General features: G+C 40.3%; 1 protein-coding gene across 1 annotated transcript; it reads left to right on the top strand.

Annotated features, from left to right (window-relative positions):
- The first annotated feature begins 16,192 nt into the window (after positions 1–16,192).
- Positions 16,193–19,182, top strand: LOC109220312 (wall-associated receptor kinase 2-like). The gene is made up of 3 exons (XM_019384775.1): positions 16,193–17,029; positions 18,197–18,355; positions 18,936–19,182. Exons 1-3 carry the CDS (start codon positions 16,840–16,842, stop codon positions 19,118–19,120), a joined length of 534 nt encoding a protein of 177 aa, XP_019240320.1. The 5' UTR covers positions 16,193–16,839; the 3' UTR covers positions 19,121–19,182.
- Positions 19,183–62,469: the final 43,287 nt, after the last annotated feature.

The following is a 62,469-nucleotide window of genomic DNA, read 5'->3' as shown; positions in this document are numbered from 1 at the left end:
AGGGCGTGGAAGGAAACAAAGGCATTGAAGGGTTGAATTAAGAGGATCTTTGCATCCAGCCGGACGTTGAACATCCCGAGGGGTACAAACCTCCTAAGTTCGAAATGTTTGATGGCTCGGGGGATCCTAGAGTCCATCTGAGGACATATTGTGATAAACTGGTCGGTGTAGGAAGAGACGAGAAGATTCGCATGAAACTCTTCATGAGAAGTTTGAAAGGCGATGCGCTATCTTGGTACATTAGCCAAGATCCCAAGAAATGGACGAGCTGGGTAGGAATGGTGTCCGATTTCATGGACAGGTTCAGGTTCAACACAGAAAATGCACCAGATATCTTCTACATCCAGAATCTGAAAAAGAAACCCACTGAGACATTCTGCGAGTATGCTACTCGATGGAGATCCGAGGCTGCTAAGGTCAGGCCGGCCTTAGAGGAAGAACAGATGAACCGATTTTTCATCCGAGCGCAAGATCCGCAGTATTATGAGAGGTTAATGTTGATAGAGGGCCAGAAATTCTCCGATATCATCAAGCTAGGAGAAAGGATTGAAGAGGGCACTAAGAACGGAATGGTCACTAATTTTGAAGCACTACAGGCTACAAACAAAGCCCTACAATCTAGTGGCGCGTCCAAGAAAAAGGACGTGAGTGCCGTGATGGTTGCACAGAGAACCAAGTCCCCAGTAAAATACCAAGCCTACCCGGTACCCCCTCTCACATACCACCTATCCCCAACTACCAAGCACCTCCGCCTTCTTACCAAATTCCATCACCTGCTTACCAATCATCTCCCTTTCCCACATATCAATCCACCTCACCAAGATATTCCTAACCTGCACCCGTCTACCAAGCCTATAATGCCCACTACCAATCACCCCCCGCCCGCCAAAACTTCCCCAGGCCACGCCCTAACTTTGACCGCAAACCTCCCAAGCAATACACCGCCATCGCCGAGCCAATCGACCAACTATATGAAAGACTCAAAGCAGACGGTTACGTCACCCCAATCCCCGCCATAACTCCAGATAATCCTTCCCAGTAGGTCAATCCAAATAAAACCTGTGCATACCATTCCGGCATGAAAGGACATACCATCGATGAGTGCCCATCTCTGAAAGATAAAATCCAAGCTCTAATTGACAACAAAATCATAGTGGCCAAGGAACCTGCTCCCAACGTTCGCGACAATCCCTTGCCTGATCATAAGGGTGGTGGTGTGCATATGATCGAAGTAGAAGATGATTGGGACCCCAAGGGGTCAATTAGATTAATTGCCGAGGGTGACGAGCCTAAGAAACCAGCCATCACACTGAATCCAATTGTAGTTCAGATTCAGCCCTCTGGGAATGATGAAGTAAACATGTTTGTGCCTCTCGAGTTTGAAACACCGTCATCCGAAAGGACCGCGAGCCGATTGGGGTGGAGTTTGGGTCTCTGAAAGTACCATTCGAAGTTGCTATATTGCCACCTAAAACGAGAGTGACCATTCCTGTAGCATGTCAGCTGTAACACCATTCAATACACAGTCCATACCTTGGGATTACACCATCGAGACAAGAAGGAAGGGAAAGACTAGATCCGGAGAAGCAATTGCAGCACAGGGTATGACCAGGACCGGCAGGGTTTATACTCCGGAATATTTAGTTGAATCAAGTAAGCAGGCCTCTGGACGGCCAATTGAAAGTGGGCCCGATGATCTCTGGCGGAAGATACAGGAAAAGGAATACTCAGTTGTCGACCAATTGAACAAAACACCGGCGCAGATCTCCATTCTAGCTCTACTGCAAAGCTCCGAGACATACAAGAACGCCCTGATGAAGATACTAAGCAAGGCATATGTACCCAGCAATATAATTGGAGGAGGAATGGCAAACATGGTCGGGCAGGTATTGGAGAGTCATAAGATCACTTTCCACGAGGATGTGTTGCCCCCTGAAGGTTTAGGACACAACAAAGCGTTGCACGTCACTGTGCAATGTGAAGACTATTTCATCACCAGAACTTTCATTGACGGAGGATCCGGCCTCAACATTTGTCCATAGGTGACCCTCAGAACATTGGGGAAGAGTCTGCATGAAATCAAGGATGGGGCTATAAACGTCGAAGCTTTTGATGGTTCCCAAAGGTCCACTATTGGAGAAATCAGTTTATGTTTGCAAATGGGGCCAACTTGGTTCGATGTTGATTTTCAAGTAATAGACATCCCAGCATACAACTTACTACTAGGACGACCTTGGATCCACACCGCTGGAGCTGTAGCATCAACCCTGTACCAGGCAGTGAAGTTCGAGTGGAATCACCAAGCCTATCAAACTGAAGAAGCATGGCACCACTTTTGGGTTAGGGTACGGTTATACTTGGGAAGAATTCCAGAACTGGTCGCCACCCTATCAAACTGAAGAAGCATGGCCCTTACTATCCGCTGGAGCACCCTATACCCCGCCTGGAACAGACTTTCCAGCCGGCCGACATCATATATGGGTCTGAGGAAGATGAAGCATTAGCAGCGATGAAGAACCTGTTCTTGGAAGATGACAATATGGACTGTCACGTCATTCTCGAGGAGGAAGGGGAGGAAGCCCTTCCATACAGGCGGTGAGCCGAGGAGAGCGCCTCAACAATTGGTCCATCAGAACCACCAAGGCCCGGAGAGCTTCGGGGTAGCAAGGCTGAACAAAGCATTATGCATTATCTTTTACTTTTTCGCTAGTTGATTTCCCTTCAGCATTATCTTTAAATTTTGAAAAGAGCTCCGATGTTCAAAACAATTTTGAGATTTAAGCATTTCAGTTTCTTATATAAGTCTCGCTCTTATTATTTTTCTCTGTCATTTATTTTGCTTTTACACAGCATTACTATTACTTATCTTGATGAACCGACGAATGTGACATGCGACGAGGTAACGCAACAAATGGACATAGACTCAGAAGAAGATGAAATACCAGAAGAGGTCATTAGAGAGGTCGAGGACATTGAGAACAGACCTAAGTCTAACTTGGACGAAACTGAGGTTATCAACTTGGGGAATACAGAGAATGTCAAGGAAACGCAAATCAGTGTTCACTTGTCACCGTCAGAAAAGGAAGAGTACACGGAGTTCTTAAAAGAATATGAGGACATATTTGCCTGGTCATATGATGATATGGCCGGTATCAGTACATCCATTATAGCTCACAAATTGCCAACAGATTCGACATGTCCGCCGGTAAAACAGAAACTCAGAAAGTTCAAGCCAGACATGAGTTTGAAAATTAAAGTAGAAGTTACCAAACAAGTCAAAGCCAAGGTCCTCAGGGTAGTGGAGTATCCGACATGGTTAGCCAACATTGTGCCAGTGCCGAAAAAGGACGGGAAGGTCAGAATCTGTGTCGACTACTGGGACCTCAACCGGGCCAGTCCAAAAGACGATTTCCCATTGCCGAACATACACATCCTGATCGACAACTGCGCCAAGCATGAGCTGCAGTCATTTGTCGATTGTTTTGCTGGATATCATCAGATATGAATGGACGGAGAAGTTTGGCCAAAGCCGATCAATTCAGATGCAGTGAAACGATACTATGTGTAACCATTATGATTCCTTTATGATGTAATTTGAACTACGTCTGAGCTGATTCCCGTTTAAGAGGGGATACGTAGGCAGCCTTATGGGTTCGGTCACAATTCAATAAAATTTTCATTCCCCCCCCCCCCCCCGACATTAGAAACTGGGGCAGAATTTTGAGGAGGACCCTCAAAATTCTGAAGTTGATCTCCACCAATCATGACGCGCAGCCGTCAGAAGCACCAGCCCAGTAAACTGGGGCAGAATTTTGAGGAGGACCCTCAAAATTCCGGAGCAAAAGAGGTTGCAATATCTTGAACCGTGTCGCAGTCATCGGTTCATCTAAAACCATTTTACCTTTATGTACTTACATCATGTCTTATTATTTTACTAAATCATGCATGGCTACTGTCAAAATACCTTTGTTTAGCAACGCTACCCCAAATGAAAGCAAGAGCCGAGTAGGACAAGCGAAGTCCACGGGAAGACGAACTAACCTTCCCCCTGACAAAACTCACAATCTTTCTTTGAATGCAGGCACCCCAAAAACATAGAATCATCGGATACGATTACAAACTCACACTTTTCAGGTTTACAATTCTCAAGATCATCGCCCATTTACAAGTGCTATCCGCGCACGACATTCCCAGCAGCCCCAATGACAATCAACTATCAGCTATCATCTATCAGCTAAGAGATTTCGTTACTCTGCATTTTTCTCTGCATTGCATAAGGCTACCTTTCTGCCTTCCGAGACTAAGCTCTGTCTCCATCTGTATTTTTCTCTGCATTGCATAAGGTTACCTTTCTGCCTTTCGAGACTAAGCTCTGTCTCCATCTGCATTTTTCTCTGCATTGCATAAGGCTACCTTTCTGCCTTCCGAGACTAAGCTCTGTCTCCATCTGCATTTTTCTCTGCATTGCATAAGGCTACCTTTCTGCCTTCCGAGACTAAGCTCTGTCTCCATCTGCATTTGTGCATTGCATAAGGCTACTTTTCTGCCTTCCGAGACTAAGCACTGTCTCCATCTGCATTTTTCTCTGCATTGCATAAGGCTACCATTCTGCCTTCCGAGGTTAAGCTCTACATTTTTCTACATCGGCTGAAACACCGCCAACTTTATTTAAATTCCTGTCGGCTAAAATATCGCCATTTACATTTTTCTACATCGGCTGAAACATCGCCAACTTTATTTAATTCCTATCGGCTGAAATATCGCCATTTACATTTTTCTACATCGGCTGAAACATCGCCAACTTTATTTAAATTCCTGTCAGCTGAAATATCGCCATTTACATTCTCTACATCGGCTGAAACATCGCTTTATTTAAATTTCTGTCGGTTGAAATATCGCCATTTACATTTCTCCTTCACATCGGCTGAAATACCGCCAAATCTTGCATTTCATGGGCTGAAATACCGCCAAATCTTGCATTTCATGGGCTGAAATACCGCCAAATCTTGCATCTCATGGGTTGAAATACCGCCAAACTTTCCAAGGGCGTCATTGTTCGGAGGCACCATCTTCATAGCCCGAGAACCCCATGACATAGCCCGAGGACCCCGCTTTATATTCTGCACATCATTATTCAAAGGCATCATGGTTCGGAGGCACCATTATCATAGCCCGAGAATATCATTTCATAGCCTGCGAATCCTTTATTATGCGCTTCATGGCCCAGGACATCATGGTCTGAGGACGTCATCTTACCCGTCCAAAGACAACATTCATGGTCCAATGGAAACTTGCATCACGTTTAAATTCCGCACGATATGCTTGTATTACTCAATTGCAGGTACGTCAGCTGGCCACGGCCATTACAGCAGGAGCGAACTCGCCCCGGTTTCTCGCAACCCATCAGTCCCTGACCACCCTTCCCAACCTAAATATTGCGCCCGTCTCTTCGAAAACCTCCATCGGCATACTCCGTCAATGTATCCTGAACTACATATGACCTGATTTCTGTAAAACCAGGGATATCTAGGCAGCTCAGAAACCAGAGCGCGGTCAAAATCTTTGCAAGTCGTTTCTCGCGGTCAAAATTGGTCATCATATCTTTACCCGACAATTCTTTCATCCTTCCCGGAGAGGGGCAGCTGTTGATACCCAATTTTCCCTATATTTTTATATATGACAAATACTTTCAAAATAGCATGTACAGGCATATATAAGCATGCCCCAAAGTTTTGGTATTTTTCCTTTATTTTTTAAGATTTTAAAACCAATTTATTGTCTATTTTAATACTACAAAATTCAATAATTATTCCCAAACTAGCATTTTTTTAATGAATAATTTATTTCATTCTCATATTTACCCTAAGATATAATTGGGTAATTTTTATATATTGTTATACATTTATTTGGTATTTTTTAAGCTAATTGCATATAATTGTAATTATAGCCTATTTTACGATTAACAACATTCTATAATTATAAAATCACTTTTAGTATTTTTACATTAATATTTATATGTTATTAATTGGTCCAGTACCTTTATTTTATTTTCAAGTCATTTTTTACTATTTTTATAAATTAAAAGGGGAAATCTGGCTATTTAAATGACAACCCTTTTGTATTTTAATTTTAGCCCAAATTGGACCCCCAATCACACCCTAATCAAACGACCCAATTTTATTATAACCCGACCCATACACTTTCTTATCATGACAAATCTCTAGTGGATATTGATATGGTAATCGGTGAATTCATCAGTTATTCAGTCTTAGTTAAGACTAGTTGATGAAACTACTAATTCGGAAGTTGGTCATGTGCCTTTCTCGAAAGATTATTTTCTTTCTTGAAAATTTATATTGCTTAGTTCTTTTATGAAATGATGTCACTTCGAAGGTTGTGACTTTTCATAGAAAGATACGTCTGTACGTTTTTGTATGGACATGACCGTTCATGAACGAATGTATTAATACGTTGGTCCATAATGAGGTGAACCAACCGATGAACATGACTAAAATGCAATGCAAGTTGGATTTGTTTCATGAATGAAAGTGGTATAGTTTGCATATCATATAGACGTATGAATAAATAACATACAAATAAATGAAAATGGCTGAATGATTGCGAAATGTGTTATATATTAAAAGGTTGTGGCCACAACTGATGCCAATCATTCTTGTTGTTGTTAAAATATATTATTACTACATTAAGTGTAGTCAATAATCTGATATGCAATAGAATGTCGAGACGTATTAGTCTACGACATAAGTAAGTTCGCATTGAACTGTCAGGACAATAAAATGAGTTTTGGAATATTTAAAATAGATCTATGCATTGCACTATAATAACTATCCTTCTGGTATTGAAGGGTATAGTGATGCAAATTGAATCACCGAATAAACCTAATCAAAATTCACAAGAGGATATATTTTTACAATCAGTGGAGGAGCAGTGTCTTAGAAATCGTCCAAACAAACGTGCATTGCCGCTCTACAATGAAGGCTGAGTTTATAGCCTTAGACAAGGCCGGTGAAGAAGCTAGATGGCTCTAGAATTTCTTGAGGAAACTCTATCTTAGCCCAAAATATTGGCACCTATATGCATACACTGCAATGGTCAAGCGGCAATAGGAAGGGCTGGGAGCATTATGTATAACGGAAAATCTTGTCATATACGAAGAAGACATAAAACCGTTAGGAAACTACTCTCTAGGGGAATTATCATAATTGACTATGTAAAGTCAAGTGATAATGTGTCGGATCCACTTATAAAAGGCCTAACTAGAGAGGTAGTTGAAAGATCATCGAGGGGAATGTGACTATGGCCGAGGACAAGTCATTATGGCGGTAACTCTACCTAGAAGACTGGAGATCCCAAGATCTAGGTTCAAGGAGCTCAAACAAAGTCACTAATAACGGTTCAACATTGTCAAATAAAATTTCTTTTTGGTCCATTCTCGTGATAAGACAATGTTCAGTAACAAGGATAAAGCATTAAGGCTTTTTAATGGTTTCTAAGTTTGATACAGGGTATATCAAATAGTGTATCTACGGGATAACACGTTTAGGAATCACCTATGTAACTGTGAAGTGTAAGCCGCTTCAAGGAGAATTCTGTAAGGCCAGTTCTCTACTCACTTATGAACCAGGTGGTGTTCATGGCTGAAACGAACACAACAATGAGAACCAAAGACAGTTAAGGGTTAATTGTGTGACTTATGATTGTCTAGGTATACACCAAAGCTCGACGGTTCAAAGATATCAATTCTATCGATTGACCGAGTATACCCGACATAAGTTCACTATCGAAAGTTCAAAGGGAAACCTACTTATCCAGATGCGATTAATCCTTACTTGTGAATCACATAGTATTTTCATGCATGTTTTTCACATATGTCCATTCCCCGTTCATGCGGGGGATTGTTGCATTTTTCTTTAAAGGGTGTGAATGGGAAATGGAAGAGGCACCTTTTGGATTGCAACTCTTCACCTCAGCTTTCCTTTGTCTATAAATTTAGAGGCTTGGCCTTATTTTCCAGACATGGAAAAATCTGAAAATTCCTCCCCTCTTTGCTATATATTGTTGCATTATTTTCAAATAAACATAAGTGTCAAGTGTGATTTGCTCCGTCTGTTGAGTTCGCTGAAATTCTGTAATTTCGATTGCCAGTATTACAAAATAGTTTATTCCGTTCTATCCTGGGAGGAATTAATCCAAAACCTTGGGCAGCAGTGAGGGGATTAAATTCCTTAAAGACACACAAGCAACTTGTGGGCTCGGAATTATTTTTTCCTGTTTTGTTTATTGAACTAATGTTTCTTTGCTTCTCTGATTTTTTGATTTTGAAAACATATTACCAACAATAAGTGTATACGGTAGAAATCGGGGCTACCAGATTTCATGAGCTCGAGGGTCACTTCAAGAGCGAGCCTGATGTATGCGGTCAAAATCATATGCCTCCAATTTTGAAGGCTGGAGAAGTCGCATCGAGGACAAAAGTTCGATATAGACCAACCTCAGGCTCGAAGATAGAGTAAGAGGCTCAGAGACCTCAGTGCTCGAGGAGCATCGGAACCAAGTATGCTCGATCCCGAAATAGTACCGTTATGGATTTGTAACAGAATGAGCTAGATTCCTGCCACGTCCCCAAGATCATGGCGCAAATCACAGAATGGGATTGTACGATTCCGTACTAGGCGGTTAGACAGCTGTATCAAGAATATTCCTTATTGTAAATAGAAATATACCTTATTTAGGGTTCCCCTATTATATAAAGGGGACCCCAAATATTCATTGAGAAAAGAATACACTCTCTACTTTTTGCCTGCTGTTCATCAGATTCTTCCTTTTGCTCCATTGCTCTTACTTTACTTTTCTTGCTTGGTTGTTCTTACTGTTCAAAGCCCACCTCAAGGTCACTAAGCTCGAGGTCACTGCTGCTGAGTTATATTGGTTTGATTTACTTATTTCTTCCACTTCTACTTCATATTTTCTTGATTATTAATTGGTATTGAATCTAGTCACGTATATTTAAAATCACAAATCAAATTTAATTGTTACTCGTATTTTCGAGGTAAACAATATCCCACTCATACCTTATTGTCATTCGCAATATCAGAGAAAAAGAAAATAAAATTCTATGAAACTAGAGATTTTGTACTATCTAACTAGCTAAGGTCACTTTGTACTTATAGTTCAATATATGAGTATCTTTTACTCATTTCGTTCTTTTTGTATTGGTAAAAAATAGACTTCACACGTGTAATATTTTTGATGACAAGGCGATCCATGTGGAGCAATAGAAACATGATAGCTGATCACAAATTTACAAAGAGGTACGAAACAAAGAGGAATGGAACAGCATATCCACGAGACAATTAGATGCGAGAACCTCAGTCTAATTGAGGAGTTGAAGAGACACGGTCAGAATGAACCAAGGCATAATAAAGGGTAGATTCAAAGATCTTCAATCAATGAGCCAAACATTACATAATCTTCATGCAACAGTTACGATTACCTATTGTAACGTTATATTAATGATATTATTAGTCATTAATGCTCCATCATTAATGAGAGTAGGCATTATATTAAGAAATTCCCTATAAAAGGAAAGAAAATATCACTTGTAGGGAGACGTTCGAATTACTACTGAAATTCATTTACTTTTACGTATTCTTATTGCTTTCTTATTGCAAGTCTAATTATTTCAATTTAATTTTCTTGATTATCAGTAACCCGAGTTCTTCTAAAATATTAGCTTTGACCGAAATTCCTATTTTCTGGTTAAACAAATTAGTTCTGTTATTGGGAATCTGATAATCTATTATTTTCTAAATAGACTTTTTCATCAAATCAATCATGTCGAATGTCAATGACAACAATCAATGAGACCATCAACACTAGGTGAATCAGCAAGGTGATGGAACTCCGGTCCCTTCCCCACGAAATTCTCCTCGAAAATCTCGAGAAGGAACTCCTGATGGATCTCAGTCAAATATGAATGATCAGTTCGAAAATGATGAGGCTATTAATGAAGCTTTGAAAAAGTTAGTCACTCAACAGGTCAGCAATGCTCTTGAGGCCTTCGCTAACCAGCTGCCAGTTGTGCCGCCAACATCGACTCCAAACAACAACACCTTAGAAAATATTCGCTCGGGGCTCGTTAACTCGGGCAGTGGAGGAACACCTAGCGAATCTCGTGATGGAGGGTCAGGTAACCCAGTTGATTCAGATTTACAAAATTTAGTACTAACTTTATAGAAACAGCTCAAGGAGCAGAGCGACCGCATAGAGCAAATACCTGGAGTGCCACCTGTAATCAAGGAATAGATATGGACAAATACTCATAACAACCTTGGAAGCCAAGTACTGCTCCTCTACCAATTCCGAAGAAATTCAAGATGCCCGATATTCCGAAATATGATGGAACAACTGATCCACGGGATCACTTAACTGTATTCACAACCGGTGTAAAAGGCAACGACTTGACCAAGTAAGAAATTGAATCAGTACTGGTCAAAAAATTTGGAGAAACACTCACTAAGGGAGCATTAACATGGTATTCTCTTTTATCCGAAAATTCTATAGATTCTTTTGCTAAACTTGCAGATTCATTCATCAAGGACACTCGGGAGCTCAAAAAGTTGAGAAAAGAATGGAGGACATTTTCAAAATAAAGCAAGGAGATACGGAGCTGCTCAGGGAATTCGTAGACAGATTCCAGCGTGAGACGATGATGTTGCCACGTGTACCAGATAACTGGGCAGCTATGGCATTTGCCAGCAATCTAAATGAAAAAAGTTCAGAAGCCACGAGGAGAGTCAAGGAAAGTCTACGAGAATTTCCAGCAACTACTTGGAATGATGTTTATAACAGATACAACACGAAGCTACGGATAGAAGAAGATAGCATCATTCAATCTCGAAGGGATGAAAGGGTAAGTTCAAGGCGAGCTGAAATTGAAAAAAGGTCCGTAAAAAATAGGTACGAGCCTTATATGGGACCAGCAGGAAGAGACTCACGTTCAAGACAGGAAAACCCAAGGTACGATCATAGATCAAGAGATAGAGAGTCAGGTTCATCATCAAGGTTCGAAAAAGAACGAAACACACGAGAGACGAGAGATGATGACAAAAACTCGAATGCAAAGATCGGCGGTTACAGTTTTAATGTTAGCACATCTGAGTTAGTGGCCGTTTTAAGGAGCATGGGAGACAAGGTACGCTGGCCAAAAGAAATAAGATCAAACCCGAACAGGAGAAATCCTGATTTTTGGTGCGAGTTTCACAACGATCACGGTCACAAAACGGCGAATTGTAGATTGCTGCAAGGTGAAGTAGAACATTTATTGAAACAAGGATATTTGACTGAATTATTTAGTGAAAACGGAAAGCAGGCATATATGAAAAATAGGAAGGAGCCCCCAAAACCCCCTTCACCAAAAAGGACGATTAGTTTCATAAGTGGAGGAAAAGAGATCAATGGCGTAACATATATAACAACGAGGAAGGTGTGAAAAATAACAGTTACACACGGGAAGCGAGTTCGACAGGTTTTGGAAGAAGATAGTATCACATTTGATGATGCAGATGCAGATGGCGTGCAAATCCCACATAATGATGCACTGGTAATATCTTTACTTGTACATGACACTAATGTGAAACGAGTTTTGATTGATCCAGGTAGTTCCGTGAATATCATTATGTTAAGAGTGGTAAATGAGATGCAAGATGATGATAAGTTGATACCCAAGGCTCATACCTTGTCCGGTTTTGACAACTCGAGCATCGTGACAAAAGGCGAGATAATACTCACCACATTCGCAGAAGGAGTAGTCAAAGACACCAAATTTCAAGTAGTAGAAATGGATATGGCTTACAATATGATTCTCGGTAGACCATGGATTCATGAGATGGATGTTGTTCCATCCACTTTTCACAATGGGGAATACGGCAAATACGTGGTGACCAACAAGCATCTCAAAGCATTAATTCCGTAGCAGATGCAAGCTTAAGAAGCAAAGACAAATATCAATCACGGAACCAAGTTGAGGATGCTGCAACACAATCCTCAACTAAGCATGAGCGAACGGATGTAGACTCGAGGCCTGACACCATCCAAGAACCAGAAGAAAATGAAAACATCAAAACAACTATCGAGGAATTAGAAGCTGTAGTACTATTTGCACATTTGCCTGACAGAAAAGTCGACATCGGGACCAACCTCAGCCAAGAAATGAAATGTAAGTTGACTGAATTTTTAAAAGCTAACATAGACTGTTTTTCTTGGTCCCATTCAGATATGACAGGCATACCCCCGGAGGTAATGACTCACAAATTAAATGAAGATCTATCGTACCCATCTGTCAAACAAAAGAAAAGGAAGCAAGGCTCCTTCAAGAATTAGGTGATTCAAGATGAGGTGCAGAAACTTTTAAAAATTGGGTCTATCCGCGAGGTAACGTATCCATATTGGTTGGCTAATACTCTAGTGGTACCAAAAAAGAATGGTAAGTGGTGGTTTGCGTAGATTATACTGACCTAAATAAAGCTTGCCCTAAAGATTCTTTTCCATTACCGCATATAGATCAACTATTTGATGCTACTGCAGACGATGAATTATTGAGCTTTTTAGATGCCTATTCGGGGTATAATCAAATAAAAATGGACCCTATAGATGAAGAAAAGACTTCATTTATAACAGACAGGGGGACTTACTGTTACAAAGTGATTCCTTTCGGTCTCAAGAATGCTGGGGCCACATATCAAAGGCTGCTGACCAAAATGTTTCAGGAATATCTAGGGAAAACCATGGAGGTTTATATAGATGATATGCTGGTCAAGTCACAACAAGCAGGGGATCATATTCAACACTTGTCTGATACATTTCAGATTCTTCATAAATTTAATATGAAATTAAACCCTGAGAAATGCACGTTTGGTGTTTCATCAAGTAAGTTCTTGGGATTTCTTGTTTCTAACCGTGGCATTGAAGTAAATCCCGCGCAGATTAAAGCTATTGAAGAAATTCCGGATATACTGACGAATAAAAAAGAAATACAAAGACTGACAGGAAGAATAGTTGCTTTGGGAAGACTTATTTCCAAATCATCAGAAAAATGTTTCAGGTTCTTTTCAGCCCTAAAAAGGCAAGATCAATTTGAATGGACTGAAGAATGTCGACAGGCGCTCAAAAATTTGAAAGTATACTTGTCAAATACACCATTGCTCGCAAAGCCAAAAAATGGAGAAAAATTACTCATCTACCTTGCTATTTCAGAAGTAGCGGTAAGTGCAGTGTTAGTTCGAGAGGACCAAGGTAAACGATCTCCGATTTATTATGTCAGTAAGTCATTATTAGATGCTGAGAATAGGGCTGCTTATCGGGCGGAATGGGCAGTTATTTACTCTTAACGGTTTGGCTTATCGGTTATCGGCTTTTAAATGTATTAATCCGCTAGCCACCCGATAAGATATCGGGCGGATTGGTATCGATTTAGCTCTTATCGGGCAGTTTATCGGCCTAATTCAATCTTTATTTTAAATAGAATAGAAATTTTGAAACTGAAACTTTTATACATGTATTTAAGAAGCAGAATATTTCACACTTCTATTTTAGGATTGGAAAAGGCTCACTACGAACTTGGGGACTAATTTGGCACTCAATGAATATGGTGATTGAAGGGTTCATGTCATGTTTTCAGATGCAAAATTCCCTCTAATTTTGGGAATGACCACAGGAAGCACCTAACAGAGTTGATACAAATAAAGATTAATTGAACTGCGCTTGAAGATACAAACTGAATAGCTTAAAGTTATACAGTGTCTTTAGGTTCTCTTTTGCAGATATTATCCAAAAAAGAAAATTATCATAATATTCTATTATTCACTTGATGTAAATGTTATTTGGGTATGGTCATCTGTTTTCATTTTTATATGGAGCAGTCTATTGATACGTGAAACTCAAAAGGAAGCTGAACACTTCATATGTTAACCCGATACCAATAAGCCATTAAGCTTCTGTTTCGGTTCGATTTTCGGTTTCGGTTCGATTTTGAACACCCCTAGCTAAGACTCGATATCCTCATCTAGAAAAACTTGCACTTGCGTTAAATATGGCATCTAGGAAGTTAATGCCTTATTTTCAATGCCATCCTATCTCTGTAGTAACTGCCTACCCCTTACGCAACATACTGCATAAACAAGAGTTATCAGGTAGACTAGCCAAATGGGCTATAGAGCTAAGTGAATATGACATAGCATATCAACCAAGAACTGCAATAAAGTCAAAAGTTTTAGTAGATTTTGTGGCAGATTTTAGTCAGGGAATGCAACTGGAGGCAGAAAAAGAACTACAGGTATTTAACGGGTCTAATCCAGTTACTTGGACCTTATTGTCTGATGGTTCAACAAATATAAAAGGAGCAGGTCTAGACATTATTTTGGTACCACCTACGGGAGAAACTATACGACAAGCCATAAAATATCATCCTATTACAAATAATGAGGCAGAATACGAAGTTGTGATTGCAGGTTTGGAAATGGCACGAGAGCTCGGAATAGAGCAAGTCGTAATCAAAAGCGACTCACAACTCATGGTTAACCATATGCAGGGGTATTTATACTCAGAGGCGACCGTCAAAAAAGAAAAAAATGGAAAAAGTAGTGATGTGAAAGTCATAATTGAAACTGTCACTTCGTGACTGATGCAATCGCAAAAAGCCTAAAAGGCGCTGAATAATTGCAGAACCAATCTGAGAATGCCACGTGGCGCGAGCATTAAATGGAAGTGACAAGCAACGTATGCATTCAAAGACGGATGCGATGGTACGAGTAAAGTGGCGGCAAAAAATTCCCGCCATAAATGAGTATCCACTTACCAATATTTAATCGATAAATAAATGGTAAGTGGGGGGACTATATGTATTGGTAAAAAATAGACTTCACACGTGTAATATTTCTGATGACAAGGCGATCCATGTGGAGCAATAGAAACATGACAGCTGGTCACAAATTTACAAAGAGGTACGAAACAAAGAGGAACGGAACAGCATATCCACGAGACAATTAGATGCGGGAACCTCAGTCTAATTGAGGAGTTGAAGAGACATGGTCAGAATGAACCAAGGCAGAATAAAGGGCAGATTCAAAGATCTTCAATCAATGAGCCAAACGTTACATAATCTTCACGCAACAATTACGATTACCTATTGTAACATTACATTAGTGATATTATTAGTCATTAATGCTCAATTATTAATGAGAGTAGGCGTTATATTAAGAAATTCCCTATAAAAGGGAAGAAAATATCACTTGCAGGGAGACATTCGAATTACTACTGAAATTCATTTACTTTTACGCATTCTTATTGCTTTCTAATTGCAAGTCTAATTATTTCCATTTAATTTTCTTGATTATGAGTAACCAAAGTTATTCTAAAATATTAGCTTTGAACGAAATTCCTATTTTCTGCTTAAAAACTTTTTACATTAGTATCTCCAAAAACCATGCAGCAGCATAAGCTAGTTTCTCTGTTTTCTTTTCAGCTCTCCTGTTTCTTTTCCTTTGTGTTAATAATCTTAACATTAACCACTGCCCAAATTATCACCATTTCTATTCCTCCCACCTCCACTCCACCACCCACCAACACCACCCCAGCACCCACTAACACCACCACTCCCACCAACACAATCACCAAAGCTGCTAATATCACGAAACCAGGATGTCCGAAACAGTGTGGAAATCTTACAGTTCCATACCCATTTGGGATTGGCTTACGATCTGGTTGTGCCATTGATCCAAATTTTGAAATCAATTGTGTCACTAATGCAACTGGTTCTCAAACACCCTTCATACGGAATATACAAGTTTACGATATTTCTGATGCTGAAATGCGCATATCTAGTACGTTAAATCGAAGGTGTTACTCATCTACAGGAGTATTGCTCCGAGATGATCCTGCTTGGATGAATTTAGGAAGCTCAAATCCTTACAGTTTCTCTTCCCTCAACAGCTACCTCAATTTCTGCTTGAATCATAAAAACATTTTTAACAATGTTTATATTTGAGTAATAAATTATAGTGGCAAATGGACTAGTTAGGTAAAATCGAAACGAATTAGAATATGCCCAATCAATAAACATCTCATGATCCAGCTCACGCAAAGTTTGCTTGAGTGAAGCTGCGTCAAATAACGGTTGATAATCAATCCTCCAAACATGACCAAACCTCTCCTTTTCTGTTTTGCTTTTTGAAAAAAACAAAATAGAAGTGAAAACAAATGTATTTTTCTTAAATTATAGCTTATGTATGTTTGGGTTTGTATTACACTTGACACACTGGGTTACACTATTTTTGAATCGCTTTGACCCAATATTTTGATGGGTCATTTTTTGTTTAATCCGTTGGATCAAATCAACAAACTGATGATAACTCATAACTCAACCCGTTTAAAACTTAGACAGATTGGGGGATTATTAAAAAGTAAGTTGATTTCGCCATCTCTTTACACCTATATAAAGTTATGAATTCACCTCTACAGATTCACTGTCGTTGGTTGTGATGAAGCTGCTATAATAGCTGGACGTGACTTCGTTAATGGCTGTCCCACTGTCTGTACTACCTCCGGTGGTGTAATTGAGGGAAGATGTATGGGTGCTGGTTGCTGCCAAATAACAATAACAAAAGGCTTGAAATATTTCAACACATCAATACAAAGCTCGAAATTAAATCACACTGCTGTTTGGTCGTTTAATAAATGTGGCTATGCATTCCTTGGTGAGGCAAGTAGATTCGAATTTAAGGGTTTGCAGGATCTCGGTGATCTTAATTATGTAACAAGATTATGGATAATGTTCCAATTGTGGTAGATTGGGCCATCGGAAATCTTAGTTGTGTTGAAGCACAGAAACGCAACGATTATGCTTGCCTGGAAAATAGTCAGTGCGTTGATTCTGATACTGGCCTTGGTGGTTATAGGAACAACTGTAAGTCGGGATACGAAGGCAATCCATACATTGGCCCAGGCTGCCAAGGTAACCTTATTTCTACTATCACTATTTCATTGCTACCTGCTAACTTTCACTCATTATTTGAACTTCTTTTTGTTTATGGGCAATTTGTCTTTCTTTTTTAACTACCACTACCCCTAGAAAATCAATACTCCCTTCGGACTTTTTTGTAGTCCATAATATTTGATTTTTTCAAATATCAAGAAGAAATTAATATTAATATAGTCATTTTTATTGTTAATTAATACTAAAAGATGAATTCTTTAATATATGTGAATAGAGCCAAAAATTCAATTAAAGTGGACCGGAGGGAGTAGTAGTTCTCCATTTGTTCTTTCGAGGCAATTCTTATCGATGATATTATCTAACTATTTCTGCTTTCACATTTTTTTCTATGATGATATTACCTAGCTATTTCATCGATACCTGCTAACTTTCACACACTATTTGAACTTCTTTTTTTTTTTATGGGCAATTTGTCTTTTTTTATTATTATTTATTTATACCACTATCCATAGAAAATCAATAGTAGTTCCCTATTTGTTCTTTCGAGGCAATTTTCAAACATTGACCTAACGTTGGAGATAGGGTGGAGTAGTTTGATCACTACTGGTATTACTTTTTTATCTCACTTGGTACTTTAAAAAGATAGATTCCTAATTTTCTGACTTAGATAATCACAAAATCAAAATAATTTTTAGGACAATACTATTACTTTACTCCAAGAAAAATTTTAGTTGACTTTTGAGTTGAACCAGTCAAGCATTAGTGTTTAAAGATTCAAAGCCATATAAATATTGTTTAGCTTTTAAAGTATTTAAGCTATATGATTTTATACTTTTTAGAGCTATATGATAAAAGAATATGGTGTAACATCAATTCGTCTGTCATCTTACAATAGGGTATAATCACAACGTCAAGTAAATACGCCAAAAAGAAGGATTAAAAACAAACAGGCATCAAGAATTAATTTCTCTTGGTCCACAAGACACGTAATGGATAACTGTGTTCACCGAAATTTTGGCATATGGAAAGATATTTCCTACCAGTTTTTGCCTCTTTAGGAATTGAATATGGTCTTCTGTGATTCTCATCACTTCATTGACTACTAATTAGACTCCATCTTTTGGTGCTTAAGCATCACAAATTAATACTTTTTTTTTTGTGCGCCTGATATTGATGAATGTGCAGATCCAAATGCCAATTCATGTGAACAAATTTGCATAAACACGCCGGGAAGTTACAATTGTTCTTGTCCAGAAGGTTACACCGGTGATGGCAGAAAGAATGGTCGTGGTTGTAATGCACCGAGCTCGAACTCTGAGTTCCAATGGATCAAGGTTTCTGTAGGTAATATTATACTTGTGTCTACTCGCATAGTAGTATATAATATGTAGTTTGAATAGTGATAGTATGTTAGTTGCCAATTTTGTAGAAATCAAGTGATCTTATTGTATAACTATTTTTTACATTATTAAGGCATACAACTTAATCAAACAAAAATATGAGTAACGTAGTTCTGACCTAATCCCTCTATGTCCAAGAATGTTGAGTAGAATCAACAAGGATTGCATAATTTCTTTTACAAGAAAACTTGAATGGTAATTAAACTATTCTCAAAAGGTCAAATGCTTATCTTGTGAATTCACTAGACATTTGCATTAGACTTTCAAGTGAGCTCATATATATATATATATATATATGAGCCATGGAACAGTATAGTGCTCTTTCGATTATTACATTAATTACAGGCCCAGATAACTCTCCTTTGAAAAAGTCACTGCTTACTTAAACATATAATTACTAGTTTCTTATCAAGTAAAAAGAAAAACTAGTTTCTTGAAGTGAAAATAATTCATATCTATAGCTAATATCATGCTCTCTCTAATTCAAATAAAAAGGGGTTTAAATTTTGTTGTTATGAACACAGGTATGGGAGTTGGTTTCATGTCCTTAGTGGTTGGGACAACTTGGCTCTATTTCAGCATCAAGAAAAGAAAACTCATTAAACTTCGAGAAAAATTCTTTCAACAAAATGGCGGTTTACTCTTGAAACGAGGAATATCTTCTGACGAGGGTGGTGTGGTATTGGCCCAAGTAAATGTGAAGTTTTGAAGACTGACAAAAGAACTCAGACATGGACAAGGTCCATCTTGTGAAGCACAGCTTTGATCAACCCAAACATGTGAGATGCACGTGAAGGAGATAAACCTAATTTATCAGAAGTGATATCTCCTGATCATGATCGAAGAGATTGCATATCGGATAAGGAGAAAGACTCCTTACACAAAGAGAATACGGTTTAGGAAAAGGATAAGAGTTAGAGTATGAGATCAACTAGAACTCTCTTCCACCATGGAAGAGTAGCATCTGTATCCTAGTCAATCTCTAATTTCTAACTCCTTAAATATTAGTGTTGTTCTCTTTTACAGTAATGCACATAAGTAGAAGTTAGACGTGAATTGAGAGCAAAATAACAAGGCAATTTTGTAAGCAATTTATTTGTGATTCAAGCGTGCAATCCTGAAGCTAATTGAACCAGATAGAAGAACCAGTTCCAAGTGTCTATCTTTTAGTCTAGTTCAATTGTAGTAGGTGATTTTACATTGTACCTTTCAGCTTTTATAGAAGCAATTGTATTAGGTACTTAGAGTTTTCAAGTTAGAATGAATTTGAAGTTGTCGCAACAGTTGAGGTTGTGTGTCACAACGGGATTAGAGTTAATCCTAGGTTTACAAAAGAGTTTTTGTAAATCCAGTTTTTGGCTCAGTGATTTTAGTGGAGAGTGTGGGAAAATCCTACTGAAAGTAGGTCGTAGTTTTTTTCACCTTTTGAGCTAGGTATTTTCCACGTAAAATCTTTGTGTTCTTTATTTTCTTTACTTATTATTCCGCAACAGTAGTAGTTGGAACACATAGAAGAACCAGGTCCTTCTATAATCAAGTTAAGCGAAAATTGGGTACCACACAAATACCCCCTCCCCTCTTGTGTGGTATTGAAGTATAAAACATCATTTGGTATTAGAGCATGTTATCCTTGAAGAGGCTAACACCTTAGGAATAGATCAAGATGAGTGCACCACCTGGAAATGGGAAGGGCAATCCACTGCTAGGCCTCCACTCTTTAATGGCCAGTGCTATTCCTGGTGGAAGAACAGGATGAGAGACCACATCATAGGAGAAGACTATGAACTTTGGGACATAGTTACTGATGGTCTCCTGGCTACCACAAAGAAGAAGGCTGAAGGAGTGGACGTGCCAAAGACAAGAGCTGACTGTACTGCTGAAGATTTTAAGAAATGGGAAAAGAATGTCAAGGCCAAGAAATGGATTGTGTGTGGACTAGGTCCAGACGAGTATAGCAGGATGCAAAGCTGTACCACTGCTAAGGAGATCTGTGACACTCTACAAGTTGCCCATGAAGGAACTCCTCAACTAAAGAGATCAAGTGGAACATTGTTATATTCTCAATATGAGAATTTCACCATGAAGGAAGGAAAAAACCATCCAAGCGATGTGCACAAGGTTCACAACACTAACAAATGAACTTAAGTCTCTTGGTAGAATTATCCTTGAAGAAGACAAGGTTGAGAAAATCTTGACAAGGGTCTTGCCAGTAACTTGGGAAAGCAAAATCATGGCTATTCAGGAATCAAAGAACATTGCTACTCTCAAGTTGGATGAGCTGATTGGAAATCTCGCTGCCTACGAACTAAGAAGGCAAACCATGAAGATGGATCCACCCAAGAAGGAAAGGAGCCTAGCTCTCAGAATAGCTAAAGGTGCAGACCTAGAAGATGACGAAATGGCTATGATCACAAGGGATTTCAAGAAGTACCTAATGAGAGGTAAATGTTCTTCAAGAGGTGCAACCTTCAATAAACCAAGGGCACCTGAGAAACAGACCAATGATGGTTGCTACAAATGTGGTAAAACAGACCACATGATCAAGAATTATCCTCAGTGGGAAATCGAATGGAAGAAGGAAAGAGCTGAACGAAGGAACAGGAAGAAAGAACAGGTTCAACCCAAAAGGAACAAAGGATCAACAAAGGCTATGGTTGTTGCTTGGGGAGAAACCTCAGATGAGGATTCAGAAGATGAAACTGGAGATGAATAAGCACTTATGGCTTTTGGAGAATCAGACGATGAACAAGAGGTAAGTGTGATTCATCTCAAAGACAAGATTAAATTTTTGTCTAAAGAAAGGTTATCTGAATTATTGCTAGACTTCATTGATGAGCCTGTGGTCACAAACAATGAGAAGGAACAATTGTCTAGGGAGTGTGTGATCCTAAAAGCCAAGTGCAAAAATTTGGAATTTAGGGCTAGTAAAAGTGATTGTAAAAATACTGAGTTGAAGAACCAGGTTCTTGAACTTGACACATGTGTCTTAGAACTTAGGTAAGAAAATTTAAGGCAGAATAGCCTAAATGGCACTTATACTTGTGCCACATTGTCATCTCGGTCCCCAAACTTAATGAAGTTTCATATAGACACCTCTACTCGTTCAAAAGTAATATTTTAAACCCTTCTAGACACCTCTACTCGTTCAAAAGTAATATTTTAAACTTAAAAACGATTGAGGAACACACACGGTCAGAAGGGTTTAAAATATTACTTTTTAACGAGTAGAGGTATCTAGATGAAACTTCATTAAGTTTGGGGACTGGCGAAGTGGCACAAGTATAAGTGCCATTTAGGCTATTCTGCCGAAAATTTAAAACTCAAATTAGGAACAGGTAAGAAGAAGGATGATCACACACATATCACCTTAGAAGAAAATCTAGGAAAAATGAAGGATGAGTTGTACAAGAAAGATGAGCAGATAAGAGGACTAAAAGAAGACCTAGGCAAGGTGAAGCATGAACTAGATAGAACTTGCAAATGGAATAAGTCCTCTGATGCACTATCCTGGCTACAAGAGCATCACAGTAGCAACAAGAGAGGACTTGGCTATGGGAGCCCAACACCTAAGTGGGATCCCAAAAGCAAGTACATCACACTTCCTGAAAACAAAATCTGCTCACAATGTGGCAAGACTGGTCATTACAAAAGTGGGAAAAGGCCAGTCAAAAGAACAAAACCTTTGTTCAAGAGAAAAATAGGTTGCCTGGATGGGCCAAAAGGAATTTAATTCACCCCTTTGCCTATAGAAAGGAACCCAAACTAGTTTGGGTTCCTAAGATAGTTTGGGTTCCTAAGACTAACCCCTAATTTCGTTTTGCAGGTCCAAGTGAAGGGAAGCAGCCAAATATGGTACGTGGATAGTGGCTGCTCAAAGAATATGACTGGAAGTAAGAACCAGTTCCTTTCACTTGATGACCTAAAAGGAGGTAATGTCTCCTTCGGAAATAGAAAGAAAGGTGAGATTATTGGGGTTGGAAAGGTAGGTAGACAGACTCACATTCCATTGAGAATGTCTATTTGATAGATGGCTTGAAATATTGCCTAATCAGTGTATCACAACTGTGTGACAGAGGAAACTTGGTAGCATTCACCTCTACTAAATGTTTTGTGATTAATCTTGCCACTGACAAGATTGTTTTGCAGGGAAAAAGAGTTAACAATATTTACATTGTAGATTTGTCCACTCTTTCAGAAAATGAACTCACTTGCTTGAGTGTGTTGGACAATGATCCCAACCTGTGTCACGAAAGACATGATAGGATTACCTAACATCAAGTTCACGGAAGACAAAGTTTGTGAGGCTTGTGCAATGGGTAAGCAGGTAAAATCCTCTTTTAATAGCAAGAAAATGGTAAACACGACCAGGACGATGGAACTGGTTCATATAGATATCTATGGTCCAATGATAACATTGAGCAGAGGTGGTAAGAGATATGTGATGGTACTTGTTGATGATTACTCTAGGTTTACTTGGGTATTGTTCTTAACATCTAAGGATGAAACATTTGACATGTTTACTGCCTTTGTTAGAAAAACTCGGAAACAACTAGGTAATCAACTTGCATCAATTAGGTCTGATCATGGAACTGAATTTGAAAATGCTAAGTTTGCCGAATTTTGTGATGAGCATGGTATAGATCATAATTTCTCTGCACCTAGGACCCCTCAACAAAATGGAGTAGTTGAAATAAAGAGTAGGACTCTTGAAGATATGGCTAGGACTACGCTTCTTTTTAGTAAACTGCCCCATAGCTTCTGGCAGAGGCTGTAAAAACTGTATGTTACTTCATTAATAGGTGCATGACTAGACCTCTTGTAGAGAAGACTCCCTATGAGTTACTTAAAGGGAGAAAACCAAATATATCCCATCTTAGGGCATTTGGATGCAAGTGCTTTGTGCACAATAATGGAAAGGACTCCCTAGGTAAGTTTGATACCATAAGTGATGAGGGAGTATTCTTGGGATATTCTTCACATAGCAAATCTTATAAAGTGTACAACAAAAGAATTTTGTGTGTAGAAGAAAGTGTACATGTAGTTTTTGATGAAACTAACATTCTTTCTGAGAGACAGGAACATAAAGATGAAGCTATTGGGGTGGTAAAAGGGTTAAATGAAGTCACAGCCCAAGCTGAAGCCGCACCAGAAGAAGGAACATGTGATGGAACAGGTTCTTCCATCCGGGGCAACCTGACAAGGGGAACTGAACAAAGAAGAAATGAATCTAACTCCCAAATGGAACCTGTCCATTAGCCTATTTCTCAGCAACAAAACATGGGAGAAACTTCAAACAGAAATCAGTTGGTTGTGAAACCTTACAAGTATCAAAGTTCTCATCCCATTGAGAACATCCTTACTGATCCAACTTCTGGAGTTAAAACCAGATCTCAATTAAAGAATCTGTGTGCTTTTGATGCATTATTATCTCTTATTGAACCTAAAAATGTTGCTGAAGCTTTGCAGGATGCAGATTGGGTGAATGCAATGCAAGATGAACTCAATCAGTTTGAAAGAAGCCAAGTGTGGAATCTGGTCACAAGACCCAAGGACACATCAGTGATTGGCACTAAATGGGTCTTCAGAAACAAACTTGATGAAGATGCAACAGTTACAAGGAACAAGGCAAGGCTGGTGGTCCAAGGCTATAGCCAAGAGGAGGGCATAGATTATGATGAGATCTTTGCTCCAGTAGCAAGACTAGAGGCAATAAGACTCCTCATAGCCTTTGCAGTACACATGGAATTTACCCTTCACCAAATGGATGTGAAGAGTGCCTTCCTCAATGGCTACTTAAAGGAAGAAGTCTTTGTCAAACAACCTCCAGGGTTTGAAAGTAAGGAGTGTCCAGATCATGTATACAAATTGGACAAGGCCCTATATGGACTCAAGCAGGCTCCTAGAGCATGGTATGAACGTTTATCCAAATTCCTGCTTGAACATGGATACAAAAGAGGTAAGATTGACAGTACTTTATTGTTGAGGGAAAAAGGTAAGGATCTACTAGTAGTACAAATATATGTTGATGACATAATTTTTGAGGCAACCACTGAAAAATTGAGTAAGGAATTTGCAAAAATTAATGGGGAATGAATTTGAAATGAGTTTGATGGGTGAGCTTAACTTTTTTTTAGGCTTACAGATCAAATAAAACCCAAATGAAACCATGATCCATCAGCAGAAATATGAAAAAGAGTTGATTAAGAAGTTTAAAATGGATGAATCAAAAGAAATAGACACACCCATTACAACAGCTACTAAATTAGACATAGATGAACCTGGTTCATCTGTTGATCAAAAGTTGTACAGGGGAATGATTGGCTCACTTTTGTATCATACTGCTAGCAGACCTGACATAGTTTTCAGTGTAGGGCTTTGTGCTCGTTTTCAGGCCAATCCTAAGGAATCCCACTTGACTGCTGTCAAGTGGATACTGAGATATTAGAAAGGCACTACTGATCTTTGTCTTTGGTGCCCTAAAGGTAGTAACTTTAATCTAGTAGGATATGCTGATGCTGACTGTGCAGGTTTCCTTGTGGATAGGAAAAGCACCTCAGGTATGGCTCATTTTCTTGGCTAATGTCTGGTATCATGGGCCACTAAAAAGCAGAATTCAGTGGCCTTATCCACTGCTGAGGCTGAGTATGTTGCAGCTGCCTCTTGTTGTGCCCAACTGCTATGGATCAAGCAGCAGCTGATGTATTTTGGCATTGAAATTGGTTGCATCCCTATCTTTTGTGATAACACTAGTGCTATAAGTATGACAAAGAACCCAGTTCATCATAAGAGGACTAAGCACATAGATGTTAGATATCATTTTTAAGGGACAACTATAAGAAAGGATTGATCACTATAGAATTTTGTGCTACTGATAAACAAATTGCTGACATCCTTACTAAAGCATTAAGTAGAGAAAGCTTTGAAAGGAATATGTTAGAATTAGGGATGATTAAGATCACCTAATGAGACCATTTCAGAATGCACAACGAAAAAAAATGAATTTTTTTTGGCTAAGGAATCTGGAACTTGTGTAAATCTCTAGATTAATTTTTACTCAGTTTCATACTGTAAATAGTATACTCCTGTGACATGTGTTGATATGACTCACTGATCTCTAACAAATTTTTTCTATTTTGGTAAATTGAGGCATGATCAAAAGAATTTTAAATGAAGAACCTGGTTCATCAGTATTGGTTCATCTGAATAACAAGGTATGTTTTCTATACTCTGTACAATTAGAAATATTAATATTTAAATCATGAGCAGAGTTCTGGCAATGTTCAACACATCAGAAAATCCTATCCGTTTGTTTTCTGAACCAGTTCCGTCTTTATTAAAATTCTCACCACAAAAAATACCTAAAATCTAGGGAAGCCTAACCGTTCATTCAACCTGCAGTTTTAGGTTGATTAGACCTCTAATTGACTGCTAAAGCTACCGTTATCCATTAAATGAGTCTTTCCCTTTAAATACCCATTATTACCTTCTGCCACCCTCATTATTCCAAACCATCAAAAATCCTCCTTCACTCTAAATTATTTTCTTCTCCAAAAGTCTAATTCACAAAGTCTCTCAAGCCATCAGCTACAATGTCGAACCCTCAAGATAACCCAGGGTCTCCCCGCCACCATCGCCTTCTGGTTCCTCCACGCCTTCTCCACCCAATACAAACCCCCAGCCTAAGAAAAGATGTGTCAAAATGCTAGCCAGAAAAACTGTAGCTTCAAGTGCATTGTAAAGAGGTTAAACGCACAATTGAAGGCTGCCCAAGCCCAAGATTCTGAGAACTCAGATGATTCATTCAAATTTGCGAGTGAGGGGGAAGGACCTGGGTCTTCTGACTCTGAGAAGGCTCAAAACTCCCCTTCTAAGGTAAGTTCTGCTTTGGCTAAAAATTTAGAAAATAGGTTTGTTTTGGTTGGGCCTATCAGGGATGTGGAAATGTCTGAGTTGGGAAGGAGCGGTGGTAAAAAGAAAATTAAAAAAGAAAAAGAGATAGAGGGTATATGTGGTGATGTGAGGGGAAAAGGGAAAGGAGTGGCTGGTTCCTCACCCACTTCTGAATTGCCGGTACCAGCTATCTATGGGGTTGCACAGGCAACTGTGGAAGAAAGTGGCAAGAAGTCAGGGGGAAGTGGTTCGGGAGAGGCTGCTGAAGGGTTAGTTAATCTAAGTTCACAGGCGGATGAACCTGGTTCATCAATTGAGGAGACCCTAACAGACCTTCTAAAAAAGGTAGGTGCCAATTATGATCCAAAGAAAAGGAGAACTCCAACACCAAAAGCCCCCAGTACTGCAAAACCTCCCAAGAAACGAAAGGCTTCCTCCCCAATAACTACTGAAATTCCCTTGGCAAAGGGAAGAGCCACAAGAAGTGGAGTGAAACAGGTTGAGAGTGAATTTCAAAAGGCTTTGGCTGAAAGCAAGAAAAAGAGGATGTATAAAGGAAAAGGTAAGGTTGCAGAGTCCTCTGAAGCTATTGATGTTGAGGAGATGGAACAGGTCCATCAAGAGGAACATACAACAATGGAGGTTCAGACCCCCAAACCCAAAAAGACCAAGACTTCTTCCAAGAAGTCTTCATCTGTGTCTCAGGCTGCTGAACCTTCATTGGCCAAGAGGACAAGGTCTGTAGTGAAAACCAAACAAGTTAGAGTTTCTGAAGATGAGGAATGGAGTGGTGAGAGTGAATCTGATGGTGAACAATAAAAGCTAGCCAAGTTTGGTAAAAGAAAAATTTTGAAGGGAAGATTACTGAAAGACTTAGTGGAACCAGAAAATAGTTCGTTTGGTTGATACCCTAGCTGCTCAGGGCTGAAAGGACATGGTCCTTCAGATGGATGGAAGACTAGCTAGGAATTAAATCATTGAATTCATGGCAAATGCAGAGGTTAAAGATGGCAGAGTTACCAGCCAAGTAAAAGGAGTTCAAGTGACCTTTGATGCAGAGGAGCTGGGAGAGATTCTTGACATTCCTGTTGAGGGATATGATGACTACACTAGACAAAGATGGCCAATTCTGGATTCCCTTCCTCCTGCCCTTCAAATGACTAGGCAATTTTGTAATGTTGAAGAAGTGATGAGGCCAAGTTTGTGCACAAGAGTGAAATGAAGCCATAGCACAAAGTCATCTTTGAGTTTGTAAACAAGTGCCTATTGCCCAGACAGGAAACAAGGCATATTGCAAACTATGTGGACTTAGTTCTGATGGAGTTCCTTGAAAGTGGAAGGCAAATCAACTGCCTGCATTCATCATCAAGCTACTGGACAGGGTCATCAATGCTCCAAGGCCTATGCCACCCCCTATGGATTTATTCTGACTACTGTTCTGGATCGGTGCAAGGTGCCTTTAAAGAAGTGGGAAATGGCCACAAGCAAGGACTATTTTGGCATTAATACTCTGCTTTCTGTGACTATCTAGTCAATGCCATTCCAAATGAAAGTGGTTTATCCAAGAAGACACCTATCAACAGTAAGTCAGGGCTCTTGTTCAGGAAAGTGAGGCCAAGGATGCTGAGATAGCTAGGCTGAAGGCTCGTTTAGCAGAGGTTGAATCTGAGAGGGATGCTCTCAGAACTGAGCTTACCAAGGAAAAGGAGAAAAATGATGGGTTTCTTCACAATATGCTAAATCTTCTCCAAGCCCAAAACGAACCCTCTAGCTCCCCCAAGCCTTAGGAATTCTAGCCTTTATCTCCTGAACCTGTCTAGTACCTCCAGTGAGCCAGATTAGGGATTTCTTTTTCTTTTTGCTCATGTTTTGAATATTTTTGCTTTCTGGTTGTGGATTGTGGTAGAAACATATCTTCTATCAATGATATCTACTGTTTTTGCTCTTGTTGACTGTTAATATTTCCTTGATAGTTTGAATATGTTTGCTTGATTACTGATGATTAATTCATGATTGCACTTGCAGTGCCCCAGTGGCCATGAGTATTTATTAAATTCTGGGACTCACATTTGTTAATGCAACTTTTCGATGATGCCAAAAGGGGGAAGAGATATTGTGCTTTACATATTCTGAATATGTGATGTTTATAACCTAATTAACCTGGTCCTTGATGATAATTGAATTTTTCTAACCTCTGTATTGATGAATAAGTTGAGTTCTTATGGGGCCTAAGTGAGTGAAAAGCACAGAGTTTTTCATCATCAAAAAGGGGGAATTTGTTGGCCCAAGTAAGTGTGAAGTTTTGAAGATTTACAAAAGAACTCAGACATGGACTAGGTCCATCTTGTGAAGCACAGTTGTGATCAACCCAAACATGTGAGATGCATGTGAAGGAGATAAACCTAACTTATCAGAAGTGATATCTCCTGATCATGATCAAAAAGATTTCATATCGGATTAGGAGAAAGACTCCTTACACAAAGAGAACACAGATTAGGAAAAGGATTAGAGTTAGAGTATGAGAGCAACTAGAACTCTCTTCCACCATGGAAGAGTAGCATCTGTATCCTAGTCAATCTCTAATTGCTAACTCCTTAAATATTAGTGTTGTTCTCTTTCACAGGTAATGCACATAAGCAGAAGTTAAACGTGAATTTGAGAGTAAAATAGCAAGGCAATTTTGCAAGCAATTTATGTGTGATTCAAGCGTGCAATCCTGAAGCTACTTGAACCAGATATAAGAACCAGTTCCAAGTGTCGATTTTCTAGTCTAGTTCAATTGTAGTAGGTGATTTTACATTGTACCTTTCAGCTTTTATAGAAGCAATTGTATTAGGTACTTAGAGTTTTCAAGTTAGAGTTAACTTGAAGTTGTCGCAATAGTTGCGACTGTGTGCCACAACGGGATTAGAGTTAATCCTAGGTTTACAAAAGAGTTTTTGTAAATGCAATTTTTGGCTCAGTGATTTTAGTGGAGAGTTTAGGAAAATCCTACTGAAAGTAGGTCGTGGTTTTTTCACCTTTTGAGCCAGGTGTTTTCCATGTAAAATCTCTGTGTTCTTTATTTTCTTTACTTATTATTCCGCAACAGTAGTTGCTAGAGCTGTTACACTTTGGGGACTCAACACAGGGGTTGGGTCCGCCTAGGACAGGTGTACCCGAAAATATAAGACCAACCTGATGCATTTTTACGTGCTACCTGTGCATTCATTTATTTCGGCTTGCATGTTGACCGGCTTCTGGATTAGGTAGGAAAATCAAAGAAAAACCAAGTGTGAGGTAAGAGAGAGGATTTCACCCGTTTCCAAAAACATGGTGTTCAAAATATCCTGAAACTCTACCGAATTTTTTTAAAAAAAAAAAAAAAAAAAGAAAAAAGAAAAGAAGATTTCTTGAAAAAAGGGAAAAGAGATTTTTTGAGAAAGAAAAGGGTTAGTCCAAAAATGGTTTATGTGTTTCCTCGTCAAAACTGGCCGAACTACGTGGGTTTGATTCTCAGCGGATGTGGGATACGTAGGCAACCCTCATCGGGTCCANCTGTCTAGTACCTCCAGTGTAGCCTAGATTTAGGGATTTTCTTTTTTCTTTTTGCTCTATGTTTTGAATATTTTTGCTTTCTGGTTGTGGATTGTGGTAGAAACATATCTTCTATCAATGATATCTACTGTTTTTGCTCTTGTTGACTGTTAATATTTCCTTGATAGTTTGAATATGTTTGCTTGATTACTGATGATTAATTCATGATTGCACTTGCAGTGCCCCAGTGGCCATGAGTATTTATTAAATTCTGGGACTCACATTTGTTAATGCAACTTTTCGATGATGCCAAAAGGGGGAAGAGATATTGTGCTTTACATATTCTGAATATGTGATGTTTATAACCTAATTAACCTGGTCCTTGATGATAATTGAATTTTTCTAACCTCTGTATTGATGAATAAGTTGAGTTCTTATGGGGCCTAAGTGAGTGAAAAGCACAGAGTTTTTCATCATCAAAAAGGGGGAATTTGTTGGCCCAAGTAAGTGTGAAGTTTTGAAGATTTACAAAAGAACTCAGACATGGACTAGGTCCATCTTGTGAAGCACAGTTGTGATCAACCCAAACATGTGAGATGCATGTGAAGGAGATAAACCTAACTTATCAGAAGTGATATCTCCTGATCATGATCAAAAAGATTTCATATCGGATTAGGAGAAAGACTCCTTACACAAAGAGAACACAGATTAGGAAAAGGATTAGAGTTAGAGTATGAGAGCAACTAGAACTCTCTTCCACCATGGAAGAGTAGCATCTGTATCCTAGTCAATCTCTAATTGCTAACTCCTTAAATATTAGTGTTGTTCTCTTTCACAGGTAATGCACATAAGCAGAAGTTAAACGTGAATTTGAGAGTAAAATAGCAAGGCAATTTTGCAAGCAATTTATGTGTGATTCAAGCGTGCAATCCTGAAGCTACTTGAACCAGATATAAGAACCAGTTCCAAGTGTCGATTTTCTAGTCTAGTTCAATTGTAGTAGGTGATTTTACATTGTACCTTTCAGCTTTTATAGAAGCAATTGTATTAGGTACTTAGAGTTTTCAAGTTAGAGTTAACTTGAAGTTGTCGCAATAGTTGCGACNCTTTATTTTCGTTTACTATTATTCCGCAACAGTAGTTGCTAGAGCTGGTTACACTTTGGGGACTCAACACACGGGGTTGGGTCCGCCTAGGACAGGTGTACCCGAAAATATAAGACCAACCTGATGCATTTTTACGTGCTACCTGTGCATTCATTTATTTCGGCTTGCATGTTGAACCGGCTTCTGGATTAGGTAGGAAAATCAAAGAAAAACCAAGTGTGAGGTAAGAGAGAGGATTTCAACCCGTTTCCAAAAACATGGTGTTCAAAATATCCTGAAACTCTACCGAATTTTTTTAAAAAAAAAAAAAGAAAAAAAAAGAAAAAAGAAAAGAAGATTTCTTGAAAAAAAGGGAAAAGAGATTTTTTGAGAAAGAAAAGGGTTAGTCCAAAAATGGTTTATGTGTTTCCTCGTCAAAACTGGCCGAACTACGTGGGTTTGATTCTCAGCGGATGTGGGATACGTAGGCAACCCTCATCGGGTCCAGCCCCGTTTTTGAAAACTTTGAAAAAAATGAATGAATTGTTGTCATCTTGTCGTATATAAAATGGGTGATGCCATTTTTGTCTAAATAGCCAAGTGTCCCAACGGGATGCTGGAAGGCCGTTTTTGCATGAACAGCCACTGATGGTTTCTTTGCCAATTTTGGCCACCTAGCAAGCACATCCCTAAAATATTCCCTTTTGAAGTGTTGAAGGGCCGTATTTGCAAAAGTGGTCGTTGTCTATTTGAGTTTTGTAAAATTACCCTTTTTATCAGCTTAATGAAATTCTCTATGTTTTCAATCAATCACCTTAATCTAAATGTGCAGAATGAGCATGAGTCAAAATTTACCAATGAAGGTCATGTCTAAGATTCCGTTGGAACTACACATGTGGTGGGAAGATTTGGGTAAGCAAGGACGAGACACGGTCAACCTTTACTTGGGGAGAGGGGGGGGGGGGGGGGGCTCACCGGATTACTAAAGATCAGGCCTAGGGGAGACATAATAAAGGCACTGGTGACATTTTGGGACCCAGCTCACAACGTTTTGCATTTCTCGGACTTCGAACTCACACCCACTTTGGAGGAGATAGCCGGTTATGTTGGGAGTACCGAGGGTCTAAGACATAAATACCTGGTCGCTCCAAGCACCGTCACACCTCACAAGTTTCTGGATTTGTTAAAAATAAGTAGGGGGTCCAGTATGCAGATTTGGCAGCTGGGTTTTCCACTCTACGCTTCATATACCAGCGGTACGGGCATGAAAAAGGACTTGACAACTCGGAAAGTGGAATCTGTAGCAAAGGGAACCGATCAAAATGGGAAGAGTATAGGTGTTTCGCTTTCATGGTGGCGTTCTTAGGTCTTTTAGTGTTTCCCCGGAAGGATGGGAATATTGATCTGCGGGTAGATGGAGTCGTCAATGTTTTGATTACCAATGCTAAGAGCACCTTCGCCCCTATGATAGTATCTGAGATATACCGAGCTCTCGCGGCCTGCAAACCCGGAGCGGATTTTTTCGAAAGGTGCAATTTGCTACTACAAATGTGGATGATTGAGCATCTGTGTCACCGCCCTCGATATATGAATTACGGATCTACAGGGAAAAGCTGTATTGAAGAGTTCGACACGAGGGTCTCAGGGTTCAAACTGCCAGAAGGGTTTGGAAATTGGCTATCCCGCCTCCGTTCTATAACGGCAGGGCAGATAGAGTGGACACTGGGTTGGCTTCCTGTTGAAGAAATTCTGATGTGCCTGCCACCAGTCCTTACTTCCTCCTAATGGGCCTTCGAGGCATCCAGCCTTATGCCCCATACCGGGTGTTGAGATAGTTGGGAAGATGCCAGGTAGTGCCCCTGGATGAAGATCTTAGTGTTCATGCAGTCGAAATCTGCTTGGATGGCCATTTTCATGAAGAAGTAGTTCGTTATATTTGGAACGAGTGCCAGTATTTGACAGCAAACACCCGAGTGCGTGACTTGTCCAAAGGCGAGGTCTCACCCGGTTATCTTGCTTGGTATAAAAAGAAGGACACTGCAAGGGTCGAACCTGAAAGGCCAACCAAAAGGCCTCACATCCAAGAATTTGTTGAAGCGTCGCAGGAGCAATGGGCCTGGTTGACCAAAGAAAATGGGCAATGGGCCAACCAAAAGGCCTCACATCCAAGAAGTCAGAGATCTTTAATTTGAGAGTGGTTTACAAGCCGCTACGGATGAGGGCGAAAAGAAAAGGTTAGACAAAGAAAATGATGCCCTCCGAGCCCAAATCCAGGAGATGAAAATAGCAGCTGAGAACCCTGCCAGAAGTGAAAAGGATGAGAAACTTATAGATAACCTTAGGCGGAAAGTAGGTGACTATGGATTTGATTTGAAAAAGACCGAGGGCGAACTAGCAAAGGTCCGAGCAAAGTTGGCCAGGAATGCGGAAGAACGGGCACGTTTCGTTCAACAGTTGAAGGAAAAATACGACAAATAAATCATGGGGTTGGAGAAAAAGATCAATGTCCTTGAGAGCGAAACGACCAAGCAAACACAGAACTTCAAAGCAGAAAGAGAACACTGTTATGCCTTGTTCACAACTAGAAGAGGACCTACAACAATTGCAAGAGCAAAATCAAACAGCCACACAAGTTTTGGAGGCCAAATCTCAACAGATTAGACGTCTGCTACAGGAGAAGGGTGTTGTCAGGGAGAGGATTAGAAGGATTGCTGACTATATTGTGATGAAGTGCAATGAATGCGAGGACATGACCAGGTCCATGTTCTTCGCTGCAGTTATGATTTTTATCCGTCAGATAATGGATGACCTATATCGCCTCCAAGAAGATATGGCACATAGGTCTGCGGCAGGACCGACTGATGTCCCGCGGGCCCCTGGAGTAGTAGTCGAGGCACTTATGTATTTCTAATTTTATTTTTCGAGTCTGTATTTTCAGTTTCTTTTGGAGTCTGTTGGTCCACTTTTGAGTCTGTATTTTCAGTTTCTTTTGGCGTCTGCTAGTCCATTTTCGAGTCTGTATTGCAGTTTCTTTTAGAGTTTGTTAGTTTTTATGTTTAAGTCTGTAGGACGGAGTCGTTGTAATAGGGGGAAATCAGAATGTTTTTATTTTATGAAAATTTGAAAACCCAAAAATATTTCTTTCTTTTATTTCACCTTTATCCTCTGAACTACATAATGATCTGATTCATGCGGCGTCATGATACGTAGGCAATCCCCATAGGATTCAATCATAACCATAAAATGAAGAAAATCAAAAGAGAAAAGGCATTGAGTGAAAAGAAAGAGTGGCAAAACAAGAAACAAGAGAGAAATGCAAAATAAGTGGGGTGCAATTAGAACCAAATAGAGCACTGATAGTGACTAAAAAGGCAGGAATGAAAAGAAAAAAGGCTCAAATGTGAAAGTTCCTTAAAACAGGGATGAAGCATGCAACCACTCAAATACACAATAGAAACATTTCCCTGTTTAGGTGCATTGTATTCCCAATGTGCGGTTGCCTATCTGTTAAGTTCTTAATCTCTAACAAGTTTGCTTGTTGTCATCAAGTAACAGGAAGGTGGTTAGTTTGTTCGGTATTCTGGCAAGTCACCCGTATAATACCAGATCTAAGCACAAGGCGAACATTGCTGGCAAAGAATTGGACTCGAGTGTTATTGACCCGCCAAGGGAGGTAGAGGAGTCTGAGCCTGGTTTGAAAGAAGAGTTACATAAGCTGAAACACCAAATGGCTGAGATGTACCAGGCATGGATGAAAGGGCATCCTCCACCATCATACCCCGCCAACCCTGCTTTCGTCCCACCACTAGCTCAATCTCAAGAACCCCTCGTCATTGATCTATTCCCACAACATGCCCCAAGCTTCAACCCTTATCACCACTATCCGGGCTCCTCTTCCCAAACCGTCCAAGCTCTATTAGCCAAATCAACCGCATACCCTCCCCCACCGGCTACCCTTGTCTTCGTAGCACCTCCACCAGCTACCCTCCATCGATCTTCCAGTGAGCCGGCCCTCCAAGCCCAAGATGACCAGTACTACGCCCCAGAGCCCACCATCGAAGTCCCGGATCACTACTCCTACACCCCTCGTTTCGACCTTTCTGTCGAGACTGAGAAACCACATAAAAACCTGAAACAGGAGGAGATGTTTAGGAAGGTGAGGAGCCTGGAACAGTCGCTCTGAAATATGCAAGCCTGCTCTGATCACCTTTTGAACCAGAGAATCGGTGCCAGAATGATTTTCACAAGTGCCCTCGTGGATTTCTCGAAGTACATAATCGGTGTCCCTCGGTCCCAAGCATACTGCTAAAGGTCCATCGAAGGTCCTATATAGTGTTCCATGCTCGTCGAGTGAAAATCGAGCTGCTTTGCCTCGAAGGGCCCTCGATTCTTTTGGGTCTGTGGGCAGCTTCCCGTTTCTCAAATAGTCAATGTATTTATTCCTCCAATCCCATGTTAGACCTGTTGAGTTGATCTCGGCGTTGCCTTCTTCAATCACCGACTTGGATAACTGTACAACGGCCCCCGGGAGTATGTCATCTTCTTCGACGGACGACCCCAGATTCCCGAGTGTATCGGCCTCGCTGTTCTAATCTCGAGGAATGTGGACCAGAGTCCATTCTTTGAAGCGATGCAATGTGAGTTGTAGTTTGTCTAAATATCTTTGCATCCTGTCTTCTCGAACCTCGAAGCTCCCATTTACTTGGTTGACTACCAGAAGGGAGTCACATTTCGCTTCGACGACTTCTGCTCCTAGGCTCTTGGCCAGCTCGAGACCTGCAATCATAGCCTCATACTCGGCCTCGTTGTTAGTTAATTTCGAAGTTTTTATAGATTGCCTAATTATGCCGCCCGTAGGCGGTTTCAGAACGATGTCGAGCCCGGACCTTTTCACGTTCGAGGCACCATCAGTGAATAGAGTCCATACCCCTGATGACGTGCCCGTTTTTAGCAAGAGTTCTTTCTCTACCTCGGGCACGAGGGCATGCATAAAGTCGGCCACGAAGTTCGCCAAAATTTGGGACTTGATAGCTGTCCGGGGTTGGTACTCGATATCATGCCCTTCGAGCTTGATGGCCCATTTGGCCAATCTTCCCGATAATTCAGGGTTGTGCAAGATGTTTCGAAGAGGGTATGTTGTTGAAACACATACACAATGGCATTGAAAATAAGGTTTTAATTGTCGATATGCACTTATTAATATAAGAGCTAATTTTTCTAAGTGTGGATACTTAGTTTCATCATCTCCAAGAGTCTGACTCACGTAATAAACAGGGAATTGCGTACCTTCTTCTTCCCAAACCAACACACCACTTACCGCTTCCTCGGATACGACCATATACAAGTACAACGTTTCGTCTTCCTTCGGGGTGTGGAGAAAAGGTGGGCTCAAGAGATACCGCTTTAATTCCTCTAAGGCATGTTGGCATTCCGGAGTACACTCAAACCCGTTTTTCTTCATGAGCAAGGAGAAGAAATGATGACTCCGATCTGATGATCTCGAGATGAATCGGCCGAAGGCCGCTATCCTCCCGATCAGCCACTGTACGGCCTTCACATTGTTCACCACTGTGATTTCTTCAATGGCCTTGATTTTGTCGGGGTTGATCTCAATCCCCCTATTTGACACCATGAAGCCTAAAAATATGCCCGATCCTACTCCGAAGGCACATTTCTCGGGGTTGAGCTTCATTTTGTAGCTTCTAAGGATATCGAATGTTTCCTGCAAATGAGTCAAATGGTCCTCTGCGCGCAGGGATTTAACTAGCATGTCATCAATGTAAATTTCCCTAGATTGGCCTATTTGATGTTCGAACATCTTATTAACTAGGCGTTGGTACGTAGCTCATGCGTTTTTTAGCCCGAAGGGCATTACATTATAACAGTATGTACCATACTTTGTGATGAACGAAGTCTTTTCCCTGTCCTCTGGGTTCATTTGAATTTGATTATACCCGGAGTAGGCATCGAGAAAAGTGAGGATCTCGTTGCCGGCCGTGGCATCGATCAAGCGATCGATGTTGGGAAATGGGAATGAGTCTTTGGGGCATGCTTTATTCAAGTCTTTATAATCTACGCACATTCTTAATTTATTTCCTTTTTTGGGAACCACTACCACATTATCCAACCATTCGGGGTATTTTACCTCCCTAATTGATCCTATTTTGAGGAATTTTGTTACCTCTTCTTTGATGAACGCATATTTTACCTCGGTTTGAGGCCTCCTCTTTTACTTTACTGGTTTGAACCTGGGATCGATACTTAGTCGGTGGGTGGTTATTTCCGGCGGGATCCCTGTCATGTCTAAATGGGACCAAGCGAAGCAATCAATGTTGTTAATAAGAAATTGGGTGAGTTTTTTCCTGAGTTCGGGGGTTACTCCTGTTCCCAAGTATACCTTTCGATCTGGAAGATGCTCGATCAGGACGGCCTGTTCGAGTTCTTCGACCGTTGATTTTATTGCATCCGACTCCTCGGGGGCAACGAAGGTCCGAGGGGTGAGGAAGTCTTTTTCGTCATCTTCGTTCGAATGCTCACATTCCACCTGTTCCTCGGGAGTCAACCTATTCCCTGACTCATCCTGAACGGGGAGAGCCGATGTTGGTGCTATGTCGTTTACCGCAAACATCTCCTTAGCTGCATGTTGTTCTCCATGCACTGTTTTTATACCATCTTTTGTAGGGAACTTCATCATCTGATGAAGAGTTGATGGTACCGCCCTCATGTTGTGAATCCACGGTCTTCCGACTAGGGCATTGTACCTCATGTCACCTTCGATGACATGAAACTTGGTGTCTTGCATTTTACCGGACACGTTGACTGGGAGGATGATTTCTCCTTTCGTTGTCTCACTTGCCATGTTGAATCCATTGAGGACTCGAGAGGTGGGTATGATCTGATCGAGCAGTTCGAGCTTCTCCACCACCTTCGACCTAATTATGTTGGCAGAGATACCTGGATCCACGAGCACATGTTTAACTTGAACGTTATTAAAAAGAAAATTACCAGTGCATCATTATGTGGTAGGGATAAGGCCTCGATGACTTCTTCTCTAAATGTAAGGGCGTCCTCGAGTATGTAATTCCGAGTTTGCCTTTCCGTTGCGATGGTCACTTTGGCCCGTTTGAACATAGGTCCCTGTGAGATGTTGGTTCCTACAACGATCATGTGAATGATGTGCTGAGGTTCTTCTGGTCCATTCTTTTCATTCGCCTCTCTTTCTCGAAATCGGTCCTTGGCTCGATTGTTGAGGAATTCTCGAAGGTGCCCTTCGTTAATCAGCCGGGCCACCTCCTTTCGGAGCTGTCTACAATCCTCGGTCCTATGACCATGAATGTTATGGTATTCGCACATCAAGTTGGGGTTCCTTCGGGAAGGATCTGACTGCGTGGGCTTTGGCCATCTGGTATCCCTGATTCTACCCATGGCCAATACGATGTCCGAGACATCGATGTTGAAGTTGTATTCCGATAATCGGGGTGCCTCCATTGGCCTCGTATGCCTGTCTAACCCGGTCTTGCTCATAAGTCCTCGGGAAGTTTGGCCTCAATCTACTCTTCAATCATTTCGAGGTATATTCCGCCTCGATGTGTCTCTTCTATCTTTGGAGTATGGCTGATACCTTTCATTGACCGATCTCGACTCCCTTTCGGTGGACTTTGGTTCCTTTGCTAGGAGCCTGCCTGGATATACTGAGCCAGAGGGGGCTCCCAATTGGTCATCCTCGACCCTGATCTTTGATTGATATCTGTAATGTGCATCCGCCCAAGTTACAGGGGGATACTCAACCAAGTTCAGCTTTAGCTGCTTCGAAGCTATCGAGCTTCGCTCGTTCAAGCCCTGAGTGAAGGTCTGCAGTGCCCAGTCATCGGAGACAGGTGGCAATTCCATTCGCTCTATCTGAAAGCGAGATACAAATTCCCTTACCATCTCGTTTTCTCTTTGTTTGATCTTGAAGAAATCGGACTTCCTCGTGGAGACCTTGATGGCACCAGCGTGTGCCCTCACAAAAGAGACTGCCATCATGGCAAATGAATCTATCGAGTTCGGGGATAGGTTGTGGTACCACATCATGGCCCCCTTTGACAGCGTTTCTCCAATTTCTTCAACAAGACGGACTCATTTTCGTCATCCTTTAAGTCATTCCCTTTTACAGCACAAGTATAAGCATTAATGTGCTCATTGGGGTCCGTGGTCCCGTTATACTTCGGGACATCGGGCATTCTGAATTTCTTCGGGATGGGCTTCGAAGCCGCACTTGATGGAAATGGTTTCTGCACAGATTTCTTTGAATCTACACCCTTCAGAATTGGGAGTGCGCCCGGGATCTGATCGACCCTCGAGTTATAAGTCTCCACCTTTTTATTGTTAGCCTCTATCTTCTTCTCTCCTGATTCAATCCTTCCGGTGAGGTCCTCGAGCATCTTCATAATAGCGGGGTCTGTTGCTGACCCATTCTCCGGTGCTTGCTTGATTCGAGGAGGCGTTTCCGGTGCTACTGTTCTTGGAGTTTTTTGGTTACTTTGTAGCTGAGCAATAGCTACTTGTTGTGCTTGCAACGTTTCAAAAATGACTTGAAGACTAACGTCTCTTCCCTCACCGCGCACACTTCCATTGGTAGGAGAGATTACATCGACATGCACAGCGTTTCATGAGCTCACGTCGATGGGGATTCGTGCTGGTGCCTCCCCTGGGTTTTATAATGTACACCGGCATCTGCTGGTGCAAACCCTGGGTTTTGCGGTGGTACACCGGCGTCTGCACCGTTTTCTCCCTGAAGCCCAATACCGTTGTTTTCGCGCGCATTTGCTGAGTTAGACATTTTGACCTGAAATCGGAGATTCTTGGACAAGAAAAAGTATGAAGAATAACTTGTGTTTTCAGAATACTAGCACCAAAACAATCACTATTATTTTTAGCCCCACGGTGGGCGCCAAACTGTTTACCTTGAAAATGGTAATGACAATTATATTTGATTTTGTGGTTCTAAAACTACGTGATTTATTTTAATACTAGTTGTTAGGCAATATATGCTAAGTGTAAATAAAGAGAACAAGGAAAGCAAACCAAAGTTGTCACAAAACTGAGCCTCGAGCTGGCCGGAGCAGGGGCTTCAAGGCTTGCTTAGGGCAGTTGGTAGTGAGCTTATTGATTAAGAAAAAATGATAATGAAGCCTCAAATATGGCCTTTTGTGGTAAATAATGAGCAATAAATGAAGAACAACGAATGAACAATAAATGAACAATGAAATAGTAAGCAATAAATGTGTTGAACAATTGTTTAAGCAAGAGCAGAGAATGTTGTATTGTAAATCAATGTATCGTCCTCATACAAAATAACAAGAGTCTCCTTTATGTAGGAGGGGTGAATCCCAACACAGTACATGTCTAATATTTGACGAAGAAATGCTAGTAGTACAACTGTACAACGGCTCAGTACGGATTTGTCCTATTCTTGCAGACTGTCAGTCCTTATCGCGTGCCCTCGGGGGTTTTCCGCCTTTCCACGACGATCACCGATTGGAGCTGCTCCGAGATTGACCTTCGATATGCCCCCTCGAGGGAAGCACCTCGGGGTCTGCCTTCAAATCCCACTTCGAGATCCTCGAAGTCGGCGTGGAGTGCCACAGTAGCCCTAAAGTCGAACCCTCCGATTTTGGGTGTGTACACTTTTATAGACTGAAATCCTTGCTTCACAAAGTCCCGATACCATCATGAGTGTACCATCATTATTGACGAGTTTCCAGACGATAAAGAAACTTAACATTAAGGAGAAGAGGGAAGAAACCTTTATCTAAAAAGGATAACCGGGATCATGCCATTGGAAATCCTTTTCTAAGGAGCACGAAAATGATAAGCAAGAGGTCTCCCTCTCATAACCCACTGTTTTAGAGATAATGCCTAAAAAGCTGAATTTTTTGTAGTAGATTGTGTTCTTTGGCACAAGACGAAAAGAAATCAAAACACGCTCGTGAGTGAGTATGTTGCCATTATCCAGTCGGAGCACATTTTCCTTGTTCTAAAGGATTGCCACTAGGTGACAATGTCAACATTCACTTTGCTCAGGAAGATGAGCGAATTACCACCCACTGAGTTGGTTCTTCTTTTGTATATAAATACCCGTTTTCTCTCAGATTTCAACTAGCTATTGACCCTATCATCAAAGAAATGTGCCGAATATTTAACATCTGCGTGGCTCAAGTGGGTTCGAGTATTTGGAGACTCATAGTCGGCCTCCGTTTTTTGTCAGCATTAACTAGAGAAAATTTCACTCTCAAATATCTAACGTACCTTTATTCTCCGAAATTATCACGATCCAAAACTCAACCAATCGTGATGGCACCTATTATATTACTAGCCAAGCCAACTACTCAGACATACAAACACTTTCAGATGTAAAATCTACTAAAACAAGTTTTAAGTAAGTAAAAATCTCATAAAACTGATAAAAACCGTCACAATTCACTCGATATAGAAGTTTCCCGAAATCAGGGTGTTACTGAGTACACGAGCATCTATACAAATATAAAGTCTGATACTCTGTCTAAGAAAACAAAAAATGAATAAATAAAACTAAAGGATAGGGGAGGAGAGACAAGGTCTGCAAACGCTAGGACAGCTACCTCGAAAATCTCCGAATGACTAAAAACTCTAATAATCGGCAACCACCGTGCCTGGAAACACCTCCAACAAACAACTCTCAGATCTTGGTAAATGTCTTTTGCTCTGCCTTGCTCCTTTTCAATGTATCTTGACCTTTACCACTTAAGATAACAAATAAGTTGATTTAAACCATATTCTTTATCATATAGCTTGAGTATTATAAAAGGTACTACTAAATATTTATGTAACTTTGAATCTTTAAACATTACTGATGTTTTATTCTTCATACCACACAAGAGGGGGTGATTTGTGTGGTGACCAATTTTTCGCTTAAACTAATTATGGAAGGACCTGGTTCTTCTAAATGTTCCATAACCTACTATTGCAGAAATAGTAAATGCGAAAAGTAAACAACACAAGTATTTTACGTGGAAAACACCTGGCTCAAAAGGTGAAAAAACCACGACCTACTTTCCAGTAGGATTTTCCAAAGCTCTCCACTAAAATCACTGAGCCAAAAACTGCATTTACAAAAACTCTTTTATAAACCTAGGACTAACTCTAATCCCTTTGTAGCACACAGCCTCTGACTGTTGCGACAACTTCAAGTTAACTCTAACTTGAATACTCTGAGTACCTATTACAATTGCCTCTAGATAAAGTTGAAAGGTACAATATGACACCACCTACTACAATTGAACTAGAATAAAAGATAGACACTTGGAACTGGTGCTTCTATCTAGTTCATGTAGCTTCAGGTTTGCACACTTGAATCATACACGAACTACTTGCAAAATTGCCTTGCTATTTTGCTCTCAATTCACGTTTAACTTCTGCTTATGTGTGTTTTCTGTAAAAGAGAACAACACTGATATTTATAGAGTTAGTAAATAGAGATTGACTAGAATTCTGATGTTACTCTTCCTTGGTGGAAGAGTTCTAGTTCATCTCAACCTCTAACTCCTTCCATTTCTTAACTCGTGTTCTCTTTGAGTAAGGAGTCCTTCCCCTTATTAATTATGCAACCTTTCCGATCAGGATTAGGAGATATCAAATATGTCAAGTTAGGTTTATCTCCTTCACGTGCATCCCACAATCTCAAGTTGTCACGCCCCGAACCTAGGGGTGAGACCGGCACCCAGTGCCTCACCTATCCTTGCGTACCAACTTGCAACTAAGGGACTCTGAACATATGATGTCACACTTTGTCCATGGGCCACATTGCAAGACAACTGCGAATGCTGACAAAATATCAATATAAAACTGGACCGACAAGGCAATCATAATTATTAGAGCTGACAAACCAACCAAATAATACATACAAGGCCTGCAAGCCCAACATACTGCATTAACTGACAGGATATGTCTACAAGCCGTTACTGATGGATATACTTCGATCGGAACAGCTCCCCGACCTACTCATAACATATATACATATATATACAAGGTGTACATAAGGTTCTAGACCCGGCAACTCTGAAAGGCATGGAGCTTAGCGATCAAGCTGAACTCGGGCAACACTTAATGAGGAGGCCTACTCGTCTGTCTGTCTGAACCTGCACGCATGAAATGCATCACTCCCAAAAAAGGGACGTCAGTACGAAATAATGTACCGAGTATATAAGGCAATATACTGAAAGCTGAAACAGNGTATATATATATATATATATATATATATATATATATATATAAAACTGCTCTGCCGTAATAGGCTCGCTCATAGGGGCTCGGTCATAATAGGCTCTGTATCTCGACCAACTAGGCTCGCTCATAGGCGCTCGGCCACAGTAGGCTCGGTATATAACTTACCACCCCTATGAGCGAGCCTACTACGGCGGAGCAGTTATATATATATACCTAGCCTTATAGTGCCGGGTAGCTATTTTACTTACTATATTGAGAGAGTTGAGTCAGTATCAGCAGGTAAGCATATTTTCAGATTGTCAATGACTTCCAGCTACTTGCAGTTGTTATATTCTCTGTACAGTTTCAGCTTTCAGTATATTGTCTTACATACTTAGTATATTATTTCGTACTGACGTCCCTTTACTGGGAGCGCTGCATTTCATGCGTGCAGGTTCAGACAGATACACGGGTAGGCCTCCTCATTAAGTGTTGCATGTGTTTAGCTTGATCGGTAAGCTCCATGCCTTTCGGAGTTGCCGGGTCTATAACCTTATGTACACTTTGTATATATATGTATATATTTTATGAGTAGGTCAGGGAGCTGTTCCAATCACAGTATATCTATCAGTAGAGGATTGTAGACATATCCTGACAGTTAGTGCAGTATGTTGGGCTTGTAGGCCTTGTATGTATATTTGGTTGGTTTGTCAGCTGTAATAATTATGATTGCCTTGTCGGTCCAGTTTTATATTGACATTTTGTCAGCATTCGCAGTTGTCTTGCAATGTGGCCCATGGCCAAAGTGTGACATCATATGTTCAGAGTCCCTTAGTTGTAAGTTGGTACGCAAGGATAGGTGAGGCACTGGGTGCCGGTCTCGCCCCCCATGTTCGGGGCGTGACACAAGTCTATCCACATCGGTATTCCATTGAGATGGACCTGGTTCCTATCTGAGTTCCTTTGTCAATCTTCAAATCTAACCTTTACTTGGGCCAACAAATTCCCCCTTTTTGATGATGACAAACTCTGTGCTTTTCATACACTTAGGCCTTGCTATAACTCAGCTCAACATAAATGTTAAAAACATTTTTCACTTATCATCAAGGACCACGTTCATTAGGTTGTAAACATCACTGTTCAGAATATAAAGCACAATTTCTTTTACCCCTTTTAGCATCATGGTAAAGTTGCATGAAAAAAGTGTGATTCCTAGATTTTAAAAATTACTCATGTCCACTGGGGCAACTACAAATGCATTCACGGATTAATCATCAGTAATCAACTACACATTCAAACTATCAAGGAAATATAAACAGTCAATAAGAGCAAAAGGAGCAAACTTCATTGATAGAGAATATGATTTTGCCACAATCCACAAAAAGAAACAAAAACAGTTAAAACATGAGCAACAAAAAAGAAATATTCCTAATTTGGGTCACTGAAAGGTCTAGGAATGGCTTAGGAAATTAAGGCTTGGAAGAACTGGGTGTTTGGGTTTTGGCTTGAAGAAGTTTCAGCATGTCTTGAGCAATTCCATCATTCTTCTCCTTTTCCTTTATAAGCTCAATTCTGATAGCATCTCTCTCAGATTCTACCTCTGCCAAACGAGTCTTCAGCCTTGCTATCTCATCATCCTTTGCCCTACTCTCTTATAATAGAGCTCTGACCTTGCTATTTACAGGTGTCTTTTTGGATGAACCGGGTTCATTGGGAGTGGCAGTGATCTCATAATCACAAGCGAGCAGAGTATTGATTCCAAAATGGTCTTAGCTTGTGGCCATCTTCCACTTCTTCAAAGGCACCTTACAATGAGCAAGAACAGTAGTGAGAATGAAACCATAAGGAGTAGCATGAGCCTTGGAGCCATTGATAACCCGATCTAGAAGCTTGATTAGAAACCCAGGCCAGTTGATCTGCCGCCCACTATCCAGACATTCCATCAAAACCAAATCCATGTAGTTGGCAATGCGCCTTCTTTCCTGCCTAGGAAACACACACTTGATGACGAATTCAAACAATACCTTGTGGGGAGGCTTCATTACACTCTTATAAACAACCTTTGGAGCACTGACTTCCATACTATCACAGAATTTCCTAGTAATGGCTAGGGCAGTAGGAAAGGAGTCCAAACTTGGCCATTTTTTCCTTGTAATCATCATAACCTTCAGAAGGTATACCAAGGATTCCACCCAACTCTTTTGCATCAAAAGAAAATCGAACCCCTTTCACCAGGCTGGTGACTCTTCCATCCTTTACCTCGGCATTTTCCATCAATTCAATAATCTCGTTTCTCGCCAGTTTGCCATTTAACTGAAGGACCATGCCCTTCCACCCCTGTACTTCTAGCCTTTCAAGCAGTAGAACCATCCCTTCTTCCTCCAAGTCCTTCAAGAGTCTTCCCTTCAAGATAGTTCGTTTGCCAAACTTGGCTAGCTTGTCCTGTTTATTATCAGATTCATCCTCCTCTTCACCACTCCAGTCTTCTTCTTCAGTAATTTTAACTTGTTTGGATTTCACAGCAGACCTTGTCTGTTTAGCCAAAGTAGAGGGTTCAACAGACTTAGATACAGAGGAAGACTTCTTTGAGGAAGTCTTGGCTTTCTTGGGCTTAGGGGTCTGAACCTCCACCTTAACAGTCACATGTTCACCTTGATGGACTGGGTCTATCTCATGCATATCAACAGCTGTGAGCACGTGATTTTTGCCTCGCATGAATTACTCCTACAGAATCCCCAAAATTAGGATTTTTCTTTTTTTTTATTAGGTTTTTAGGAATTAATTGCATAATTTTCGTGTTTGTTTGCATTTTTGTGTGCATTTTTAATTAATTTAATTCATAAAAATACAAAAATACATTGCATTTGCATTTAGGATCCAATTTTATATTTTTAGGTTAATTATTTAATTAATGTTACAAAAATGAAAGAAAATACCAAAAAAAAAAAGTTCTGTTTGCATTTTAACTTCTTAATTTTCGAATTTGTTATAGTTTTCTTTTATTTTAGGATTTAATTAATTTTTAAAGTGACATTAGTTTCTTAAGCTAATTTTAGAATTAAATCAGATTTTTATTTTTTTATTTTTTTATTTTTAGTTAATAAAATTTGAAAATGAAAAAAAAAGAGAGAAAAGAAGCAAAAGGTTTTCAAGAATTGGAGAAATCTGATTTTGGGCCAAATCTAATTAAAACCCCAAGCCCAATCATTTATTCTCCTAATACCCGTCCAAATAGCCCCAAAATCCGGCCCAGTTCTGCCTTACCCGACCCAATCCCCTCACTTAACCAAAACGACCTCGTTTACATTATGATTCATCTGAGCCGTCAAGGTTGGCTTGATCCAACGGTGGAGAAGTGGGGATCAAATGATATATAACTGTCCTAATCCCCCTACCCTCCCTCCCAGTCGTCTCTCATCACCTCAGAGCCTCAGACCAAGCTCCGCCCTAAACCACCGCCTGCCGCCTACTGAAAGTCGCCTACAGCGGCGGCCGGCCACCAATCGGCCCCAAAATTACACCATGAACTCCTTTCCCCTTCCCCATCCCAAATCTCCAAACAATCCCTCTCAAAACTCCCTGGAACTTCTCGAATTTCAGTTCAAAGGAGAAAACCCCTATCGCCGCCCTTGTTTTCTACGGTGGCGGCGCCACCACCAATCGACCCCAAACTAGCACCAATGGACCACCAGGCCTCCCTCATCCCAAATCCATCATCCTCTTCCCTCAAATATGCCCCTAGTTCGTCGAATATTAATTGGAAGATAAGACCTAAAACTATCAAACCCTAATCGGGAGATTCGTTGATGATTGAGGCCACAATGGACATCGAACATGTGTTTTCATTTGAAAACACATGGTTGAGATCCCTTTTGGTCAAAATTGTGAGGTTGAAGAAGAATTTCATAACTTGGGCGGCTATTTAGGTGTTTCTGTTTCATTTTCGGTCATTTTTTTGTTTTCTCTTTTCTTGCATTGTTTCTGGTCGTCTTTCTTCATCTCATTTTCTATGTCTGTGTCGTCTTGGCATCNTGCTTCTCATGGAGTGCCAAGCAAGGAAAAAATCCCTCATCGTTGCTTCATTTTATCTTTCGACCCGTAAAACCCTTCGTGTCTCCGAGCAAAGGAGGGGCAGCTGTGAGCACGTGATTTTTGTCTCGCATGAATTACTCCTACAGAATCCCCAAAATTAGGATTTTTCTTCTTTTTTATTTGGTTTTTAGGAATTAATTGCATAATTTTCGTGTTTGTTTGCATTTTTTTGTGCATTTTTAATTTATTTAATTCGTAAGAATACAAAAATACATTGCATTTGCATTTAGGATCCTAATTTTATTATTTTTAGGTTAATTATTTAATCAATGTTACCAAAAATGAAAGAAAATAACCAAAAAAAAGTTCAGTTTGCATTTTAACTTCTTAATTTTCGAATTTGTTATAGTTTTCTTTTATTTTAGGACTTAATTAATTTATAATAGCAATTAGTTTCTTAAGCTAATTTTAGAATTAAATCAGATTTTTATTTTTTATTTTTTATTTTTAGTTAATAAAATTTTGAAATGAAAAAAAAAAGAGAAAATAAGCAAAAGGTTTTCAAGAATTGGAGAAATCATATTTTGGGTCAAATCCAATTAAAACCCCAAGCCCAATCATTTATTCTCCTAATACCCGTCCAAATAGACCCAAAATCCGGTCCAATTCTGCCTTACCCGACCCAATCCCCTCACTTAACCAAAACGACCTCGTTTAGATTATGATTCATCTGAGCCGTCGAGGTTGGCTTGATCCAACGGTGGAGAAGTGGTGATCAAATGATATATGTCCCTAAGCCCCCTAACCCCCCCCCCCCCCCTCAATCGTCTCTCATCAACTCAGAGCCTTAGACCAAGCTCCACCCTAAACCACCGCCTGCCGAAAATCGCCTACGGCGGCGGACGGCCACCAATCGGCCCCAAAATTACACCATGAACTCCTTTCCCCTTCCCCATCCCAAATCTACAAACAATCCCTATCAAAACTCCCTGGAACTTCTCGAATTTCAGTTCAAAGGAGAAACCCTAGCGCCGCCCTTGTTTTCTCCGGTGGCGGCGCCACCACCTATCGACCCCAAACTAACACCTATGGACCACCAGGCCTCCCTCATCCCAAATCAATCATCCTCTTCCCTCAAATATGTGCCTAGTAAGTCGAATCTTAATTGGAAGATAAGACCTAAAACTGCCAAACCCTAATCGGGGGATTCGTTGATGATTGAGGCCACAATGGACCTCGACCATGTGTTTTCATTTGAAAACACATGGTTGTGACCCCTTTTGGTCAAAATCGTGAGGTTGAAGAAGAATTTCATAACTTGGCCGGCTGTTTAGGTGTTTCTGTTTCATTTTCGGTCATTTTTTTTTGTTTTTCTCTTTTCTTGCATTGTTTTTGGTCGTCTTTCTTCATCTCCTTTTCTATGTCTGTGTCGTCTTGGCATCCGGGAATCACCATCAATTAGAGTTTTGTTTTAAGTCTATTTTGGTTTAGTCTAATTTTATTTCAGTTTTGGGCCACAGAGGGCAATTGGTTGGCAAATTTGTTTGAGCCCAAATGGTTGGCCTGTTTTGTTACTCGTTTTGCTTTCTAAATTGAAATTGAATCCGAAAGAAGGGATTAGTCTAGATAGGGGATTTAATTTGGGTCTGTAGACCCATTAGCCTGGTCAATTTGACCCAAGATGGTTTGTCAAGGTAAAAATAGGGTCATTGAAGGGTAATTTGGGTAGTTTAGTTAGGGAATCTTTCAATAACTGCTTTAGGAAGCTTCCTAGAAGCTTAAAAAGAGCCTTACTTGGCAAGCAAGTCAGAAGTTTAGGGATTAAGTAGCAAAAATAAAAATTCGAAAAAGGGCTCAAATGCAAAACTTACCCTATTTCTGCTGCCCTAATAGCTTGCCTATAAAGGCATTGCTAATGAGAGCTGAAGCAGATTTTGGAAGAGCTAAAAAAAATCCAAAAAAAAGCAAGGCGGCTGAAATTTCTAGTAAAAAGACTGTTCCATTGGTTTTTCTTGGGTGATTTCCTGAAGTTTTCTAATCCTGAAACATTTTCTTGTTCATTTGGGGTTTACAAAATGGATTGAATTTGGTTTTAAAGGCTGGTTCTGAAGCTTCCTGGGTTGTTGTTCGATTGAGACTTGTTTTGCTTGCTTCATATCTCTTTTTTTTGGAAATTGGGTTTTTGCTGTTTCTAGACCTTGTTACACTACTGCTGTAGCTGTTTGTTGCCCTCACTTCTTGTCCTTTTTGCAATCTCCAGGTACATATTCTGAAACCTGCATAATTTGATCTTCAAGTTGAAAGTGAAATGCGAAAATGGAAGTTTGGAGTTTGATGTTCAATCGTGTGTGTTGTTTATGTGTTAAGCTTGCTATTTGAGTCCTTTCTCTATGTAAATCTTAGCTTGTTATGCTGAATACTAATGTTGCTTAAGTTCCTATGCATCTAATATGCACAATATGTGGATCCCTTTGATTAGAGTTAGTAGTAGCTGATTCAGTTTGAATGGCTTTTCGATTACTAAGGTTATACTGATCCTACTGCTGTGGTAGATGCAGATTTGGTACTGCCCTTTAGTAGTTTTGTTAGAGATATGTTTTAGTTGTAATAATTGAACTCTTGTCACTCCTGAAGCATGGAAACTATGAAGGATTAATTGTAGGCTATATGGTAGCATAGTATTGAGTTTTAAGTGACAAAGAGACCGTGTTAGATGCTATTTTGCTTGGTTAGTATTCCTTTTCTTCATGAAGTAGTTCTGGCATTTGATTGATTTTAGTTAGAAAGTGGTAGAAAGTTGAAAGGCTTATTCAGCATGTTCAGACGTGGAAATTGAGGAATGAGCATAATTATTTGGTCTTCATGGTTTTCAATAGTTGTAAACTTTTTATGGTTTCATTAATTAGCATCTGAATGTGTTTTAAATAAAAATGGTTTAGAAAAGTTTTCAGTTAGCTTTAGTCAGTTCTTCAATGCCCAGCAAATTGTTAATTTAATCTGATGGTTCTGCAATGTCAAATTTCAAAGATACTGATGCCTAAAATTCTTTCGTTGTCACCTCCAAATCTGATTGCTTCTGCAACTATGCGGTTCGATATGCAACTCCGGAGCATTCAGCTTGTACATTGTTTCGCACGAATTAGGCTCATTGGGCCTGAACATAAAACAGCCGGCCCAGAGTTGGGATAGGGCGTTAGGCCTCGTTTTCGCCTGTTTGATTTTGTTGGCTTCATTCCCCTGCTCGCTGGGTTTATGGATATCAATTGGTTTGGGATCCTTAGCAATATAAATTCTGAACTCCTGGAGTTTCCATCTCTATCATAATTAATTGATTTTTCTTTTAAAATTAGATTGGAGGTGAGCCATATTAGATAATACAAGTAGTTTATGGCCCTCCGAACTTTAGTTTGAATACCCTTTTTAAAATGGAATTGAGGTGTGACGCGCCAAATAAAATCCCAAATGTGTGGCCCTCATTTAATTAGAGTTAAAATCCTTAGAATTCGAGGTGTGCCATTTAGCAAATTTTCCATGGCCCTCGCAAAGTTAAAAACGCGTAGTTGCTTTAGGCGCGTTAATTTAATAATTTACCTTCCTAAACTCGGGTGTGCATTTCATGTGACCCAAATCCAAATCTTAATAACATTGAATAAAGTGTGTTTTGGATTGCGGGTGCATTTCATGTGACGCGGTCCAAAGACATGTTTTAGACGACGTTAAATCTTCTTTAAAATGAATAAAAGCGGTTATAAAGTTAAAATTGTACCATAGGCTAAAACATGTATTAGAATCAGATAACAAGCCAATTATAATAGTTTAAGCGACCGTGCTAGAACCACGAAATCCGGGGGTGCCTAGCACCTTCCCTCGGGTTAACAGAATTCCTTATGAAGAATTTCTGGTTCGCACACTTCACAAGGAAAGTCGAATTTTCCCCGATTTGGGATTTAAAATAAACCGGTGACTTGGGACACCAGAAAACAAACCATCCCAAGTGGCGACTCTGAATTGAATAAATAATCCCATTTCGAATAATGTCACTCAAAGTGGAAAAACTCCTGTATATTACCCTCGGGGTGTAAAAAGGAGGTGTGACAACAGCCTCAACAGGCTCTGCCACCTTTTCTTTCCCTTTGTCCATCCTTTTCTTCCTACTCTCGTCCATAGATCGCTGCAACTCCTCCTCACTTTGCTTCAGCTTGCTCCTGGTGGCCCTTGCTTTTGGTAGAGGAGTTGCACTAGTTTCAGAAGGAGCATCCTTCCTTTTCTTGTTGGCTCTTGCTGTTTTAGGAGTCTTTGGTTTTGGAGTTCACCTTTTCTTGGGGTTATAGCTGTCACCTACCCTTTTCAAAAGATCTGCTATAGTTTCTTCCGCACGTCACATTCAACACTACCGAGCTACTCCAATTTCCGGAATACCATTCCGACTCTTGAACCAAAATCTCACTATCGAACCTGAACTTCAAAAATTTGTCTTGCAGCATTTCAAGCCGAAATAAGCTACGGACCTCCAAAACACAATCCGAACACGCTCCTAAGCCCGAAAACACCCAACGGAGCTAACGAAACCAACGAAATTCATTTCTGAGGTCGTCTTCTTACTTTAAGTTCTATAGTACTTCTCTGGTGTTAACCTTTGTGCAAATATGCTTTCACATATGAACTACTTGTCCCCAATTCCTCCTTTCCCTCTTTGTGCTTACACTATATATGTTGATTTGGTTTTGAGTTGCTGATTGTCCTGTTTCTTTTCCTCTCAAATTATTTTTCACTAAGGCAAACTCTTCTATTGTTTTCTAAATCTTATTTTAAACTAATCATTGTCAAAACTGTTTCCAACTCAACTCTTTCAAAACCTATGTCAAGCACTCTCACATATACTCTTAGAAGTCTAGGTTCTGCCCCCTTAATGTGTGAATGCTTAGGGACCCTTATGAGCTCCCTCTGAACTTTGACACATTAAGGCTGGCTCTTCAACACTGCACTTACTCAATTTGGTTATGAAATCAGGGTGTAAGCACTGCCCGGGAGCCCTTGAGGTCCTTAGGGAACTCAGACACACCTGGATCATGTGAAAGGCTGTGAACCAATGGCATTTGAGGCATTCTGGAGATTCTGGGCCTATCAGTAGGCTCCTTATAGTATAACTACTTCTTTTATTATTTCAATTACGTAATCTGTGCAAATGGTTTGTAATAATTATTGTAAAAACTCTTTGGGGATGGATAGTGAAAAGGGATGGGGTAAACATGGGTGCTATAATTATTTAGGGTAGAAAACATGTTATTAGGTTTATATTCCTAATTGCGTAATAGAAACCATGCTTAGGATTCATACATGCATTAGAAATCATGCTCTTAGGTTCCATGTTTATTGTTTCAGCATGTGCATCCTTATAAAATCACGTGTTAAAATTTGCTAATAACTAGCACTTTACCATTATGTTATGCGCTGCCATGTACACTTAGAGATCCTACCTTAGGATAAAAACAACGCTAATAAACAGTTCATTTCCATATCTTCTGCATATTTTAAAAGTATGTAACACATATGCATTTAGAAAAAATCCTGCTCAGGTCCCTGCATATACATCACTCTGCATTTTTGAGCATTAGATATCATGCCTTTAGAATTGCATTCACATCCGCTTAGGCATCTCTAGTTTAATTATTGATAAAAAATAGATTAACCCAGCTGGTAATAATTCCGAAATTCCGAACATTTAGAACATCATGTTTAGTAATAAAATTCAACAGTCTTCTCTAAGTAACCCTGATAACTGGAACACTGTTTTACACCTAGGCAGGCCTTAGGTGCTAAATCTGTCAAAACTGGAAACATGCTTCTTTATGTATGCTGCTTAAGTATCAACTGTTTTAAAATCAGTAGGCAAATCTTATTAGGACCCTTTTCTGAATTACAGATCACATCTGCCTCTGTTATGTTTTAAAATCACTTAGATACCATGCTTTAGGATTCTGAGTTCAAATGTGGACCTTATCTGTGTATGAGTCGCGCTGTCTGTGTGCATTACTTGTGGAGGTATATCTGAGCCTTCTATCTGTTTTCTGTGTTCTCCCCCCTAAATGCAGTCCTATGTGTTCTTATTTGTCGTCTAGTATTTTGCCTTTAAACCTGAGGGTCTGCCTAGAACCTCCCTCATAGGATAGAAATCCTAAACTCCTCCAGGATTATAGGAAAGAACGGGTAACAGCATGCAATAGGGGTCTAGACCAATCCTCGCTTTAACTACCTTCACGGGGCGGGAAAGGGTTGACATGGATATGATGATCGGTGCGCTAATGCCACGCGTAGCCCCTTTCCAAGGAGTGATTACCGGGTATTGCATTGATGTGATCCATATACTAAACAAACCTGGGATGCCCCCTTACATTCCCAAGTATGCTTAGATTGTAATTCTTTTCAAAATCTTGCTTTGTCATTAATTTCTTTTCAAACACCTGTGTATTTAAACTCAAATCCCTTACTATTTGAGCCATACTTGTTTATATGCTAATTGTACAAATTCACGAAAACTGTTTGACCGGAAACCACATTAGTGGATCCTGAGGGGTGCCTAACATCTTCCCCTTAGGATAATTTCAAGCCCTTACCCTGTCTCTGGTTACCAAACGTAGTTATAAATGAACCCTATAGGTGCCCTAACGCACCTTAAATCGTTAGGTGGCGACCCTTCAAAAATGCAAACCCCATTCCCAAAAGGAACGAGTTGTCTCAACCCAAAATGTCATGAAGCCGATTTCGCGAGAAAAAGGGGGCGCGACAAAACCTCGTAAATTCGGCTTAGGTATGAATGAGTTAAAGGGGTAGTAAGATTATATTTTGGACATATGAAGTCCCATCGGGACAATTATGGGTGAAATAGTTGTTTCGAAATCAAGATGGAAAGTGAGGTGCATAAGATTCGACAAAAATCGAGTACATTTGCAAAAGGTCGTCTTCCAGCAGGGTTTAGTGAAAACGTGTAAGGAATTCGGAAAAACTCAAAGCACAAAAGTTGCAGGTCTTTGAAATAGCTTTCCAACAATATATTATGGAGCCCAAACGGAGCTATGTGCAAAAAGTTTTGCCCGTTTTATAGAATAATGCGCAACCACCACGCCCGGACCGCGACTGAGGTCGTAAGGCAGTGTTCCTGCTATTTACCGCGGTCAGGCCTACAGGGGCGCGGTGGCGGATTTGGGGACCTATTTCGTCCCCCACAGCCCCAAAACATAAAAAAAAAAACATGCTCTAGAAAGGAAAGCTCTCAAAAGCCTAACTCCTTAAGGGTCCCTCCACCACCCAAGGTAAGTTCTAATGGTGTTTCTAAGTTAATTTCAATTTCCCAAGATCTTATTAATATGGGTAAACCCTCCATATCATTAGATATTCGATTGGGACATCATTGTTGAGAGAAGGAACCCTAGAACTCGAATTCAAGGGGATTGAACTTCAAAATGGTAATGTCTTCACCCTCTAACTGATTCTAGCATTGGATTAATAATTATAGACTCTACTTCATGAAATATGAGTTGATGGGTTTGATAGAAAAGTATGAACGATTACAGGTTTGGGGTGTCGATTGTTGATTATTGGATTTATCTAGGAGCAAGAGAATGGGTCATTGGGTGTAGAGACACCATTAATAAGGACTATGAATCTTTACTCTCACCAAGTGTTTGATAAGATGCTTAAGTGACCAAAACAAGAGCATCATAGCTAATATGGAACCCCTTTGACTTGTATTTCTATAGATTAAAGTTGAAAGGATTGACAAACATTGTATTACGCTCAAGAGCAGGAAGTTAAGGTATGTGAGGCTAACTCTCTATGTTTGGGAATGTTAATGATCCCCCCTACACTATGTTATTTTACCACGTTATTAATTGCCTCAGAAATATAGTTATGCTTAGTTCCTTGAAAAGTTGTAGAACTTCTATTCTCTAGCTTCATCACTCGTTCATGACTTTCATTCTGAACATCGTGAGCTCAGTTCGTATTCAATATAGACTTGGGTTTGATGTCCCTGAGTCTCAGTATAGCTTACTCAACATGTCATAAAAAGTTGAAGTTTCAGTGTTTATAATCAGTTCAAGAATACATGTCTCAGTCTAATCCTATTCAGTATTCCAGTATTATGTAACTCAGTATGATTCTCAGTTCCTGATTTAATTCCGTGTATGTTGAACACCTATATTTGGGCCTGAGGCTGCAGTTAATGCTTTATGCATCTTTGGGCCGGAGGCCGCAGTTATGTATACGTATACTTGGGCCCGAGGCCGCAGTTGTGCGCGCGCGCACACACACACACACACACACACACACACACACACATATATATATATATATATATATATATATATATATATATATATATATATATATATATATTGGGCCTGAGGCTGCAATTTAATATTCAGATAAACAGGTTATTCATCATTCAGAAGAGGGAGTATTCATAACCTTACTTCCTATGTTTAGTTCAGTTATCAGTTTTCAGTTTTCAGTTTCGGTTACAGTATTTACAGTTCTTTCCTTTAGTTGTTTTACATACCTGTGCAATTCAAATGTACTGACGTCCCTTTTTTCCCGGGGCCTGCATCTCGCGATGCAGGTAATAATTTACAGGTTGACGATTCTGCTTGCTAGGACACCTCGTATCAGCTATTGGTGAGCCCCAGTCTTTCGGGGCATTTTCCCTCCCTTTTTTAGTCATTATAGTATTTCCGTTAATAAGGTATACCGGGGACCTTGTCCCGGTAAACAATTAGCATTTTCAGTATTCTTTAGAGGCTTCGTAGATTATAACCTAGTCGGTCAGATATTAGCAGGCTTTCATGTGTTAGCCTTGTCGGCTACTTGTTTATACTTGCAGACCTTTCAGTATATTCCGTATCTATGATATTTCAGTCAGACTCTTTAGTAGATTATCATGTTTTATATTTACCTCTAACTCATAGTTATACCACATGTTGATCCAGCCATACAGTTGGTTCGCTCGATCACATGAAGTCAGGCACCGAGTGCCGTGTTACGCCCAGACCATGGTTCGGGGCGTGACAAAGGGTACTGAACTGGATAAAAGCAAAAATTTAGAAGTAGATATCCAAACTCCCTCNAAAACGACCTCGTTTACATTATGATTCATCTGAGCCGTCAAGGTTGGCTTGATCCAACGGTGAGAATCGGGGATCAAATGATACTATAACCTGTCCCTAATCCCCCTACCCTCCTCCCAGTCGTCTCTCATCACCTCAGAGCCTCAGACCAAGCTCCGCCCTAAACCACCGCCTGCCGCCTACTGAAAGTCGCCTACAGCGGCGGCCGGCCACCAATCGGCCCCAAAATTACACCATGAACTCCTTTCCCCTTCCCCATCCCAAATCTCCAAACAATCCCTCTCAAAACTCCCTGGAACTTCTCGAATTTCAGTTCAAAGGAGAAACCCTATCGCCGCCCTTGTTTTCTACGGTGGCGGCGCCACCACCAATCGACCCCAAACTAGCACCAATGGACCACCAGGCCTCCCTCATCCCAAATCCATCATCCTCTTCCCTCAAATATGCCCCTAGTTCGTCGAATATTAATTGGAAGATAAGACCTAAAACTATCAAACCCTAATCGGGAGATTCGTTGATGATTGAGGCCACAATGGACATCGAACATGTGTTTTCATTTGAAAACACATGGTTGAGATCCCTTTTGGTCAAAATTGTGAGGTTGAAGAAGAATTTCATAACTTGGGCGGCTATTTAGGTGTTTCTGTTTCATTTTCGGTCATTTTTTTGTTTTCTCTTTTCTTGCATTGTTTCTGGTCGTCTTTCTTCATCTCATTTTCTATGTCTGTGTCGTCTTGGCATCCGTGCTTCACCATCAATTAGAATTTTGTTTTTAGTCTATTTTGGTTTCGTCTAATTTTATTTCAGTTTTGGGCCACAGAGGGCAATTGGCTCGCAAATTTGTTTGAGCCCAAATGGTTGGCCTGTTTTGTTACTCGTTATGCTTTCTGAATTGATATTGAATTCGAAAAAAGGGATTAGTCCAGATATGGGATTTAATTTGGGTCTGTAGACCCATTAGCCTGGTCAATTTGACCCAAGATGGTCTGTCAAGGTAAAAACAGGGTCATTTAAGGGTAATTTGGATAGTTTAGTTAGGGAATCTTTCGATAACTGCTTTAGGAAGCTTCCTAGAAGCTTAAAAAGAGCCTTACTTGGCAAGCAAGTCAGAAGTTTAGGGATTAAATAGAAAAAATAAAAATTCGAAAAAGGGCTCAAATGCAAAACTTAGCCTATTTCTGCTGCCCTAATAGCTTGCCTATAAAGACATTGCTAATGAGAGCTGAAGCAGATTTTGGAAGAGCTAAAAAAAATCCAAATAAAAAAATCAAGGCGGCTGAAAATTTCTAGTAAAAACACTGTTCCATTGGTTTTTCTTGGGTGATTTCCTGAAGTTTTCTAATCCTGAAATATTTTCTGGTTCATTTGGGGTTTAAAAAATGGATTGAATTTGGTTTTAAAGGCTGGTTCTGAAGCTTCCTGGGTTGCTGTTCGATTGAGACTTGTTTTGCTTGCTTCATATCTCTTTTGTTTGGAAATTGGGTTTTTGTTGTTGCTGGACCTTGTTACACTACTGCTGTAGCTGTTTGTTGGTCTCACTTCTTGTCCTTTTTGCAATCTCCGGGTACATATTCTGAAACCTGCATAATGTGATCTTCAAGTTGAAAGTGAAATGAGAAAATGGAAGTTTGGAGTTTGATGTTCAGTCGTGTGTGTTGTTTATGTGTTAAGCTTGCTATTTGAGTCCTTTCTCTATGTAAATCTTAGCTTGTTATGCTGAATACAAAGGTTGCTTAAGTTACTATGCATCTAATATGCACAATATATGGATCCCTTTGATTAGAGTTAGTAGTAGCTGATTCAGTTTGAATGACTTTTCGATTACTGAGGTTATACAGTTCCTACTGCTTTTGTAGATGCAGATTTGGTACTGCCCTTTAGTAGTTTTGTTAGAGATATGTTTTAGTTGTAATAATTGAACTCTTGTCACTCCTGAAGCATGGAAACTATGAAGGATTAATTGTAGGCTATATGGTAGCATAGTATTGAGTTTTAAGTGACAAAGAGACTGTGTCAAATGCTATTTTGCTTGGTTAGTATTCCTTTTCTTCATGAAGTAGTTCTGGCATGTGATTGATTATAGTTAGAAAGTGGTAGAATGTTGAAAGGCTTATTCACCATGTTCAGATGTGGAAATTGAGGAATGAGCATAATTGTTTGGTCTTCATGGTTGTCAATAGTTGTAAACTTTTTATGGTTTCATTAATTAGCATCTGAATGTGTTTTAAATAAAAATGGTTTAGAAAAGTTTTCAGATAGCTTTAGTCAGTTCTTCAATGCCCAGCAAATTGTTAATTTAATCTGATGGTTTTGCAATGTCAAATTTCAAAGATACTGATGCCTAAAATTCTTTTGTTGTCACCTCCAAATCTGATTGCTTCTGCTACTATACAGGTTTGATATGCAACTCCGGAGCATTTAGCTTGTGCATTGTTTCGCACGAATCAGGCTCATTGGGAATGAACACAAAACAGCCGGCCCAGAGTTGGGATAGGGCATTAAGCCTCGTTTTGGCCTGTTTGATTTTGTTGGCTTCATTCCCCTGCTCGCTGGGTTTATGGAAATCAATTGGTTTGGGATACTTAGCAATATAAATTCTGAACTCCTGGAGTTTCCATCTCTATCATAATTAATTGATTTTTCTTTTAAAATTAGATTGGAGGTGAGCCATATTAGATAATACAACTAGTTTATGGCCCTCCGAACTTTAGTTTGAATACCCTTTTTAAAATGGAATTGAGGTGTGCCGCGCCAAATAAAATCCCAAATGCGTGGCCCTCATTTAATTAGAGTTAAAATCATTAGAATTCTAGGCGTGCCATTTAGCAAATTTTCCATGGCCCTTGCAAAGTTAAAAACGCGTAGTTGCTTTAGGCGCGTTATTTTAATAATTTACCTTCCTAATCTCGGGTGTGCATCTCATGTGACCCAAATCCAAATCTTAATAACGTTGAATAAAATGTGTTTCAGATTGCGGGTGCGTTTCATGTGACGCGGTCCAAAGACATGTTTTAGACGACATTAAATCTTTTTTAAAATGAATAAAAGCAGTTATAAAGTTAAAATTGTACCATAGGCTAAAACATGTATTAGAATCAGATAAAAGGCCAATTATAATAGTTTAAGCGACCGTGCTAGAACCACGGAATCGGGAGGTGCCTAACACCTTCCCTCGGGTTAACAGAATTCCTTATTTACTGTCCGCCCACAACAACGGGCCGGTAATCGGAATGATCTGTGAGGATAAGGAATTTGACCCAGCGTTGAAGGCCATCATTTCCATAGCTGACGTAGAAAAGAAACCAAAGGCTGTCCCGAGGCAAGACAAGGGGGAGAAAAAGAACAAAACCACCCCTCGGAAGTTGGAGAAGAAAACGGAAGTTGAAACTGGGGTAGTGCCCCCCAAAGATGTTGTTCTCTATGTCCCTCGAGGCCGCAAAGAAAAACAGATGTCATTGAGTCCTCCCAGGAGGTTCGAGCTAAACAAAACAGCCCAAATGTATGTGCCGAAGGGGACTTACGTGATGCGGGGGCCAATAAATCCACCAAGGATGAGTGAGCCCGTGGTTATCGGCCGCGCACCACAAAAGCCCATGACAGATCCTACCGCTGTGCCCCGGAACTACAACAAATTAGTGGTGACTTACAAAGGCAAAGAAATCTCGGGAGAAATTCAAGAAAATAACCTGACCGAGAAGTATTTCAATTTGGAAGAGGTGAACAATGCCACGAGAAAGCGCTTCCCACCTAAGAAACCTGTGAGTGCCGAAGAAGCAGAGGCTTTCTTTCAAAAGATGAAAATGGCAGATTATGAGATAATCGACCAGCTTCAAAAGTCTCCAACACAAGTCTCTCTGTAATCTCTGTTGATGAACTCCATTGAACATCAAAATATATTGATCAAGACTCTCAATGAAGCATATGTGCCCGTTGAAACCACTGTAGAACAGTTGGAGGGAATGGTAGAAAGATTTTTTGCAGCCAACCAAATCTCCTTCAGCAAAAATGATTTGCCCCTAGAAGGGGCCGCACACAACAAAGCCCTTCACCTAACAGTCAAAAGCGAAGGGTACTATGTGAAAAGGGTCATGTTGGATGGTGGTTCTGGGGTAGATATTTGCCCACTCTCAACCTTGCAACGTATGGAAATCGGTACTGAGAGAATCCGACCCAACAATGTCTGTGTACGTGCTTTTGATGGCATAAAAAGGGACACAATAGGAGAGATTGATCTTATTCTGACCATCGGACCAGTAGACTTTGAAGTAACCTTCCAGGTTCTGGACATGGACACATCTTACAACTTTCTCTTGGGGAGGCCGTGGATTCATGCAGTGGGAGCTGTACCTTCTACTCTTCACTAGATGGTGAAGTTTGAGAATGAGGATCAAGAGATTGTGGTCCACGGGGAAGATGAGCAATCAATTTATCGGGACCCATCAGTTCCATGTCTTGAAGCAAGAGAGGGGAGTGAGCACATAGTCTATCAGGCTTTTGAGATTGTGGTCGCGGACCAGTGCGAAGAAGGAAGCCCTTGCCCCCAACCCTTCCTTTCTAATGCATCAATCATGGTGGCCAAAGAAATGATCAGGCATGGCTACAAACCTGGGAAGGGGCTTGGGATATCATTGCAAGGAATAGCTGAACCTATCACCCTGACCGCCAGTGAAAAGTTCTTTGGGGTAGGCTTCCGACCTACTCCAGCTGATGTAAAATGGGCGGATGGTAGAAATAATGATGGATGGCTCTTGCCGCAGCCAGTGCCGCATCTGTACAAACCATTTGTCAAGCCCAAATACAATGAAGAAGAAGAGGATGAGGCCTTTACGGCCGAAGAGATCGAAGAGATCTGCGGGGCAATGAGGAAGATATTATATGAAACCCACATGGTCCAGCCAGGGAAGGCTCAAGCACCGCTGAGGTGCTGTACATGGGACCTGAGGCCAAATTGCAAAATTGGAAGGCTACGCCATTCCCAATCAGGCGGGAGTCTCGGTAGACCTGTCCTGCCACCTTTTCTACACGACGAGTTATTCCAGGGTGTAACTCGGGTGTTTTCTTTAGTTTCATGTCTTTTAATTTCCAATGTAAACCCTGTTATCTTTCAAATTCAATGAAATGAAATCAATATTTCATCGTCCATCTTTCTTTATGCCTTCTAATTTTTGTTATTTTATTTTTTCTTCTTCTTTCAATCCTAATAGTGCGGCTTTAAATAACATGACATGCTTGCGGACTTCATGCCCAGATCCNNNGGTTTTTACGGGCTAAACGGAAAATCCGTACCCGAGGCAAGGCCGTAATTACCTAGGAGTACCACTCGGAAAAGACGATTTTCAGCTTTAGGTTTCCGAAGGTGTCTAGCAGTGTCAGGTGCACGGTGACTTGATTCATGTACCTCCCACAGAACTGCATGCAGCACCGCCATTTGTGCTTGGGGCATGGACATCATTTGGGCCAATTGAGCCGAAAGCCTCAAATGGACACAGATTCTTTACTGGTCGCCATTGACTAACTTCACAAAATGGGTTGAAGCCATCACTCACAAATCTAGTCACCAAGAAAGCCGTGGTAGATTTCGTGCACTCCAATCTTATCTGCGTTTTGGTATTCCTGCAACGATCATCATAGATAATTCTGCAAACTTGAATAGTCGTTTGATGGAAGAGATATGCGAACAATTCAAAATAACGCATAGGAAGTCTACTCCTTATCGGCCTAAAGCCAATGGTGCCGTCGAAGCAGCAAACAAGAACATCAAGAAGATTTTGAGAAAGATGATTCAAAGCTCCAGGCAGTAGCATGAAAAGTTGCCTTTTGCATTATTGGGATATCGCACTATGGTGAGCACATCGGTTGGAGCAACCCCATACCTCTTGGTTTATGGCACCGAAGCCGTAATACCCGCGGAAGTTGAAATCCCCTCTCTCCGGATCATTGTTGAAGCTGAAACTGAAGACAGTGAGTGGGTCAAGACCCGTCTGGAACAGTTGACACTGATTGATGAAAAGCGAATGGCTGCGGTCTGCCTCGGGCAGTTGTACCAACAAAGAATGGCCCGTGCTTACAACAAGAAAGTGCGGCCCAGAAATTTTGAAGTGGGGCAGCTCGTGTTGAGGCGCATTCTTCCCCATCATCAAGAAGCGAAAGGAAAATTCACTCCTAATTGGAAAGGCCCCTATATCATC

This window comes from Nicotiana attenuata, unplaced genomic scaffold (assembly GCF_001879085.1).
Source record: "Nicotiana attenuata strain UT unplaced genomic scaffold, NIATTr2, whole genome shotgun sequence".
NCBI lineage: Eukaryota > Viridiplantae > Streptophyta > Magnoliopsida > Solanales > Solanaceae > Nicotiana > Nicotiana attenuata.
The sequence above is the reverse complement of the archived record's forward strand: the minus strand, read 5'-3'. Positions and strand labels throughout refer to the sequence as shown.

What these genes read in the sequence shown, in the direction of transcription:
- LOC109220312 (XM_019384775.1), top strand. Translation starts at nt 16,840, where the DNA reads ATGGATAATGTTCCAATTGTGGTAGATTGGGCCATCGGAAATCTTAGT. An exon ending in CATTGGCCCAGGCTGCCAAG is followed by an intron (nt 17,030 to 18,196) that starts GTAACCTTATTT and finishes ATGAATGTGCAG; the next exon opens with ATCCAAATGCCAATTCATGT. An exon ending in ATGGATCAAGGTTTCTGTAG is followed by an intron (nt 18,356 to 18,935) that starts GTAATATTATAC and finishes TTATGAACACAG; the next exon opens with GTATGGGAGTTGGTTTCATG.